Source organism: Zingiber officinale, chromosome 7A (genome assembly GCF_018446385.1).
Source record: "Zingiber officinale cultivar Zhangliang chromosome 7A, Zo_v1.1, whole genome shotgun sequence".
In the NCBI taxonomy this organism is placed as follows: Eukaryota; Viridiplantae; Streptophyta; class Magnoliopsida; order Zingiberales; family Zingiberaceae; genus Zingiber; species Zingiber officinale.
In genome coordinates this window covers 77,056,429-77,128,331 of record NC_055998.1, presented here as the reverse complement: position 1 = coordinate 77,128,331, position 71,903 = coordinate 77,056,429, and the positions used below count along the sequence as shown (strand labels likewise).

Sequence of the window (71,903 nt, the reverse complement as noted above, 5' to 3'; positions counted from 1 at the left end):
TCTAGAATCTCCAACTAAAGGAGACCAACGTGTCCGGCCCGTCTAGAGGTGCTCAACTAGATCCCTAATCCTCGAGGAGGGTTTAAACACACCCTATGTGCCGAAAATCCTGCATATAGCTAAAACTAATGCGTAGAAAACCAAACGGAGCTATTATACTGGAGGTGAGGGGTTTCTTACCTCCTATTTAAAATTTCTTATGATTCAAATCGCTGGTTTTCCGATGGAAACGATCCTCTCGACGATCCACTAGCGTCTTCACGTTCCTCTCGCGGAGAAGAACCTTTTTCATGGTGGAGTCGTCGCCGGAAGAAGTTCCCTTGGCCCTTGGGGCTTGGTGTGCCGTGCGTGAGGAAGAGGAGGAGGAGGAGTCGGCGTGAGGGCTATGGTGAGGATGAGTTGCCGAACCAACACAAAATAACCCAAACCAACTTATGTTTTCCTATTTATACTAAATAATTAATTCGGCCAAACCAATTACAAATATAATTGATTCCCTTTCCTTTCAGCACGGCCCTGCTGGGTTCAACCGGTTACTAACATTATCTCTAAACCATAGGTCTCGGGTTCGATCCCAGCCTAAGCTATTTTGCGGTTCTATTTATTTTTGCTGCTTCCGCTACTCGGAAAATTCCGGAAAAATATCTAAAAATTCTAGAAAAATCATAGAATATTTCTAAAAATAATTTGAGAATTTTCGGGCGTTACAGGGATGCAACGGTCGAATTTCCATGAAGGGCAGTCGACTGCATGTTTTGGCAGTCGACTAGTAGGCGGGGTTTTCTAACTTATGGCCTATATAACCAAGCATTGGAAGCTTGGTTAAGGTTGACGAAATAGAGGTGGTTATCCCCTATTAGTAGTCTACTAGTGCCCTAGCTTCACAAGAGTCCTTGGTGAGAGTTTGTGGCGAGGTTTCTCCACCCACAAGGAGCTACACGAGCTAGCCGGAGGTTTTCTGGGGAGTCATCCACCGACGGATCGGGATCGTCCACCTTACGGACAGCCGTGGAGTAGGAGCTTCATCTCCGAACCACGTTAAACAATGTGTCATTGGGTTTGCTTCTTGTTTATTGTTTTCTAGGGTTAGCTTTGCTTTTGTTTGTTAGTATTTTTGTTTTCGTTGTGCACTAACAAGCGTAGGAAGCGACGATTTGGGTGAGACGCTATTCACCCCCCCCCCCCCTCTAGTGAACGTCAAGGTCCCAACAAGTGGTATCAGAGCGAGGTCGCTCTTCTACAGACTAACCGCCAAGAGAGCAAGAAGCTAGAGGAAGAAGAAGATGGAGTCTGAAGGACCGCTCAGATGGGATATCCGAATTCCACCTCCTTACGACAAAGAAGACTTCAATTATTGGAGGAAGCGGTTGGAGACATGGTTCCAAATGGATTGGAATCAATGGGTTATCTTGAGTGACCCATTTGAAGCTCCTACGGACAAGAAGGGTAAACGCCTCCGACCTCGGCATTGGACCGAAGAGCAACGAGAGCAATCGGAGGCGGACAAGGAGGTAACGACAATTTTGCATAATTTACTACCTTTTAATATTTTGTTGAGTGTAGGTGAAACCACAAATGCAAGTGATCTTTGGAAAAAGATCATTGCCTATCATGAAGACCCTACAAAAATCCAAGGAGTGGAAGAGCCCAAGGAGAAGGGCTCATTGATCCAAGAAGAGAAGGACTAATCCGATGTTGACAAGAGGTCAACATTCGAGGAGGAAAAGGAAGAGGAGGAAGAGAAAGCGAAGGAAGAGGTAGAAGAGGAGGTATCATCCACATCTTCAAGGGAGGAAGAAGTGGAATCATCCACATCTTCAAGTGAAGAGGAAGAAGAGAAATCCAAGGAAGAGGAGATCTTGGAAGCTCAACCTTCCACCTCAACTACCAAGAAGAGCACAAAGGACCGCATCAAATGTTTTGAGTGTGGTAAGATGGGGCACTACAAGAGTAGGTGTCCTTCGCTCAACAAGGTAAAGGAGATAAACCCTAAACTCACTAAAGTTAATTTAGAAACTAATGTGAGTTGTAGGAAGAAGAAGAAGGAGAAGAAGCACATTAGGTGCTTTACATGTGGTGAGTGGGGTCACTACCACACAAAGTGCCCAAGGAGAGGAGAGCTCATGAAATTGGCGCACTTGAATAAGTGGGAGAAGAAGGGAGCTTCCAAGGTATAAACCAAAGTATCATTTAATGAATCCATTCCATTGACACATGATAAAAAATAGCTAGAAATAACTCTTATCATCTTAATGTTATTTATCATGAGAATAGGAGGCATGATAACCTTAAGGATAAATATATTCATCCTCATGCTAGATTTGTCACACCTAAAGTTAGGAAGGTAAATAACAACTTAGGCAATAACACCAAGGATTTTAGATATATGCCTAAAATAGAAATGCTCAAGGATTCAATGAAAAACCAAAATCAAGGGATTTATGGAGTGAAAATCAAGTCTTGAGGACAAGACTTGATAATTTAGAAAGGACCTTAGCAAGAATGGAAAACATGCTTAGGGGTCAAAATGAGCATAACTTAGGAAAAGCTAGACAAGAGTCATCCAATGGCAATAGGGGTTTGGGATACAAACCTAAAGCCAAGGAGGATGTGACTTCCTTTCATAGGGTTCCATATAGCTATGGGGCCAACCCTAGGTGTAGAGGTCAAGTCAAAGATACTAGGGAAGGAATCTCTAAGAGTACTTTTGACAAGACAAATGTGACTAAGACTTCTAAGAAGTCTAACAAAATCACAAAGAAGGTCGCAAGGGAGGTCATCCCTAAAGTTGATCTAGTAAAGGTGACTAAGGCTCCAAAAAGGCCTAATAAAGTCACAAAGAAGGTTACAAGGGAAGTTATTCCTAGAAGTGACCTAGAACATCCAAGGAGCACCAATAGGTATTGGGTTCCTAGGAGCATATTCTCTACACCCTAGATGGGGTTAGAGAGTGTCAACTCCAATTGGAAAGGTAGTTAACCCAACCTTTGTAAAGTTGACACTTGAGAGCATTTTTAAGGTTATTGTTAACCTTTGAAAATAAAAAAGGTTATTGGGTTACTCTTTGAGAGAGTAATATATGTGCCAAAATTTGAAAAGTTGAACTTAATCTAACTTGGCACACTTAAGAAAAGTATAAGAAAAATCAAGTTAGAATTTTGATACTTTCTTAAGGAATTAAGAGAAAACTCATGCTTTAATCAAATGTGCTTAAAGCCTTGAAGAGCAAAAAATGTGTCAAAATTTGAGGAGTTAAATCTAATTTAAATTGACACATTTGGAAAAGGATAAGAAATGCCAAGTTGGGGGTTTTGGCATTTTCTTAGAAGGTTAAAGGCGAATCTAAGCCTTAATTTGATTTCATATACTCTTTGAAAGAATAAAATATATCATACTTTGAGGAATTTGTTTAATTTAAAAATAACACAAATTTAGAAAGGGAAAAAGAAATGTCAAAATTGGGTTTGACACTTTCTTGATGAAATTGGGCAATCTAGGATTTAATTTTAAGGTGTAGTTAAGAATTAAGGATACTTAGATAGATTATCTAGGTACATTTTATTTATGCTAACTTTCCATGATTGTTTGCCCATCATATGCCATGACATCATATTTAGCATTCACATTTTATTATGAAAAATACAAAAATATCATGTCATGTCATGTCATGCATACATCATGTAGCTATAGCATGCTTTGCTTATTTTGATGTATGTTTTTAATCATCATGCAGTATGTCAATTTCCTTGTAATTAAGGGCAAAGACATTTATTATATATGGAAGTGTCCCAACAAGAGGGATCATATCAAGTGACATCCTAGATGGATGATCATGATTTTTACAATGCCTAGATAGAGATGCATGATCCCTTAGTTTAGGGCAAGACCAAATATACATCTCACAAAGAACTATAAGGTGACTTGTATGTATTTTAATACACGTTAGATACAAGTGAGATGTTAAGATGGTGAACAAAACTCAAGATGTCGATCTAGTACATCTTGTTGAGTTTTAGGTTCATCAAAACACATAGTTGTGTGTCTTCTAATCATTGGGAAAGCTAATGTACAAGTCATGTGCATTGAGCCCAAAGAATGTGGTTGGATATTGGTTTTAAAAATGATTTCAAAATACTTTTGAAAAACCTTGGTGAAGACTATCTTTTGATAGTAATCATCGTTGGAAAGTTAGATACAAACTAGGAGAAAATATTGAATTTTCAAGAGTTTTCAAATTTGTGTCAATTTTTGAAAATAGGAAGTATTTTCATAGAAAACTATTTTTCCTTGATAGAGTATACCCTAAAGAGTATCTATATGAATTTTCATGATTTTTGTAATTTTTTAGAATTTTTTAAAGCAAGTATGGATTGGTTAAGGTAGACTTAGGTGAAGTTTAGGTTGGGGTTTAGTTTCATTATTGAATTTTGAACCTCAAAACTTCAAGTTTTGGTTTTCCTAACTGTTTAGGAACTCCAAGTCATTGTTGATGCAATGACAGAAGTTTGACCGTGTTTTTAGGGGGAGTTACTCCTTGAATGTATGAAAATTTACTTTCAAGGACCTTGGAAGGGTGTTAACCTTCGTGATGGATAATACTCAGGGTTGAGTATTGGGGAACAATGGAAGATTGGTTATCTTCATTGCTAGGGTGAAAAATGCTCTTGGATGAGCATTGAGAAGAAGATTACTGTTCAAGGGGGAGCATTGAATACAATGAATGGGAGTTTCATTGGGAAGTTGATGCATGCTCTAGGATGAGCATTGTGAAGTGAAGTAGAGCTCAAGGGGGATCTCAAAGAGTCTTTGGAGCATATGGCAAATGATCTCAAGTGAACCAAGATGTGCCAAAGGGATTAGAGATGGATTTGAGTCTCTATTGTAGTTGGTTGACATAATTGGGTTAAGTTTCATGCATGAAAATATGACATTGGGGGTCATATTGCATAAAAATTAGTTTTTGATATATAGATGTCATATAAACCCATGATAGGGAAGTATTGTGGTTTAGTATGGGCAGATACATCAAGAGGAAGCCAAAACTAGGACTTTAGGTCAATGTTTAATTGAACCATTTAGCTAGTTTTAAATTTTGTGTCAATCTTGGGATCTGTGATAAATATATTTTTATATATATTTTTCCCAAGTAGATAAGGTTAAAATAGACCTCTCCACAAAATTTGGGAATTTTTGGAGGTCTGTGGAATTTCTGGTGCATTTATGAAGTTAGATTAAAAAGGCTAATTTTTACTAACATAATGTACCAGTCGACTGGTACAGTTACCAGTCGACTGGTAACAGTGGTTTTGAGCACAGAAGGTCTCTGTAAGCTCATTTTGATAAGGCCAGTCGACTGATAGTTTTACCAGTCGACTGGTAGCACTGTTCATGAGCACAGAATGTTTTTGTAAGCTCGTTTTGATGATGTCAATCGACTGGTACTTATAACAGTCGACTGATACAATCTAAGAATGTTTTTCAGCATTAGAAAATGACCAAAAGAGTGGTGAACATGTATGTAATCTTAAGGAGGATTAATACATGATGTTTATGGTCATTAGAGGTCAAAGAGTCCAATAATTGGGATATTGTTGGAACTCTTTTTGATGTATGGCAAAGGGGGAGAAATTTAGGTTTAAGTGGGTGATCCTGTCCGAACGCTGAGTCGACGGACGCTGGGGACGTAGCGCTCTCTTCTATCTCCAAACAGCTACACCAATCTCCGGCGAACCAGCAAGGAAGTCGGGCCGGGAAGGGGTTCCCGGCGACGACCCTCCGATGCTCAAGTCAGGCAAGAGGAAAATGCAAGAGTCGCTCCGAATCTCAGATAATGTGTACCTCCGGTGAAGTCTGAGGGCTCTTATATAGAGTTGTGGGGAGGCTAAAGCACACCTAACGAGGCGTATACGTGTCCTTTGCCCATACCTTAGCATGAGCTTACCAGAGGAGCATGTCTAACACCATACTGCTACAGTCCGAGAACCTCTCTGATGGGACAGCAGAACCTTCTATCGTAAGATCTTGCGTATGGTTTGATCGTTGAACATGCCTGTTATTAGAAGATATTCCCCAATGTCCCCTTGCCCTTTTGTCTCTTCTTTCCCCGCGCCGAGCGTCCATCCGCTCGGCAGGCATCAGTCCGACCGGGAAGATTCCACTCCCCGTTCTCCGGTCGGCTGAGACAGTTCCTCCCCCATTGCTGCTTTACGCCTTGGCCGAGCGGGTTGCCCGCTCGGCCCCACGACTAGAGCTGTCAGACGGGCTAACCCATGGCGGGGCGGGTCGGCCCGTGGCGGATCAATCATTTGGCGAGGCGGGGCGGGGCGGGCCGTCAACTTGGCGGGTTAGGAAATTTCCAACCCAACCCAATCCAAGGCGGGTCGCGGGTTTGGCGGGCCAACCCGCTGGCCTATCAAATTTTTTTAAAAAAAAATTAAAAAAAAGTTCATATCTTCAATGTTTTACTTCGGAAATATTTTATCAATCAAATGCATTCATAAACAAGTATTTTAAATATAAATGGACATAAACAAGTATTTATGTTGGGTCAAAAGTACTATTTTTATTTTAAAATTATAACAAAGAAAGATAATAAACTGGCATAAAATTATGCAACGAAGAGGAATAGTAATTAGGACTCCTGGTTGTGTGTCGAGCAGTTTAGATCAGTGGTACCCTGATTGTGCGTGTGTAAACGAATCAAATAAGAAGGTCATCTACTTTTAAGAAGGCCATCTAGTTTGGGTACACACACCAAGCTCTTCATTGTGCATAATGTATGTTTCAGATTTATCCCATAAACGAATCAAATAAGAAGGTCATCTACTTTTAAGATTAATCGACTTTGTGTGCATATATATTTCTGTAACTTTTGTCTATCACACTCAACTTCACAAGTATGAGTTTTTCCTAATTAGTATTCCTCTCAACGAAGAAGATAATGAAATGCTATAATTTAACCCCTGGTACTCTCGCAGTTGCAGTATTGACTACTGATATAAACTGCTTACATGTGTTTCTCAACCCGCGGGCCAACCCAAGCCCATCGCGGGCCGACCCGCGCGGGTTGCGGGCCTAGGCGAGTTGGCCCTCGGCAGACTTGGGTTGATAAAATTTCAACCCAACCCGCTTAATTAGTTTGGCGGGGCGGGCTAACCCGACGGGCCTAACCCAAATTGACGGCTCTACCCACGACCCTGTTCACCATGAGCGTCGGAAACCCGACTCCCCGTCAGGCTGTCTTTAATTCCGCTCGGAGCCGTTAGGCCGGTCGACCCTACTCCTCTCTGATCGGTCATTTGACTTTTGACCTCCACGTGGCGTTGACTCCCCTCAAAGGGGGTCCCCTGTCCTTACCGCCGGATCAGTGGGAAACCTACATACCTTTGTAAGAAATCCTAGCTCAAGGGGGAGCTTAGGTGAAGGGGGAGCGATTGCTCATTTATTAGCAAAGGGGGGAGAAATTTATCTTTGCAAGAAATCCTAGCTCAAGGGAGAACTTAGTGTAGGACCGTTGGGCCGGCTAGGAGGGTTGTTGGATATCCTGCTAACACAAAAAGGAAAACAAACCCTCCTCGAACTCTTTAGGCTAACACTTGCATAAATAAACTAAGCAGTAAATTAAAAGCATAAAGAAAAAGCGAGGCACAAAAGATTTACTTGGTTACAACCGATGTGGTTGTTAATCCAAGGAAGATTAAGCTCAATAAAACTCCTTCTGGCGGAGAAGCCTCGTACAGCGTTGAAGTGCAGAAAACAGAAGCTTAGACTAAAAGAGAGTGTGCAAGCACTGGATTTACAATCAGTGAGTTCTGTTTAAGCTTCTGGACCAAGGCTATATTTATAGTCTTGGTCTGGGCGCCTGGAAGGGTTCCGGGCGCCCTGGGGGGATAAATTTTATCCCCCAACGGTCGGATCGAGTCAAAACTCGATCCTGTTGAAAAGTCCATTCCGGGCGCCCCGGATGGTTCCGGGCGCCCCGGACAGCTCCGGGCGCCCCGGATAGTTCCGGGCGCCCCGAAGCCAAAAGTCAACCCAGTTGACTTTTGGTCCGTGCTCTCTTCTCTGGTTCAGCTCGCCTCTGGTCCGGGTCTTTCTGCTCCGGCTCCGCTTGCTTGGGTGATCTCTGACATCCGGAATAGGGCTCACCCGAACCCATCTTCCGGTCTTCTCGAGCGTGCTTCCCTCCGGCTTCTCGTCCCTCGGAATTACCGCGTGTCCCTTCTCGTCCACCAGCGTACTCATCCGCAGACTTCGTCCCTCGGTCGCACCCCGTGCCGACCTTCGCGCTAGCTGCATCTCTTGCTCCCCGAGCAATCTTCCGCTCCGGCTTTCGTACCTCGGAACCACCGCGCGCACTTCCTTCTCGTCCGCCGGTGTACTCTTCCGCAGCACCTCGTCCCTCGGACGCACAGCGTGCCGTCCTTCTCGCTAGCTGCGTCTTCCGCTCGAGTACCTGTGCTCCTAAGCTCCTGCACACTTAGACACAAGGTTAGAAACAACGCAGGACCTAACTTAACTTGTTGATCACACCAAAACAACCTTGGGGTTCCAACAATCTCCCCCTTTTTGGTGTGATCAACCCAAGTTAAGCTAGGGTCAACAATAGATATGAAATTAAACAGTTTATTGCAATAACATGCAACATGATAGAAAAAAAAAATTAAGTTCTAAACATTCCAAATTTTAATTTTCAATTTTTTCTACCTCCCCCTAGACTTATACTTTCCCTTCTCCCCCTTTGATCACAATAAAAATGGGGTACAAACGAAATCTAAGGGTTGACATTAGAAAAAAAAAATTTGAAAATATATTTCAATAATTTTCAGGGAAATATTTCTAAGTCAAGACAAATTTCTAAGTCATTCGACATCAAGATTTAAGAAGTTTCTAAACAGAAAGCTTTATGCAAGAAAATTTCAGAGAATTAATAACATAAAGAGAAATTTTCTATGCATTTATTTATTTATATATTTTATGCTTTAATCAGAAGGTTTAAATTTCCATTTTAATTTATCAGAAATTCTTAAGTCACACTTTTTCAGATTTAAAGCAAAAAATATTAAACATGCAACAATTTGTATCATGTTAATTTCTATTATTTTTTGAATTTCAAGTTCACAAAAATATTTCGATAGCATAGATTCTAACTTGATAAAATTTTTCGACAATATAAAAAATTCTTTCGGCAATGTGCAAAATTCGTTCGAAAGAATATTTTGTAATTTGCAAGAATTTTTTAACAACAAAAATTCTAATTTATAGGAATCTATTAACAGATTTCTTAATCCGAAACACCTTTTCGGTGACTCAATTTCTAAATCGTAAAATTCTTTCGAGAGAGAAATTTGTAATTCGAAAAATTCTTCTGATTTGCATAATTCTTTTGTCAAAATATTTTTAAATTTGCAAATTTCTTTTGATAATATTTCTAATTTGTAAGAAAAATTTGACAATTGATTTTCTAATTCAAAAAACTTTTTCGGTAATTCAATTTTTAAATCACAAAAATCTTCAGGCAATTTTTCTATTGAATTAACCGGTTGTTCAGAAGGTAGAGACCATACCTTACTTACCTCGTCGGTCGTTGATTCTCCCCCTGTTGAGTTGCTTTCTTCCAATATCTCTCCCCCTTCATTGATGCTCACTTGGGATGAGCTTTCTGTGTCCTCGGGATGGAGATCGACTATCTCGACAGTTTCCTCATTCTCGGACTGTTCTGGCGTTGAATAGGTGTTGGATTCATCCTCGACATTGGCTGGTTCTTCATAGATCTTCAAGAACTTTTCCCACAGTTCTTTTGCATTTTTGTACTCTCCGACTCTGTCGAGATCTTCTTTTCGTATTACGGTTAGAAGATGGAATTCAGCTCGCCCGTTTGCCACAAACTCGTTGCATTGCTTCTTGTTCCAGAGGCGTAGATCGAGTTCTTCTCCATTCGTTGTCTTTGGTGCTTCATAGCCAGATTTTAATATGAAAGAAATACCAATATCAGAATTAAGATATACCTCCATTTGTTTCTTCCATGAAGAAAACTCCCCCTTGAATGCTGGTGGATATTTCCTAGCTTCGGCCAACGTTTTGTTGCTTCAGATCTGAGGCGTACTCGGCTCTGATACCACTTGTAGGACCGTTGGGCCGGCTAGGAGGGGGTTGTTGGATATCCTGCTAACACAAAAAGGAAAACAAACCCTCCTCGAACTCTTTAGGCTAACACTTGCATAAATAAACTAAGCAGTAAATTAAAAGCATAAAGAAAAGCGAGGCACAAAAGATTTACTTGGTTACAACCGATGTGGTTGTTAATCCAAGGAAGATTAAGCTCAATAAAACTCCTTCTGGCGGAGAAGCCTCGTACAGCGTTGAAGTGCAGAAAACAGAAGCTTAGACTACTGGATTTACAATCAGTGAGTTCCATTTAAGCTTCTGGACCAAGGCTATATTTATAGTCTTGGTCCGGGCGCCTGGAAGGGTTCCGGGCGCCCTGGGGGGATAAATTTTATCCCCCAACGGTCGGATCGAGTCAAAACTCGATCCTGTTGAAAAGTCCATTCCGGGCGCCCCGGATGGTTCCGGGCGCCCCGGAGCCAAAAGTCAACCCAGTTGACTTTTGGCCCGTGCTCTCTTCTCTGGTTCAGCTCGCCTCTGGTCCGGGTCTTTCTGCTCCGGCTCCGCTTGCTTGGGTGATCTCTGACATCCGGAATAGGGCTCACCCGAACCCATCTTCCGGTCTTCTCGAGCGTGCTTCCCTCCGGCTTCTCGTCCCTCGGAATTACCGCGTGTCCCTTCTCGTCCACCAGCGTACTCATCCGCAGACTTCGTCCCTCGGTCGCACCCCGTGCCGACCTTCGCGCTAGCTGCGTCTCTTGCTCCCCGAGCAATCTTCCGCTCCGGCTTTCGTACCTCGGAACCACCGCGCGCACTTCCTTCTCGTCCGCCGGTGTACTCTTCCGCAGCACCTCGTCCCTCGGACGCACAGCGTGCCGTCCTTCTCGCTAGCTGCGTCTTCCGCTCGAGTACCTGTGTTCCTAAGCTCCTGCACACTTAGACACAAGGTTAGAAACAACGCAGGACCTAACTTAACTTGTTGATCACACCAAAACAACCTTGGGGTTCCAACACTTAGGTGAAGGGGGAGCCTAGGATTAGGTTCCATGATTTATGCATGTGTAGATTGTATATTTATTTGCATTATTATTGCTATATTGCTTCCCTAACTTAAACGGGTTGCTAAACATCAAAAGGGGGGAGATTGTTGGAGTAATCTGGGTACCCTAAGTTTTGATGTTTGGGCAAAGGTTTAAGTTAGGATTATTGTTGTATTTGATATGCATTGTGAGTGTGCAGGATACAGGTACAACAAGGAAAGTCCAAGTGTGATCTTGGCAAAGGAGGAAAGTCCAAGGATGAGTCTTGGCGGTATAAGTCCAAGCATGTAGTCTTGGCAACATAAGTCCAAGTGTGACTTGGCAATGGATGAAGTCCCGGAGGCGAGACCTCTTGGCAAAGGAAGACCCGACAACAATGACAAGGTCGATAGAAGCTCCAGAAGGCAAGACGTGAAGGATGGGGAGGCATCCGAGGGACGCAAGGCTGATGAAGGATACTAGAAGGCTAGGTCTAGGTTGGTCAGGCGAGAATGAGTGCTGAGTGAATGTACTCGAGGTAAAATCCTAGAATTAGGATTTACTGTAGCAGTACTGTAGCAGTCAACTGGTGGTTTCATCAGTCGACTGGGGCAATCGACTGGGAGCGAACAGAGAGTTTGTATCGAGCCGTTGGGCTTCAACGGTCGAATTTCCATGAAGGGCAGTCGACTGCATGTTTTGGCAATCGACTGGTAGGCGGGGTTTTCTAACTTGTGACCTATATAACCAAGCATTGGAAGCTTGGTTAAGGTTGACGAAATAGAGGTGGTTAACCCCTATTAATAGTCTACCAGTGCCCTAGCTTCTCAAGAGTCCTTGGTGAGAGTTTGTGGCGTGATTTCTCCACCCACAAGGAGCTACAAAAGCTAGCCGGAGGTTTTCCGGGGAGTCATCCACCGATGGATCGGGATCGTCCACCTTACGGACAGCCGTGAAGTAGGAGCTTCATCTCCGAACCACGTTAAGCAACGTGTCATTGGGTTTGCTTCTTGTTTATTGTTTTCTAGGGTTAGCTTTACTTTTGTTTGTTAGTATTTTTGTTTCCGCTGTGCACTAACAAGCATAGGAAGTGACGATTTGGGTGAAACGCTATTCACCCCCCCCCCCCTCTAGCGAACGTCAAGGTCCCAACAGGAACGACTCTGAAGACTTCTCCCTAAGCATCTCTTAACTCTATTCTCTGATTTGATTGTATGAATACTATCATTATTGTCTTTGGTTTGTAATACCTTTGTTATGGAGTAGTTCTCTAGATCTATGATATAGAAAGTAATTGTAAGACATGTTTGATGTATGAACTATGTATTTGGATATTTTCTTGTGCTATGATATATTTATTGACATGTTCTATGTGTGTTGTGTCTTATATGTATTTGATGAATTGTGTGTGATGAGCGAATACATATAGATATAGAGTTTTGGTCACCATGTAGAGGAGGGGCTTTGAATTGTATGTCTAGAAACCCTGTGATAGAGGATATCCTTACTTTCTACGACATCTTGAAACAGAGGACAATTCTCTACAAGGGACGCTAATTAGAGTTTGTGAGTTTTCTCCATATTAATATTAGGAACTGATTTGCATAATCTAGTGATTGTATGACTAGGGGCCTTAGTGACAAAGGACAACCCTTTAACCAGACTTTCTAGGTTACCTCTTCCACTTAATGTTATTAATCTATCATTAAAAAGTAAATAGGATTACTCTAGTGATTGTATGATCGGGGAGCCCTCGGGTAACCCTTTAACCGGACTTTCTAGGATTACTTCTTTACTTAATCGTGTTAGAAGTTAGGTAAACTCTTTGGTACCATCTTCGCAAGGTTGTGTCGGACTTTAGTTAGAAACCCTACAAGAATATAAGTATGGAGTTAGGCAGATGAACAATACATTGAGATATTAACTAGCATTATAATAAAACTGAAATCCTATGTCATCCCCAAATCCAATTTCACCTTCCCCCATTGTTCACTTGTGCTTGCATTTTTTCCCCTCTCTCTTCTCTCTCTACTTTCTACTATCTCTCCCTCTCTTCTTTCAATTCTAAGTTTCCAAACACTCATAAATCAACCTTCGAACGTCTAGATATTTCAACGTGTGAAACCAACTAGTACTTAATCAACAATCCTTGTAGATCAATATTTTATTATTTGACAACAGAATCATGCACTTGCGATTTCCCACATCACCTGTCGTCCCACCACGGATTAACTCATTTGACAATATTAACTAAGGGTGCAAACAAATCGAAAAAGTTTTTTAAATTATTATAACAAAAAAATGATTACACTCACTTCAAACGTCTTTTATAATTTGTTCACATATTATGTGAAGAAAGATTAATCGTAGAATTCACTTATAGTCATCCCACATGTCAAAAAGATCACAAGCTTTTTGAATTTGCTCAAGCTATAAGTTGTTTGAATATGCCCAAATAAAAATTCAAGCCATTTCAAGCTATAGTTCAATTTTGATCGAATCAAAACTCAAACAACTCTAACCGAACATAAGCTTTAAATTTCATTTTCAGATCGAGCTCGAAACAAAATCATTTATATCTTCAAACTTCAAATCGAATTCAAATATCCCACATATTTATTGAGCTCAAACTCAAATATCAATAATTTTTATACTATTGCGACATTCGCAAAGTTCGGTCAAGCAAAATTAGAATGAGATCAAATTATCATCAACACATGAGAATAAACATCATTCAATCTGTAAACAAATTTGCCATTGACAGTAAACAAGCACCATTACATCCACCAAATTTATGTGTATAAGTTTGATCGGTACCACTTCCATTTGCACTACTGTCCATATGCAACAAGAGACCTAAAATATGTACATATGGGCACAATTGGAGAAGGAGAAGGAGAAAGAGCAACCACGACAAGGCACACTCTCCCACTTATTGTTTCCTCTAAAAGAATAGTCCTTAGTAATCTGTGTTCGGGCTAGTAAACACACAGCAAAAATACTTCAAATTGAAAAATAATATATATATCAAGGATAAAAAAGTTCAGATACTTAGAAGAGATCCTTCTTTCTTTTCTGGGCGTCCTGCTTCCACTTGGGCTGCTGATAGAAGAGTTCTCGGGTCAGACCGAACACGGTCTGGAACTCGGATTCTGATAGGTAGACCTGTTAAAGTGGAGCATTGAATGAATGTAAAGGATTGAAAAGAAGAAAGCAGAGGTTTTGATTATTTTTATTTTGTGACAGGGATTAATTGAAAAGAAATCCTGATGACAAACCTCTCTTCGTTTATAATCGATTCCACGAACAGGATAGCTTGAGTTTGATTTCAGCCGTTCGTAACTGTATGTACTTTCGCCATCGTATTCTACTATATCCTGGTCTCGTTTTTCCTCTGAGTCCACCACATGGCTCCCATATGTTTGGTCATCTGCATTGTCTTCCTTTTCTGTAGAAATTTCTACAAGATCTTCCAGACCAGACTCGAAACTTTGAGTTCTTGTGGGAACTGCAAAAATAGCATCACATTTGAGTTGAACTATTAAGACACGGTCCGCTACTACGTTTTGTTAAAAAAAAAAAAAAACAGATCTCATTAGAAAGGCTAAAAATACTCTTAGTAGTCTTAAGTTGATAGCAATTCATCATGACATGACTATATCTTGAATGATCGAAATAAACTAATGCCTACAGACCCACATGATGGAATCTTCAACTCCATTGGTAGAATAACAAAAAACACAAAGATGCATGACCAATTTAACGTGTTTCGATGTAAACCTAGGTGCATAAAGAGAATCCAAGTCTAAAGAATATAAGCGCAATAAAAACCAGGCAAATCACCAATGTCCACAACTTATACAAGTGAACTCTTAATCCTCATAAGCCTTCTTTCTCAACACCGATAGATCAGTGGAAAATCTTATTACTCGTCTCTGGGCACCAAGAGAAACACTACAAGAAAATTCTCTTTTTTACATGTTAGTTTTCTACATCCTTCAAACAGGCAACATTTCCTAAGCTCTGGAACACTCAACTGGTGAGAAATCCATAGTTCTAGCCATAAGTTTATTTGACAATAAGGTCATGGCTGAGCCTATCGGACCCAATTTATTGGCTGAGCCCAATTCAAATGTCTGCATATTCCATTTTCAAAAATTAATTATCAATCGCCTAAACATATATCTAAGTCTTGCATAGTTCGCGGTCAGATCAAGTGCAGTAGAATTTCATATGGATCAAACACTTAAATATTTGATCATGTGGCAGTTAAACTTTTCAGTGAGACAAGAAAATTATCCATGATCAGCAATGGGAAGCATCAAATTAAAGGTTCAGGTTCAAAACAATTATACCAGTGCCAGCTGCTTCTGGGCCAGGAGAGGAGCTTCCACTGCTTCTTGCTGTGGAAATTTCATTCTCACCTTTCGTAGATTCAGCTGTCAAAACAGATGATAGGGCAGCAATGGCAGCTGCTCTCTGCGACCGTTTCCTTGGTTCTGGGCGCTTTGGCGCACTATTTTTTGTGCTTGAAGATGGATTGAATGCAGTGGATAATGCTACTAAAGCAGACGCTCTTTGTGTGGGTCCACTCTGATTCACGGTGTAGACTTTGTTATTAGACTGGAGTGAATCATTCGGAGATGAATTGAATGCTGAGGAGAGGGCTGCTAAAGCTGAAGCTCTTTGAGTGGGTCCACCACTGTGATTCACAACGTTGGCCTTGCTGACTTGTGATGAACTGCTTGAAGATGCATTGAATGCAGAAGAAAGGGCTGCTAACGCTGATGCTCGTTGAGTAGGTCCACTATGACTCACATTATCAGGCTTGTTAGGCTGGAGAAAGATTGCAGTAACTTAACTCAGGACGTAAATTGGTTTAATATATATATATATAGAGAGAGAGAGAGAGAGAGAGACACCTAGTTATTTTAGAGTTTACTTTCAAAGCATTAGTTTTAAACATGTACCGAAATAATGTTTTTCTACTGAGAAAAAAAAATGAGAAAATAAAAGATCCTTCAGATTTTAAATTGAATTCTCAGTCTGATAGCAAAAGATTTTACTAATTGAAATCTCAACTGATAGAGCTTTTCTGAACTTTCTTAAACAATAACCCTATTACACTTTAATCTTTTGATTCTCCAACAATTTGCCTTGCTACATTTTTAGTTTTATTTGCCATCAAAGTTAATATGGCATCAATATTGTCAATGAATTTATTCCAAACTTCTTCCTTCATTTATGATTTACCTATTAAAATCTAACACTATTATTCTTAATCTTTTAACATCTACTTAAAACATATATAACGAGCATCACTAATTTGATGTCTATGATAACAGAAAAAAAGAGAGAAAAAAACTGACTATGATTATTGTTACCCTTATAGGCAATGAAATGTTTCTCTTAATTTCTTCAAATGAGAACAGAAAATCATGATATGAAAATAGACTGTAGCAAGATCCAGAATTAATCTACCATTTTGTTTATTTCCCTTAAGCTATAGCTTTTTAAATGCTCTTGGCTATTACTTCCCCTAAGCTATATATTTGTAATGTGAGAGAAGAACTGTAGTGAACTATGGTTATTGTCATCCACAAAAAAATTGAAATGTTAATAATTTTTTTTTCCCTAAAATAAGTAGCAAAGTATCACAAGATAAAGAAATGTAGGAAAATCTATAATTATCCTATCGTTTTGTTTATGTCCCTAGATCTATAGCTTTCATGTGCATCTTTGTATTGCTCATATGCCCTCTCTCTACGTGTCCATTTGAATCTACTCCAACAATGATTGGGCTGAGAAAGGAATTGGAAGTTTTCTGATTTAACTTGCCAAATTCAGTGCCCTCCAATCATGGTTTCAAAATTTCATAATACGTATTCCATTTTTAATATGCACATTTATAAAATTTGTATATTATATTTTAAAACTCGTATTATGTGTTTCTCTATTCTTTTCTTCAACTCATTTTGTTTACTTAATTAATTCTTTTCCTAATAATCGCATCTACAAATTGGAATCGTTTCTTCAAAGTTCTCTGAGTTACCATCCTAATCTACAAGCTAGACTACATTCTTTGCACAGACTCACAACAATCAAATACCCTTTGCCATGTTTTATCACATCCAGGAACTAATTGTTGGATCGAAAAGTGCGCTAGAGGAGGAACACTAATGCCATGGTTCATGTCTTGGCTTAGCCCACGTTGGCTATCCAAGTACTTGGGTGGTGAAGGTGAAGGCACCTCATGTGACTTACAAGTGAAAATCTAGTCTTATACCAAATACAATTGAGATCCATGCTCATAAGATTTTGAAGGTGCCTCATGTCACTTGTGAGTGAAAATTTAGTCTTACAGCAAATAGTATTGAAATTCAAGCTTGAGCAGTTTAATCTGTCAAGGCATCACTTCAGGTTCCAAAGATAGTGCTAATGGGAATGAATGAAATGTTTTATAACATTTTATACAGGAAGCAAACATATGCACAGTTAAATCCACCATATCAACTGAGGACAGATGATTGTGTAATGGGGCCATCGGAACCAAATTTATACAAACTGCTTGGCATAATAGTGAGTTTTTAGCATATATATAATCTTCAAGAGAAACAACATGGAACTAAAAATCAAGTTAGATTTTTGCTTAATCTTTCCTGAACTAAAAGACTTGACAAGAGAACATTTACCTGTGGAGCATGCATCGCTGTACCAAAAAGTAGCGAGAGTTTCTTCTGGAAAGAATTTCCTTGAACCTGTTTTTACAGAAACATGATTTTTATCATTCAATTTACTGGTCTGTATAATACAATGATGCATCAAAATGTGCAAACCAAATGGACAGATGACTTAGTTGAACATTTCAACTGAGCAAGTAGACTGCCTATAAATGCTACATGACAATTACAGAAAAATGGATGAATGAAGCTATCTTGGGATGACATGAGTTCGTAAAATATTACTATTTTATGAATGTTTATCATCAATACCGTTGGCAATATTGGGCACGGCCCAATCTATTCCAGAACATGATCATCAGAGACATGTTAAAATGAAACGACAGGATCTGAGTATATAAAAAAATAGGAGGTACCAATTGACACGTTTAAAATGAAAATCATTTTTAAAAATATTAATAACTTGTATGCCATGTAAATAATTGTTTTATGTTATCCAAATAGGTTTTTATGTTCTCTCATATGTTTTTTTGTTGACATGAATGACACAACCCCATTTCTAACATGATTAATACAACACGAATTATCACTCCTACGCATCAATTTGTGTTAGTAACTATGAATTTAATCTCCCAATTAGCATGGGACTATATCACTAGTAACATCATATTTTAATTTAATGTATGTTTATTGCATACAATAAATAATACAACAAGCTTGAGCTAGTATTTCCATTCCTAGGAGAGTACTATTTAAGGTACCATAATTTACAGTTATGTTTATGAATTAATATATCAGAAGAGCAGGCAAAGAAATGATCAAAATCAAGAGAACTCACCATCGCCTTTGTGTTGTTCCAAATGAAGTATGTTGTGAAGAAACACGGTTCATTACCTTCAGTGACTATATACATTGGAACATCTGGAGATGGACCCTCATCTGACACTCCATGCTCAATGTATTTCTGAAAAATGGAATTATGAGAAAAAAGAAAGAGATAAAAGAAACATCTAAGTTTAGGAAATTTAGCACCTATACCTGTCCTACAATAAATGCCTTTTGTTTCTCCTTGGAATCCACATGTTGGCCAACCCAAACAAAAATCTCAACATGTGTATCAAGTATCAACATGTCCTCAGTCAGTAAATCATCTTGTGAAAAATTGAAAACTTCAGTGAACTACAAAAGAGATGAAGTGCCCATTAATTAATATGAATGAACTACCAGTAAAGTGTTTTAGATGTCAGGTAATATCAAGGCAGCATAGATAACATACCTCAAATTTTCCTGGAGCATCAGGTACACAACATGAAGATGTTGAGGAGTTCAGTGATGAAATTGAATATTGTCATATATATGGTTACATAAAAAGCCACACAAGCAAAAAAAAAAACTTTAATTTGGAAAAAAATACCAACCTTTATTGGATGAAATTGTGTACAAATGAGGATCTTTAACAATATCTTGAACGACTATTTTGCTAGTATAGTCATGCTTTCCACCAAGAGAAAACCAGAAAGCAGAGCTCTCTGTCCCTTCCTTGGTATGCTTCAATATAACACCTGGCTGTTGGGTACGAAATTGGTAAGTAATTGTCGACACAAAATAATTGCATTATAAGCAGATAGAATTAACTGAGAGATGAACTTACAAGAAATCACAGACAAACCAATCAGAATTTCATGCAATCTTTAATTCAATTGCCAATGCCCATATTATTGGAATATGTAAACACAATTAATATGTCCCTTAAGAAAGATTTAGTATTATGTTTTTCAACCGTTAAAGAGAAGAATTTAAATCTCAAAGAAAATTATATACCAGGAAGTAGGCCTAGCACAACACCCGGTTGTATGCTGAGCAGTTTCAATTGGTTGAAACAAAAGCTTCAATGAATTAGCTTATATCATCAACAACCAGCTGAAAAATACTGCTCAAAATGTTCTCTTTCACCTAAAAAAGAGATCGACAAGAACTGCCGGTTGGCAGTCATGACATAAACTACACCTCAAGTCCTCAACTATTAATGTGAGTCAAAAGCATGGCATAAACTACACTTCAACTATCAGTGTGAACCAAAAGTCATGACACATGAGAGAAGGAAAAGAGGAGGAAAATACAGGTATTAGAGCCTTCTAAAGAATAACAAAATTATGAGGAGATATCTTATTTCCTACTAGTAATACTCTATGTTTCAATAAATGCAAGTATCAGTAAGCTAAGGACAAATCACTGTACAAGTGCTGGATTGTAGCTACTATCTACTACTTAAATGCTCTTTAATGCCTTATCATTGGTACTACCAATCTGATCGAAAACCAAAACTGTGAAACCAGAAAAAGGTGAATATCATAATCCTAAGATTTGTGTTCTCTAAATGTTTTACTGAATCTACATACCTATCATACTGGTTTCTGTGATCAACCATCAATTTTGAGCATCATAAGTGCTCCTAAATAGTGTTAGCCGCATTGGATCTTAGATATTTTATCTGATTTAGAGGGATAAAATTGTGTTGGATTGTTTTATTGATTAAAAGAGAACCATTACATTTGGCGCACACAACACACACAGTTTAATGACTCTCAATAGAAGACCATGATAAAATCCAATATACAGTTGCAATGTCAGCAACTAGTGATTGCAGGTTTTTATGATATCTTCTCCAAAGTCTCATTTACCCAACAAACTAAATGAAACTTCAAAATCCATAGAAAACATAAAACATTCAATCTGGTAACAGAATGGTTGGCTGTTTGCAAATACATTGAATCTTTTACTAACTGTCTCAACCAAGGTTTGAAGTGCCGAGCCGTGCCGCCCGAAACAGTCGAAATTTACCGTTCCGGTGACGAACCGAAACCGGCACAGTAGGAGAATAAATTTCGCTGCCACCGGAAGCGTCGCAAGTCTCTTCCGACGGCGGCGGAAGCGTCGCGCGACGCCTCTGCCGGCGCCGGAAGCATCGCGCGGTGCCTCCGCCGGAGCCGGAAGCTTCGCGCGATGCCTCCACCGCCGGCGGAGGCGTCGCGCTCCGCGCGACGTGATCGCGAGATCGGGCACTGTTACAAACGAAATGTTTTTAATTAATTAAACAATTCCTAAGTGTGATATTTTGAATAGGCTTTTATAAACCCTAATTAAATTATCCCTATAAAATATATTTAAAATTTTTTTAAAAAAAATAAAAAAATTAATTGATATTTAAAAAAAATCTTTATACTGTTTTAAATTTATTTAAATTTTTTTAAAAAAAATAAAAAATTCTAATAAATCATATTTATATCCTAATAATTTATTATTATTATTTTTGCTGTTTAATTTATATTTTAATTTTTTTTACCATTTTAAATATATAAGATTTAAATTAATAATTAATTAAATGAATAAATAATTAATTTATATAATTATGATGTATCAATTTTAATTCGAGTAATTAATACATCTTTAAAGAAAATTATATTTAATTATTTTTTTTAACCATATTAAGTTGTTCAAGCAACTTATATAAAATCAATATACAATTTATTTTAAAATTATATACAATAAACATATCTATCTAATAATTATTATATATTAATAAAAAAATATCGAAACTGTATCGGCACGACACGATACGATACCGAAACCGTATCGTTCCGGTCTGAGACCGAAACCTCGACACGGGTCGAAATTTTAAACCTTGGTCTCAACTGCACAATATGCTGACATGACACTTATGATTGATGGACTTCAACAAAAAATTAACAACTGTATCACAGGAGATTCACAAACTAGGACTAAGAAAACTAAGACCATGTAGACAATCACCTTTATAAACTCAGCAACCCTTGCAGCCCACTGTTGTTGTTCCAAAGTACTTGAGTTTCCATGCCAAGCAAATAGAGAATTCCCAGATTGTAAAAGGAAACATTCACTGGATGTTAAGGATGTTGCAACCTTAATGCAAAGCAGAGCAGAAAATGAGTTAGTCTCAGAGTGCTAAAAATCATTCCTATGTTAAAAGCTAATGGAAAAGATAGTAGGTTATTTTGATTGCTGAAAAATAATCGGTATTATATTATAGATATAGCAACCTTAAATGACAATGATATCACAACTTAATGATGATTAAGATATCAGTTTGTTTCACTGCTGATATTCAATACACGCTAAGGTGATGGTCATTAAGTATAAACACCTAAAAAATTGACACTCGGGTTAACTTACCCTTTATTGTGATCCAACTATCTTGTTAATTTCTTGTACTGGTACCTTATATTTTATTGAAACTTTGTCAAAAAAAAAATTTGCTACTCAAAAGAATCATTCAACGATTTCTATAATCCTCAAGATCTACACATGGTATTCATTGACTTAGAAAAAGCTTATGATAGAATTCCAAAAGAAATTACATGGAGAATTCTAGAAAAGAGAGGTATTAGCGTAGCATATATTGAACTAATTAAGGATATGTACGAAGATGTAACGACTAGAGTAAAGACTTCAGGTGGAGTAACAGAAGTATTTCTAATAAAGATAGGATTACCTCAAGGATCAGCTCTAAGTCTCTATCTTTTTACACTAATTATGGACGAACTCGCACATATTCAAAACACAGTACAGTGGTGCATGTTGTTTGCAAATGAAATTATTTTGGTAGATGAAAAACGTGAAGGAGTAAATGCTAAACTAAAATCTTGGTAGGAAACACTAGAAAGGAAAGGTTTTAGGCTTAGTAGAATAAAGACAGAAAATATGGAATTTAAGTTTAGCAATATTAGACATAATGAGACAATTGTTACGATAGGAGATGACGAGTTGCCCGAAACAAAGAGCTTTAGATATTTAGAATCATTTTGCAGAGATGTCTTACATAGAATACAAGCAGAATGGCTAAAATGAAGGAGAACGTTGGGTGTTTTATGTGACCATAAAATATCTCTAAAACTTAAAGAAAAATTCTACAAAATCACAGTTAGACCTGCTATATTATATTGAATTAAATGTTGGGCTATGACTCGAGCACATGAGCAGAAGATGAGAGTTGTAGATATGAGGATGTTAAAGTGGATGTGTGGACATACAAGAATGGACAGAATAAGAAATGAGAGCATTAGAGAGAAAATCAAAGTTGCATCTTAGACGACCAATATATGCTCAAGTTAGGCAATGTAAAACAATGGCAAGTACGCATACCAAACAAGGAAGACCAAAAAAGACTTAGTTAACAACAATAAAATCAAATAAAATTTATTTAAGTATAGATGATGACATAGTAGGAGGTAGCTCAATGGCGAAAAAGGATTCATATAGCCGACCTCACCAAGTGGGATAAAACTTGGTTGTTGTTGTTGTTCTAGTAGGCTTATGAGGATATGAATCTGGGAAAAAACAAAGTCGGTCTAAATGCAAGAGGCTGCAGGAAACATAGGATTGGATTACAGGCGAAACAAAATTATCTCCATGTCACAAATCCTTGGCAACCTTAATGTGAGACAAGATCTCACTTATTGTTTCATGGAACCCTTGAGTGGAATGATATAAAAGAAAGTACATCAAGGATTTGTGCTTGAAACTCTAAAATGTACAATGTTCCCATGCAGTTTTCCTATAAAACAAACAAATTCTCTATTTCTAACTCTTTCCATTTACATGCTTTACATGTCGAGTTTTAGGCAAAGTAAGCTTTAATTATTTTTCAAAAGTAACAGTATTTTTGAAATAAGAACTTGAGAAGAAATCCAAGGAAAGAAAAGCCACACAAGCATACCGCATCAACTTGAATTGATTTACTGTTATGGGCTGATGTACCAGATACTTGAATAAGTGCAATGCTGTCTGAAGTGTAAGTTTCATCATTGATGTTTTTCTCTGTTAAAAGCTTTTTGTAGCCAGAGCTGATTCCACCCTAAGCAAGACAAGTCGAAATGAAGAATACAAAAAAACTGATCTAACCAAGCACTATATCAAAACAATCAAGATTAATCTTCATTGAAAATAGTTGGTTGGCAAATGGAAAGCAAAATAAGGCAATCAAGCAATACCTTTAGGACAACCATAGGCTGAAAAAGTGCAATAAACTGAGGTGGCTCTTTGCCTTGAAAGACAAAGCCCTGCAGGAGAAAACAACTCATCAAGCCTTTTCTTTTGTCACATGCAAAGGTACAACCAAGTTAACTGGGTACCTGAACAGGTCGTCCTTTCAATGAGCTGCAAATTGAGTTAGACAACCGAGTTGCTGTTGCACGATCATCCTGGCACAGAAAAATTTCATTGTAAAATTCATTGAATAAAAGCAAATCAATAAGCTGAATTAAATGTATGGAACTGCAAGCACTAGAATCAGAAAAGCAAGAAACACAAGATTGAACCAAAAAATACATTGTAATCCCCGGAACTTGTGATCCACACACATAGTCAAGTGTCAAAAAAAGATCATTAAACGCATAAACTGGATCAGAAAAGCTACTGGCAGGTTTCAATAATTAAATCGAGTAAGTATTGGGAACTCACACATTCAACTCTAATTGTTCTGAATGCTGAATCTTTTGAATCATGTTAAGTAGGATTTTCTTAGATCTCCCCCTACCCCTCACACCTTCATCTTCAATTGGTTCACCTTCTATAACTGTAGAACTAACTAATTGTTGTTCAACACTTTCATATAATTTTGTCCATTTTCTCATTTTATCATCTAACAAAACTCAAAAATATAAATAAATGACCAAGTATTGACATAAAAAGAGTAGCGCTTTGTTGTGATGATGAACTTTGAAAAGATTAAGACATGTAAGTCAATTGGAAGAAATTAATTAAATAATCTTGTATGCACTTAAAGATGGTCAAGAATGCAAATCACTTCTAACCACTTCCAATCATCTAATATTGATTGACTTCATGAAAACTGTGAATCTACTCAGAAAGAAAGAAATGGAAAATTCAGATTCATAAATTCCAACCTTACACAGATATCCATAATGGTACTTTCTCAACGTACCTGATCACTGTCCTTTCCTATCCAACAACACAGGTAGTATTCGTCTTTTTTCTCACCAGCACGATAAGTACAGAGTACAATATAACAATCTGCACTGTAGAATTTACCAATCTCTTCTTTTGGAATTTGGTTTTTTGCACCACCATTAATGAGCCAGACCTTGAATCATTTTTTTTCACAAAATTGAAGCCCAATGACAATATGATAATAGAAGATCAAATTAATGTTATGTGCACCTCGAGTTTTTCTGCTCCTTCAATTAATGGGGGGATTTCCTCACCTAAAACTGGTCCTTTGGATGTTCCCTTAACATCAACACCTTGCTGCTTTAGCAAAGCTACCAGCATAATCAAAGATAAAATGATCACAAATCTGGACCGAATAAATATTAAAGATTAGAAATAGAGAGTTGACCACCAGCTACTTTTCCTCGGGCCTCCTCTCCATCAGGGGTTCCTGCTCCAGATCCTGAGCCCGCTGGCCATGATTCAAAGTGGGATTTAAATGAATGTGTCTCATAACCTTGAATAACTTGGGTTATTCGTGTCGCCTTTGATCTATTTTGATTTATAATCAACTCCTAAAAGAATATTCATTAAAACAAAATTTACAAACAGAAAACACATAATTAAAAAAGAAGAAAAAGAATTCAACTTTTACCTCAGCAGCTTTGCTTGCAGCTTTTCTCTCATCAACTTGAGTTACCCGACCAACCCAAATGAATATCTCAGCTCCACAATCTAGTAAATAGCATTCATTATTCTCCAAAATTGCTCTGGAAGGATTGTTATCTTCTAGCTTTAACTGGCCATCGTTTATACTGCCATAAAAATATAATCATCAGTCATTGTTATCGTTTGTAAATTATCTTTTCCTTTCTAGACTGAAAAACTACTTCACATGAGCTTGACAACATGGAAGCAGAAATGTTAAGAAGGCCACCTTGGCAACCTATATACATACCAATGCAGATTACAAGTCAAAGCAACAATTGTCAACCATATAACCAGACCTTTGACGGCTAAAATAGAATATCAGTGTACAATTTTGTCACAAATGTCAAATGACAACAGTATCATAATATAGCAAAGTTTTGCAGATTTAAGTTTAAGAAACAAAAGGCAGTTACTGACCAGTAATGAATTTTTGCATGAACATGATCAACATATTTTTCCACATGCAGCTATTGTAAAACAGGTCCTAATCAACTAAAAAACAGTGTACAACCTGTTACACCTGCATTTCAAATAAAATGTCTAATATCCTAGTATAACATCATACCAAACAAAGTCTGAACTACTTTGAGCTTGTTATAGAATTTCTACATTCAATTTCTGCATGAAGAACTAGAGGTAATCCATTTTCTGTTCTTGTTACAATCCTGCAGATCGATAAACTCATGTAATATTGGATTGAGCTTTGATATGATAGAATTTTGCAATAGATTCAAAATGGAGCAATTGGGATCAATGTTTAAAATGCATTTGTGTGCTTGTCGACGAGTGTGAGAATTTTTTGTTCAACCCATCAGCCGGCATGCAAAAGCTGAAATACCTCTCTTTATTTCTCAGCAGTTCCCAAACAAAGATTTCCTCCTCCACAAGCAACATAGACAAGCGGTGAATCCCTTGTGAGGAAAAGAACATTATAGAAGAAATAATAAGGTACTAAACAAAGAAAAGAGACAATGAAGTATGAACAAGGACCAAAAAATTTCATGTTGCTCAGGAGGCACGGTTTTGGTCTCACTAAGAAGACGAGATAATTACTCTTCGATTGATGAAGGAGTGCAATTACTGAATCCTTCCCTAACACAACTCATTTCATTCCCCATCAGTGAACATGATTTCTTGTTCCTCTATTTGCAACAAAGGCTAGAATTTTGAATGCAAATGACTTCCCTCTCGTCTCCCCTTTTCTCTTCTTCCTAATCTTTTTCCTCCTCTCCATTTCTTTCCCCTCCTCAAAGCCTTTTGCACCATGTCTCAGCATGCTTTAATACTGCACAAAGCTGTCTCATTATGCCAAGGAACAAAACTGTTGCACAGAATGAGATTTCAAGCCTTGTTTGGGACAGGTGGAAATGTGGATTATTTGTTATATTTATGCATAGTACCAATACTGGGAACTCATGAGAATTATGTGCTGTTTGAGGTTTTAATATTTGGTAAGCCACAGTAATTAATGTCATAGTCATTCCATCACATAAACCAAGATAAGGTATGATTCATATGCTAAGTGTTCTTCCAAACCAGAACATCTACATAACGTTAGGAGTGCAAACATATACCACTTCCCAGTCTTTGCTCACTTTGGCACCCACAAGGGAAAATATTTATATGACCAGAGAATCCAGGGGAAAATTCAGTTTCATCATATTATACCATCTGAGAGGAAAACTTTGAGCTGGACTCTTTCATTCGTCACAGGAAAAATTGTCGTGTCAAAGAATTGTGAGGTTGGAATCAGCTTATCCTTCTATCATATGTACTATATCTTAAAGTACAAAGCTACGGCTCAGCTAAATCATACTGAGTATTTGAATATTCTAGTTATATCCATGTTTTATTACTTATAATGCAATTGTATGTTCTCATTCTTTTTGTGTAGAATAGGAGGTTTGATCCAGTTTGAAACTGACTTCCACATTTACTATATAGCAATTTACTATATAGAACAGGTACTTGCATTCTCTTGGTCAGAAACTTAGGGGGCGTTTGGTTTAGGGTAATAGGAGTGGGGAATGGGAATGGGAATCATTGATTCCCATTGTTAATGTTTGGATTATAGGAATAGGAATACAAATAAGGGAATGAATCCTTGAAATTGGGTAATGACTCATTCCCATGTACCTTCCCTTCAATGAGTCATTACCCTATTTTCATCAATCAAAATATTCCCTTATTCCAAAAATACCTTTGACTTAAAACTAAAATTTTCTCCATTAATATCAAATATCAAAATATATTTATTTATTTTTTCTTTCATATCACTTATCTCTCCTTATTCTCTCTCATTATATTTTCCCTCTCATCATAGTTTCTCTCTCATCATTTTATCACACACTTTCTCTCTCCTTAATCTCTCCTATCACACACTCTCTTTCCTCTTTTTTTTCTCATTACACTTTCTCTCTCATCATACTTTCTCTCTCCTCACTCTCTTCCATCGCACTCTCTTCCTTCTTTTGTTCCTCATCACACTTTCTCTCTCCTCAATCTCTCCCATCACTCTCTTTTCTCTTTTTTCTCATCACACTTTCTCTCTCATCATACTTTCTCTCTCCTCACTCTCTTCCATCGTACTCTCTTCCTTCTTTTGTTCCTCATCACACTTTCTCTCTCATCACACTTTCTCTCTCCTCAATCTCTCTTATCACACTTACTCCTTTTTTCCTCAACACACTTTCTCTCTCATCATACTTTCTCTCTCCTCAATATCTCCCATCATATTCAATGTTCTTTTTTCTCTCACCATACTTTCTCTCTCCTCAATCTCTCTCATCACACTCTCTCTCCTCATTTTTTCTCACTATATTTTCTCTCTCTTCATCCTCTCCTATCATATTTTCTCTCACATCATATTTTCTCTCATCATGCTCTCTCCAATCACTCTCTTTTTTCATTTTCTCTCATCACACTTTCTCTCTCTTCATGCTTTCTTATCACACTTTCTCTCTCATAATACTTTCTCTCTCATCATTCTCTTTCATCATATTTTTCTCTCACATCTAATTTTTTCTCTTATTTTCCTTTAAGGGTAAAAAAAGAAACTTTGATTTATTCCGATAGAAGATATACAACTAACCAAACATTACTTTTAAGAGTGATATCCATGCTCATACCCATTCCCATTCCACAATACAATGATTCCCATTCTGATTCCTATTCCTAGGAAAGAACCAAACGCCCCCTTAGTCTAATTGGAAAATAAGCTGGCAAGTCAAAGAGAGATGAAACTGATAGAAACAACTTATCAAACAAGGAAAAGGAATTCTTTTCTGATTCTGACAAAAATTGTACTTAATAAAATAAAATAAAGATTTTTTTTTCAATAATTCAACCATAGCAAAGTAAGTTAATTCACCTATAGAGTTTTGCAGGAACAATTTCCAGGGCAAAGTCATCTTCAGTAGAATGCTTCTTGGCTATCGGCGCAAAACCACCAAATAGCACCCAAAATTCACCAGAGTCTGAATCTGATTGGAGTTTTCCATCTTCTGACTTGGTACATGCAGAGTAGTACATTAAGAAAAAACATCATACTGAAACACATAACTAAGTGTGATATCAACATAAATTTTTTTGTCTCACCAATTATTGCAACATCACATTTCCCATCATGATACTGTTCTTTCAAATGTTGAACTACTTCTAATGCTTTTGCTCTTTCTTGGATATTAGAATTAGCACCATTAAATTGATAGATTTTCTTCTCCATGTCCAGTATAAAGACGTCATCATGATTCAAAGATGATCGAGCAAAAGGTACCTACCAATTTTGGAGCAACATGCCTTACTAGTCTGAACATTAAAACCTGTGGAAGGGTTGGGAAATAGCATTATCACCTGTTTCATTCTGACCACACGTTTTCCTCTGCAGATATATAATCGTGTTTGGAACTTCTCTTCTTCCGGCTTTCTAAATCCAGAAGCAAAGCCTCCTTCTAATGGAATAATGCATGGTTTGAAATATGACAAGAACTTGTCAGACTCATGGCCTTGAGGTTCTCTGTGCTGAACAGCACGACCTCCAAGTACTGCATCCAGCTCGACGGCCTTGATAGCAGCAGTCCCTGCTTCATCCTAAGCATAATTCATAAATTCAATCTTATGAGCAACTAACAAGATATTTTTAACCAGAAAGTCAAAGGCACATACTTGACTAGAATCTTTTCCAATCCAAAAGTGAATGTCATATGAATATGCACCACCTTTAGAAATTGTCTGCACACAAAACAAAAAACTTGTTTGCTGAAAGTGCGAAAAGAAAACAGGAAAAATACCAATACTGTAAGGCATCAATCAAGATATACACACAATCTCCATTAAGCTTTCAAATAGTAGTGAACAAAGTTAAAGGCCATATATGTAAGTATATGCTATTTAGTCCTCTCAAACCCTGGATTGCACCTTCTCTCATTATTTCTATTTTGTCAGAGAAAAGTATTAAGTTTTATAATCATGTTTCTGTAATTCACAGATCAGGTTTGTTAAAGAAATATCTGGAGAGTAATCAAGTGTTCATAATATAGAAAATCATGAAAAGTAAAAGCTAAATCACAGAACTTAAAATTCACCATTTTGCAAAGCCTTCCTAAGTGACTAATGTTCTCAATGTACTGTGGACTATTATCAATCCACACTTTCAAGTCCTCATAATTGATAGGCTCAAGAATTTTGATCAATATTGGCATAATTTGATAGCAAGAAACCACCTGTATTAGCACGCACACGAGACAGATGTGTACAGTATCTTATGAAGAAGTTATTGATGCCAAAGGAACCCCTCTCTTGTAAAGAATATGAAAGAGATATGTAGTACAGAGCAAGACCAACCTGAGAAGAGGAAGCGATCTCAAGAATAGTTGCAACTTCAATGGCCAGCCTAAATAGGCTTTTAACAATGTGGCAAAAAAAGGTGATTCGTTCGCCTCAGTGCCCTCGCCAACCCGTCCCTAGGCCAACACAGAGGAGGTAAATCATGGGTGGCTACTAGCCATTAATGCAGTGGTCAAGGCATGAGGGAAGGCATGCTCGGACGCGCCGAGTTTCGACTCCATGACCTAATGTGGCAACACCCCATGCCTTAACCATCGCACCGTCCTGAGGGGGCAAAAATGATTAACCAGGCCAGGTAATATCGAGTCTAGGGTGACTGGTCGACCCCACGAAAGTTTCCTATCGACCACTGCGGTAAATCAGGAAGCACCTACAGCGGACAGCCGAGAACCCCAACATCCCTTAATTGCAAATCCCATTTGGAGGACTAAATAGGCTTTTAACAAGTTAGAATACATAGTTGTCAATTATGAATTACTACATATTTGTTAGGGTTTGCCATGCTAATTAGGCTTTTAACCAAGTTTAACAAGTTAGACATGTAGTCAAGTCAAAGGACAGATGAATTTCAAGTAATTATGCATTCTATGGACCACTTTACAGTAAAATGATGTCTTATATATTGTCCTAAGTCAAATGATCCTGATATTTCAAGGCAGGGATAGATTCACTAGAGCACTGGACTTCTCTCTAGAAACAAGACAGTGTACTGGAAACCTAACATGAGCCTAAATAGTGGGAGTTTATGTGAAACTAAAGGATTTATTATCCAAGGCAAAAGTTGACTACAATGAAGCCTAACATCACTAAGAATGTTTGCATTGATGTAATACAGAAAGCAATCTAAATGGATTTATAGGTTAATAGGAAATCATCCCTCAGATGTACTGAAATAGACTCTTAATCAGCATATGTTAAAGTAAAATATATTTAATGACAAAATATAACTAACTAGAGCCATGATGAAAATACTAAATAAAGATGGCAATAGTTTCCTACCATGTTCTATAGGTAATATGTTATTTTCTCGCCAGCATAGATGTCACTCAAGCAAGAAAAGAAAAAATATATAGAAATAGTACCTGTAAGATTATGTACGAATCTCCTGAATAAAATTTACCATAATCAGACTTCAGAAGTGGTACAGGCTGAAAATTCTCAATACGCCATAATTCCAGCCCACTATGTTATGTCAAGTATATGACAAGTAGCCAGAAAAAAAATATAAGAAGAAAAACATAGAAAATCAGCTAAACTCTTTAAATGTTATGCTGGTGCATTGTAATGCACAATAGGAAAGGATACACCCTTTGACCAGCTCCCTGAAATGCAGGATCAAGAATTTTTGTGGAACTAGACATAGTGCAGCAACCTGTTATTTGAGAAGGTGCAATTACAGATTAAAAAGTCAAATACAGAGCATGTAAAACATGATTGGCAATTATACATGGCTATAATCATAAACTCATTCCCTTACAAGATTACAAGATTATCTGGGGTAGTACCAGATAGGTCATTGTCTCTAAGTTTCAAGCAAAGTTAGACTAGATAAGCTAGAAATATCAAAGTACAAGCAACAAAATTATATCCTATATCAAGTAGAAATATGAAATTTATACCGTCAACCTGTTTATTTTACTTGACCAGTTTATTTTTAAAATTGTCTAGCTTTATTTGTGGCACAAACTCTCAACCCAATGTCACATCTTTGGAGGCAGCAATTACAATAAATTCTATCATCCCATCCCAAATCTAACTTGGGTGATCCTCTTCTAAAGAAGAATCTCGATATGCTCTTATAGCTATGAGAAGATCCCGTAAACTTCCAACAGATTATTATTCAGGACCTTAAGCTACAAATGATGGGAATTTGACATCATAAGGAAACCTTTTGGACATCCTATATGTCCGCCATAATAGAGTAGTCAAGAAAAAAACCTGTGGGTCCTTTTCTTGTGGTTTGAATATTGGATCTCCTTAGGAAATCAACTATACAAAACAGTTAAATTCAAATATAAGCAATAAAATAATAAGCATGTTTGAGTATGAAGCAAAAACTCAAATGATCTCTCTAAGTGGAAGATAAACATAAGTTTTGAGCTTAAGGCATGCTCAAACAGTTTCCCAAGCTGGCATCCATACATTAAGTTTTGCCCACAAGTGAGAATAACCTTATAGCCCGTACGACCTTAGAATGTGGCCATACTTGCCTTAATCTCTCGTTCTACTTAGTACATTGTTTTTCAAGCTCTCAGAGAACAAGAATCTTGACGCCAAACAGAATATGTATATTATTCTAGGACGTGAAGTTGCAGAGGGATTAATAAGAAAACAAGAGAGAAGTAACACAAAACGAAAGGAATAGCCTAAATTAGGCTTAAAGCTATTATGAAATCAAGAGCGCAAAAAAAAAGAGATGTAGTCGTAACGTTACTTAAACAAAACCAATTGATTCAATATCAAAATAACTTAATCCTAAGCATCATCTAAGCATAGGTTTATATAGCTCTCAAAACTCTCAAAAAAATCTAAATGGAAAAAAAATAACCAATTAAACTTATTCCCTAAGATTTAAGATAAATTAACTAACAAGACTTATTCTCTAAGATTTAGGATAAATTAACTAACAAGACTTGGTTCCCTAAGATAGGACAAAATTAAATATAATTAAAAAAATAAACTAAACTTAATTAACGGATAACTACTTAAAAAAAATTCAAATTCGGATCCTCTCCTGTATAGTTGAAGAGAACTCGTTCTCGAGTTTATGGTAGGTGTATCCGACTCCAAAGTACAATGACTTAGGTGTTTTACATTAAAAACATCAGAAGATTTTAAATGACTAAAAAGTCGTAACCTGTAGGTATTGTCATTAATCGTTTCTAGTATCACACAAGGTCTAATCTTCCGATCTTTGAGTTTGTTGTATTCACCAACAAGGAAACGATGATGAGTTAATACAACCTAAACCATATCACCAACGTCAAAAGGAACTTAACATTGATGTCGATCTGCCCTGATCTTGTACCTTTCCTGAATAGTCTGCTTAACTTGCTCATGAATGACTCGAAGATGCTCGGCCATCTCCTCAGCCTTAGGGTTAGCTTGTCCTAAATGTGAAATAGGGATGAAATCTAGTATGCCGGATGAGTTTCATCCATAAACAACTTCGAATGAACTCAAACCAATGGTCCTATTTTTTGATGTGTTGTATGCGAATTCTGCTTGAGGTAAAACCAGATCTCATTCCTTCGGTTTGGTTCCTGTGAGACATCTCAGAAAATTTCCTAAGCTTTAGTTCACTACCTCGGTCCTGACCATTCATCTGAGGGTGATAGGTGCTGTTGAAATTTAGCTTTGTCCCTAGCTTTCCCCATAAAGTCTTTTAAAATTGACTGACAAATTTAGTATCACGATGGAATACCATGTAAATGAACAATCTCTTTGAAGAAGAAGGTCGCAATCTGGACACCATCTATGATTTATCTGCACACCATAAAGTGAGTCATCTTGGAGAATCATCCACCACCACTAGAATAGAATCTGTGATCCATTAGGTGTGGGGTAAATCCAATACGAAATTCATGCTAACCTTGCACCAAGGGGCTTCGGGAATTGGTAAGGGAGTATACAACCTAGCATTAGTGAGGGTTCCCTTAGATTGCTGACAGACAAAGCAATGGTTCACGAAATGAGCTACGTTACTTGTTAGTTTCGGCCAATAGAAGTCGGAAGAGATGAGAGCTAATGTCTTATCTCGGCCGAAGTGTCATTTATTATGCAATTCACTGATAATGTGTTGCCTTAAGGAATAGTCCAGAATGCATGATCGTAGTTTACGAAATAGATAACCATTGTGCAGAATGAAATCATTGCAAAGCCCATTAGTTACCTCCTAAAATATCTTGTCGAAGGAGGGATCAACAACATATCTTGCCAAAGGAGGGATCAACAACATACATACATGAGAAAGATCTAAAGCTGACAACCCTAATTCTCATGGTAGTAAGCAGGGAAGAACGATGACTTAGAGGATCTGCAACATGATTGAGACTCCCGAATTGATGCTTTAGCGTGAAGGTGAACTCCTGCATGTAGTTTACCCACTTGCAATGCCGACTACTCAGCTTGTGTTGGTCGTTGATGTACTTCAAAACCTTCAGTGAACAAGATAAATTCCTTCTGCATGAGATAATGATGCCAATGTTTCAAGGATTGCACAATAGCGTAGAATTCCAGGTCATAAGTAGAGTAATTTTTCTTGGCACTAGATAATTTCTCGCTGAAGAAGGCAATAGGGCGTCCCGATTGATTTAGAACACCACTAATGTCAATGTTAGATGTGTCACAATTTACTTCGAATAGTTTGTCGAAATTTGAAAGTGCTAGAACGGGTGCTTCGATCATCTTTTGCTTCACCAGTTGAATACTAGTCATAACTGCTTCAGTCCACTTGAACTCGTGCCGCTTGAGACACTCAGTGATAGGAGCAATTAAGGCGCTGAAATTCCGGATGAATTAACAGTAGAAAGAGGTCAATCCATGAAAACTTTGGACTTCGTGAATGGTTTTTGGCTGCAGCCACTCTAAGATCGCGTCTATCTTTGATGGATTTGCACGAACACCATCGGTAGACACTATAAATCCAAAAAATGAAACTGAGGTTGTGAAGAAAGAACACTTCCTGTTGTCGATGAACAAGTGTTCAACCTTTAGCTTCTCAAAAACAGTACGAATGTGATCAAGGTGCAAAGCCCGTGTCGGACTATAAATGAGGATGTCATCAAAGTATACAACCACGAATCTTCCCATGAAAGATCGCAAGACCTGATGCATGAATCTCACGAACGTGCTGGGTCCATTGGACAACCCGAAAGGCATGACCATCCACTCATACAACCCATGCTGTCTCTTAAAAGCGATCTTCCATTCATCTCCAGGTTTGTGGTATCCACTCCTAAGATCGATCTTGAAGAAAATCTTTAAACCGGAAAATTGATCCAACATGTCATCTAAGCAAGGAATCGGAAATATATACTTCATCGTGATTTTGTTGATAGCTCTGCTATCAATACACATGCACCACAAATCATCTTTTTTTGGCACGAGTAGGGTAAGGATTGCACAAGGGCTCATACTCTTACAAATATACCCTCGTCTCAATAACTCCACAACTTGTGATTGTAGTTCTTCGGCATCCTTAGGGCTAAAGGACGGTATGTCGTCTGGTTAGGTAAGCTTGACTCAGGACGAGATCAATCTGATGTTGAATGTCTCTCATAGGGGGAAGTCTTGGAGGAAGGTCTTCAGCCATCAAATCAGCAAAGTCAGATAGATAAGAGTTGTTGTACCTCAGCGGGAGATCCGAGTCTAGGTCGATTTCATCACTATTGTAAGAAAACAAAGCATAGACCATGTCTTCGTGCTTCATCTCGTTCAAAAATCTAGATATAGAAAGTAGTGTAGAATTATTGGTTACCAAATTTGAAGGGGTTCCTTCTCGTCAAGGAGCAAATACGATGTTCCTCCCTTTGATGTTGAGGGTGTAAGTGTTCTTTCGTCCATCATGGATGATGCTACGATCATATTGCCAAGTGTTGGAGCAATCCCAATGGTCCGCGGAACCATGTGTTTTGGTGTTTGGGCAAAGGGTTTAAGTTAGGATTACCCTCGTTATTTGATATGTGTATGTGAGTGTGCAGGTTTGCAGGATACACATGTGATTCAGCTTGATGGCTTCGGGCCCGGTGAAGGATGGCATTGGGGACAAGCCGCGGGCTTGTATGCATCCGAGGGACCGTGGACAAGGCAGCGAGGACAAGGGTCGAAGGAAGCGACTTCGAGGCATACGCGAAGGATGACATTAGGGACAAGCCGCGGGCTTGGATGCATCCGAGGGACGAGAGCCAAAGGAAGAAGGCTTGAAGGCAAGAGGTCAAAGCTGCGAAGAAGAGTCAAGTGAGTCGTGAGGGTCCGAGTGCGAGAGAAATGTACTCGGGATGAGAAACCCTAGGTTTAGGGTTGTACCAGTCGACTGGTACTGGACCAGTCGACTGGTGGTGAACACAGAGAGCTTCTGTGCCCGAACGGCTAGGCACCAATCGACTGATACAAGGACCAGTCGACTGATAGAGAGCCGTTGGAATGTCGTTAGGCTGGCATCAGTCGACTGGTGCAAGGACCAGTCGACTGGTAACGGGCAAATCAGCTTGCTGATTTCTTCCAAGCTCTATAAGAAGGAGCTTGGGATGGCCGGCCAAGTTGACGAAATTAGACTTGGTTAAAGCCTAATTAGTAGTCACCAAAGTGCTCAAGGTCTCTTGTGTCCAAGTGTTCTTGGTTGGTGTTGTGGTGAGGTTTCTCCACCCACAAGGAGTTGCTTGAGTAGCCGGAGTTTGCCGGGGGCTAATCCACCGAATGATCGGGATCGTCCACCTTACGGACAGCCGTAGAGTAGGAGCATCATCTCCGAACCACGTAAACGAATGTGTTAGCGGTTTGTATCTCTTCCTTTGTATTTAGCTTTCATATTTGTATTCGTGGTTGTATTCTTTGTTTTCCGCTGTGCACTAACGAATACGTAGGAAGCGATCGATTTAGGTGAGACGTTATTCACCCCCCTCTAGCTATATTTCAGTCCTATCACCAAGGTCATCCCAACAATACATGACATGCGTCCATTGACACAACATCACACCATGCTCGATCATAATACTTGTTGCCAATAGAAAAAGTTATAAGACACCTATCTATGGTTACCTCACTCCCTTTGCTAAGCCATGACAACTTGTAGGGTTTTAGATGACGATTAGTCTTCAACTACAGCTTTTGCACAACTTCTTTAGTTACAATATTTTCACAGCTTCCACTATCAATAATCATCTTGCAAAGTTTGTCTGCAATTGTGTAAGTTGTGTGAAAGATGCTAGTTCTCAGCCAATTATCTTCCGATTCTTCCTTGGACCAGTAGGCACTTACATACGACGAGAGTCTTATGACCATCTCCATAAAGAATCTCGTCATTGATATCATCGTCGTAAATCGGCTCATCAATCTATTCGGGTTCATCCTCTATGTCTTCCTCAACCAATAAGGTTTTGTTTTTTTAATTTTAGGATCTTTTATAATCTGAAGCTCGAAGCCCCTGTTTACCACATTGAAAACACTTGATAGAGGTCTTAGAGTCAACCACATTGAAAACACTTGATAGAGGTCTTAGAGTCATCTTGTGGCAGCTCCTGAGAAGGGTGCAACTCCTAGGTGAACAACTCGATTGTTTTGATCACTCTTATTTGTTGGTCTACGGTTTAACTATTTTTCAACGGTCAAAGCTCGCTGATAAGCCTCAAACAGTCTAGAGTGAGTGGAGGCTTAGGGAAACTTGTAAGGGTTGTCGTAATCCCCCTAACTATCGCATTGTCATTTGCTCCTCGATCTCAGATAGATCATTCCTAGCAATAAGCTGATAGAATTCCTCTGAATAGTCGTCGATGGTTCTAGCCCCATGCCTCAATGTATGAAGTCGTTGAAACAACGTTTGCGCATAACTAACGGGAAGAAAGTGGGTTCTCATCAATTTTTTCAATATTTCCCAATCGGTGATTTTGGATTTACCTTGTCTCTCTCGTGATCGCCGAAGTTGCTCCCACCATGCTGAGGCTTGACCGTTGAACTTGATAACGACCAATTTTACTTTGACGTGATCAGGTACTTCCTTATACTCGAAAATCCTCTCTACTTCGTTAAGCCAATAAATGAAGCCTTCTGCTTGTAATGCACCAAAAAAATTCAAGAAAATCAACTCGGAAACCAAAGTCCCCGTATTGTTCCTCTCGAGGACGATGGTGATATGAATTCTCAAAAGTAGAGTCAGAGTTACGATCAGAGACTCACGATCTTCCAAATCTCGTGGCAAATCTCGTGCTGCCAGACACTAGGTTAATTCCGGAACTTGCTTTTGCAAATCCTCAATTATCATTACATCTTGGATATTACGATCACGGTGTTGGGCTTCCTCATTCGGAACCTTCCTGTTGCAACCACGACCACGTCCACGATAACCCTCTATTGGATTTTAATGAGCTATGATACTAGCTGACACCGAGCATAATATGTATATTATTCTAGGGTGTGAAGTTGCAGAGGGATTAATAAGAAAACAAGAGAAAAGTAACACACAAAAAAAAGGAATAGCCTAAATTAGGCTTAAACCTATTATGAAATCAAGAGTGCAAAGAAAAAGAGATGTAGCCGTAATGTGACTTAAACAAAACCAATTGATTCAATATCAAAATAACTTGTCCTAAACATCATCTAAGCATAGGTTTATATAGCTTTCAAAACTCTAATCTAAATGGAAAAAAATAACCTATTAAATTTATTCCCTAAGATTTAGGATATATTAACTAACAAGACTTATTCTCTAAGATTTAGGATAAATTAACTAACAAGACTTGGTTCCTTAAGATTTAGGACAAAATTAAACATAATTTAAAAAAATAAACTAAACTTAATTAATAGATAACTACTTAAAAAAAATCCAATTTGGATCCCCTCCTGCATCAGATCTCTTTCATCATTAAAACTTTTCTAGTCTTGAACATATGTCATTGTTTTCAAACATTTGCTCATATTTCTTTTTGGAGTCAATGTTCTTCTCGATAGCTCCTTCATCGAGCTTATTATTTTCCCTCACCCGATCATAAATTCTAAACTTTTCCTTAACCATATTCAGACTTGCATTTGCAGCTGCATTCATCTGCCTTGCTAGCCCACTGAAATCTAAAACGTTAAGGATTTTGGTATTGTTTAATTTAATTTACAAACACTGAAGAGCATCTACATGAGCGCCAAACTAGGTTTCACTTTTTGTCAGTCAAAATTTTATTTTTTCCTCTTAAGGAGCAACAATCAAAACTGAAGGACACAAGAGATCATTCAACTGAAGTAATCTCCAAATAAAAAATATCATCAAACTAAGAGTCTAGAACAAAATAGCAGTCATTTTTCACATGATAATCTTCTAAAATTCACTAATATAAACAAAAGGCAACATAAAATGTCTACAAAATCAAGTTATTTGATCTGTTCTTAACCGTTGCTGGATCACTCGTATAAGTCATCTCTTTTCCTCCGCATCCAATAATCAATGATACCAACTGCAAATCCGAATTCTAATTAACAATAAGCCCCAGAAAAAATAACAAATCCACCGAGGAATCTCAGTGACGAACTAAACAAGAAAGTGAACCATCAGACGTTAACACGAATCCACATCCACTTCCAACATGAACAACTTCGCCCAACTGCAACCATATAGGTTCCGGAAGCAACTATACTACTAAGAAAGCATAACAAAGTAAAAAAGACGAAGAAGAAGAAGAATCATAGAATCATCGAGCACCTGAGGAACAAGCAAGAAGAAGATCTTCTGCCGGGCGAGGAGATGCGTGCGACGGATCGAGAGAGAAAGGAAGATCAAAAAGCTGCTGCGAGTTGTGATCGCCTTTTCCTCTGCGATGTGAATGATACGATAGAAATGGAACCGAGGGTGGCGGCGGCCAGTTAAGGCAGTGTGATCGTGAAGTCTCTGCTTCCCTTTCGGCCGCCGAGCGGGGCCCATGCTCGGTAAAACTTCAAGAGTGGGCCCTGGCCAGCGTGTGTGAGAGAGATGGGTATTGTGTGGGTTTGAAGAGGAGTCAACCGCTCTAAGAGCTGGCGGCCGGTGAACTTTTGCTACCGTGACCACGCCAGCTAAGGGAATCGAATCGCCAACCAGTGACCGCCCGGGCCCTGCGGTCACCCAGAAATGGATCACCCGTGAGAGAAGTGGACTCACCGCCGGCCCACCCAGAAATGGATTGGTTGGCTGAGCCAAACACCGGTTCATAATTTTTTAAATTTTAAATTACCCATAAATATATAAGTTTTATGTACTAAATCATTTATGGGACAATAATAACGTTATTAGTTTAATTTAATAAAAAATTAAGTTCGATAAAATTAAATTTGAATATTTTGTCATAAAAAATAAATAAATTTAAATACAATCGAACTCAATTCATCTCGTCTACATTCTTATAGAAATTCGAAGAGTGTTAAAATTACAAAGATGATTAAGATATAATCGTCGATGATTCCAAGATATTTAAGAGTGATTGAAATATAAATTAATTTTCCTTTTTTTAATATAAATATTTAGAATGTTAAAACATTTATTTATTATTTAATAAAAATATAATTAAATTAACTTAAAGCTCAATCAAAAGTTATCCATTAATACTGATAACAATAACGATAATAAATATTTAAAATGCTAAGACATTTATTTATCATTAAAAAAATAAAAAATATATATATATAAATATTCAAAGACGAGTTGCCTGTGAAGATTTCTCCAATGTGGCAAAAAGTTTGATGGTTTGAAAAACAAGGGCAAACGAAAGAGGAGAAAATCAATCAATTGATACTCAGAATTAAGCTTTAACACATTTCATAAAAAATAAATAAATTTAAATACAATCAAACTCAATTTACCTCACCCAGCGCCCCCACAATTCGTCCAAAAATCAACACGGAAGAAGTAAATCACGGATGATGACTAGCCATTGGAATAGTGACTGGTTCATGAGGAAGGCATTTACCAAGATTCATGTTGGTGCAAGTTGCACTATAATCAAATCTAAGTTTTGATGTTGTTAAAGGTTCAAGTTAAGTCTTGTTGTGATCTAACAAGTTGACTAAGTATGCAGGTTGTTTACTCAATTGAGAAATACCTAGTTGGAGGCTAGGCAGGAGAAGTCTTAGTAGATCATGGAATCCAAGTAGAAAGACCAAGTGGATCGAGAGGACCCAACACTTGCAGTTAGATCAAGAGGTCTGAAGAACCGAAGATCGAGAGAAAGTTCTGCTGAGCCAATCAAAGCTAAGTGAAAAGTCCAAATAGATCTGGGGGATCAACGTTTGGCAGGTAGGTTGAGGTAAGCAACTGGAGGAGCGATAGTGAGATCATGTTCCTGAAAGGAACAACCTAAGGTCGCTGATCCAATTAAAAAAACCGGGAAAGTTTTCAAATTGAGATCAAAATAGTTAAACTGTCTATTATTATTACTCATGCATTAGATATGTTATTTTCGTGCTAATATCTGTTTTGCAATATTATTGTCTAACATTGTTTTGCAAGTTCTGTCTGATCGGTCGACTGAACCAAATGATCGGTTGACTGAACAAAACCAACTCAGAGCAGATATTAGTTCAAACTAAAACATAGCAGGGGCCGATCAAAGCTTAATTGGTCGACCGAACCAAGGATCAGTCAACCGAACCCTGATGACTCAGCACAGTTCAGATCCAGAAGAAACAAAGAAGGAAGAGCGACTGATCGGTCGACCGAACAATCATCACTTAATGGCGCATTAATTCAAGATCTCGACGAAAAGGGAAGGATCTCTGTTCGGTTGACCCAATAAGGGGATTGGTCGACCGAACACTTAATTGTCATTAAATGCCGAAGATCAAATCAACATCAAATCTCAGCGAAGATGAAAGGGAGCTGGTTCGGTTGACCGAACCCAAGGATCGGTCGACTGAACGTCGATGACTCTTATAAAAGTGAGTTCGAGGTTCGAGGTCCGAGGTTGGGTAACGAAATTTGATTGGTTCGAAGTTCATCTATGCGCAAGCTACTGTCCGTGCTACAGCTACTCTTCACACGCAAGCTACTGCTCCAAGAAGTGCTAACAAGCTGCATACTCATTCTTAAGTCGGTATAATTTTACTAGCTTGTAATTGTATTTATTTATTTATTAGTAAGATAGTAAGTTGTTACTATCTTACTCATTTGTATGCACTATTTTTTTCTGAGGTTTTTTAAAAGAAGAGTTTTAGTGGATTGCCTATCGATGTGATCAAGGATCGCGGGCCTTGGAATAGAAGTCGACCTAGGATTCGAACCAAGTAACCGAATTGTGTTTTCTATTTTTCGCTGCACTACTTTGACTTTAACAAGTAAAAGAATTATTTTTAAAAGTACGATATTCACCCCCCTATATCGCATTCTTTCGATCATACAATTCGAACCCTATATTTTATAGTGGTAGCACCTCATGCGCTAGTCATTAGATCGCCCTGAGAGGACTATTATCCGACTTATTCTAGGAGATCTAACTAATTCAAAAAAAAAAAAAATGATAATCTCAGTAAGATTTGACTAATTTCAGAAGCTATGGATAGATATCTCATAAAAATTTTTCATTAATCCCCATGATCATTTCCAATCTATTACCAAAGCACCGAATTTAGCATAAAATCAACACCAAAATACTTCAATCCATAAACCAAATTCCACACCAATGTTGCACTATTCGCATCATCATAGAAAGTTTTTATTTTTTTTAATTTTATTATATAATTAATAAAATTAAATGTAATTAATTTGTAATTATTATTTTCTTTATCTTTATTTATAGGATATTTAAATATAATTATTATTTATTATAAAATTAAATTAAGTATGTTTAGTAGATTATTTAAATATTATTGTGTATATTTGTAAAGATTTAATTTATTAAAATGGTTATTTTGAATTTATTTAATATATTTTAATTATAAGTACATTTATAAATTAATAAATTGTTTTTAAATATAAGAATTATAATATAAAAATATTAATAAATTTAAATGTAGGCTGATAATTAAATCATGAATAAGAAAAATAGAATATTTATTTTTAATATGATATGATGTAGATGTATTGGAATTGAAATAGTATTTTGTGTTGAAATTGTTCTATTTTAATTTGATAACTACATTAAATATAATATTATGGGTCAGAGATAATCTTATCAATAAATTTTGAAAGTGCTTAACAATTACGTGGTAATCTACTTTCTTAATTTTTACTATCCCACCTATCTTTATAATATCAAATCAGTACTCTATTCGTGAAGATGAACTCATGAATTTTATTTTACTTATAGATATTTTAGTCCACGACTGAATTTTATTTTACTTCGCCTTTGTTGTTGCACCAAGTCCAGGGGCAAACAAAGAGTGTTTTTCAAACGATCATAAATTTTATTATTTTATTGATATATTTGATAATTAAATAATATATTAAATATTAAAAAATAATCAAAAAAACTTATAGTTGAAAAGTCAAAGTTTCTAAAATCAATTAATGTCAAATTATATTTTATAAAAACAATAAGATTTCTTTATAAGACGCTTTATGAAAAAGATTAAAAATATGAATGAACGTAATTTCGAACGAGGATCAAAATGAATTCTTTTTTAAAATACAATTGGAAGTTTTGGATGCGCCGGCGCCGCAGTACCTTCCCTACACGTGAGACAGATTTTCAAAATACTCTCAAATTATTTTTTTTTATGCGACCCGTCCAATATATACCTACTATATAAAATTAGTATATTATTATAATTTTATTAATTTATAGCATTTTAATTAATGTAGATAAAAAATTAAATTAGTTGTTAAGTAAAATTATTATTATAATAATATTAGATTTGTAAAAAAATTGATAAGAAATTAGGATAAAATCTTTTTTTAATAAAAAGCGCTATAAAAATAAACAGGCTGTTTGTTTCTATTTTTGTCCTAAAAGATTTCTATTTGTATATTTATAAAATAAAGAAAACATTGGGGTGGTAAAAGGAAAAAGTCCCTTTACCCCTATCATAATACGCTGCATTTACTCAGTTTTCTTCCTGTGTTGCGATGGCGTTCTCCCTAGTCGTCTCCATCCCCAATCTCTCCTCCTCCACTGCCGGAATCTGCACCCGCCGCCGCCGCTTCTTCCTCCCTAGCTCCCATCTCCTCCTCAATCCTTTTCTCTCGCTTCCCTCCGACCGCTCATCCCCTTTCCCCTTCCCCGAGGCCTCCATCCTTCCTAATTCATGGAGACGCGCCGACGCCCGAGCAGGATCCATCAAGTTTTCCCTTTCCTCCCGCCCCGAGTACATCCCCAACCGCATTCCCGACCCCAACTATGTCCGCATCTTCGACACCACTCTCCGCGACGGCGAGCAGTCCCCCGGTGCCACCATGACCAGCAACGAGAAGCTCGTCGTGGCGCGCCACCTCTCCCGCCTCGGCGTAGACATCATCGAGGCCGGCTTCCCGGCCTCCAGCCCCGACGACCTCGACGCCGTCCGCTCCATCGCCATCGAGGTCGGGAACCAGCCCCTCGGCGAGGACGGCCACGTGCCCGTCATATGTGGTCTCTCAAGGTGCAATAAGAAGGACATCGATGCCGCCTGGGAGGCGGTTCGCCACGCGAAGAAGCCGAGGGTGCACACCTTCATTGCCACCAGCGAGATCCACATGAAGCATAAGCTGAGGAAGACGAGGGAGGAAGTGGTGAGCATCGCCCGCGACATGGTGGCTTATGCCAAGAGCCTTGGGTGTCAGGATATTGAGTTCAGCCCTGAGGATGCTGGCAGGTTCCTTCCTCTTGACATCTCAATTTGACTACTGGAAGTTTACGTTCTGATTCGGATGCTTGTGTTCTTCAGGTCGGATAGGGAATTTCTGTATCATGTGCTGGCGGAAGTTATCAAAGCTGGAGCAACGACATTGAACATCCCCGACACGGTTGGGTATACTCTTCCATCAGAATTTGGAAAGTTAATTGCGGACTTAAAGGCAAACACTCCTGGTATTGAGAATGTGATCATATCTACTCACTGCCAGAATGACCTTGGTCTTGCAACTGCAAACACATTAGCAGTAAGTATTGCACTTCTTAGCATGCTCGGGTGAGCTTCTCGTGTGTGTTTCTTTCATCTTCTTTGCGCTTACTTATTTTGACAACCTGATCTCAGGGCGCTTATGCAGGGGCAAGGCAACTAGAGGTCACAGTCAACGGTATTGGCGAAAGAGCAGGAAATGCTTCTTTGGAGGAGGTATGTGCTTTCAATGTGAAAATGCTACTAGTTCATTTACTGTTGATGTTTGGATCTTTATAAGTTTTTTTAAAAATGTAACCTTTCCTACCGTTTCACAAATGATACTCTCATTGTTAATTCAAAGTACAAAACAAGGTTCTTCTTCTGGTCAACATGGATTGGTGCTAAATTATAGCATGACTTCACATGGTTACCGAAGTTCTAGTGTATGCTAGTGGTTATAAGGTTTGGCAATAGCATGGTATTACACTAACTTTAGAATGGTAATCATACTGTTCTGTAGTTAAGGATACTGGTAAAACTAATATGTATCTTGCAGTAGTTATTATTTGACGAATAGCCCTTAGCAGTACATGAAATTCTTTAGTAGTTTATAACCTTGTATACTATTATCTTCTTATGTTAATGTGTTACAGCTTTATTATACTGCTGTGTATCTTGTTATTTACTATGCAGAACCAATAGGCTGTCTAAATTGGCATCTGATCCAACACTTCAAGACTTCTCAGTTCTCACCATCCTAAAGTTCACAATCCTTGCTCAAATGGAACAGTTTGACATATTCTGTTTTTGATATGCAATTAACATATTGGGTAGCTGTTCATGGTCTTTGGTGTCACTGTCTAGTGATATGTTAACTGCTTTAGTTAAGGAAAAAAGAAAATAAGATCCAGATCACACAATAAAATTTCCCAAAAGATTAAACTTAAACATGAGGTCTGGTTTTTGTGTGTGTGTGTGTGTGTGGCAATAGAAACCCCTTGAACCCACCATGCCTTTAAGTGATCTAGAAGATTTAGGTAAAATATTATTATCAGTAGATAATAACTCTAGAAACTATTTTAAATAGCTTATCAATTAAAAATTATATTACTCGGGACAAAACACCTCAACTATAATCTATTTCATGTTATCTTCACAAGATCTGGAAATATTAGTATGCTTGACTTGCAATTGATATCCCTCATTTTTCTAACCCGTCTATCTCTTGTGCAAATAACGTAACTGGTCAGGTCCTTCACTGATAGTCTATAAACATCACAGTCATTAAGGTGTTCTCAATTTTCTCTGCTATATGTTTCTGCTTAAAGCTGTTAAGAAATTAGTTCCTTTAGATTCAAATGTAAGTCCATTCTGAGTTGCCAGTGAACCGTATATTTCTTCAATAAACATATTGTTTTGATTCATCACATTCATTTATCATGTTGATGAATGATGCAAAATTATATTGAAGAGTTGATGCCAAAAGTAAATTCATGTGTCTATGTTCTTGAGTTGCAATAACTGAATCTCTATTCTTTAGCCTTTATTAGCATATAAGAGTCTCTTTGTCCTTTTTTCTCTTCTTACAGGTTGTCATTGCCATCAAGTGTCGTCAGGAACTCTTGGGAGGTCTTTATACTGGAATTAACACAAAACAGATTGTCATGGCAAGCAAGATGGTATTTTATAATTGACTGCTGAAAGTTGTTTTTAGAAAAAAATAATTTCTTTTGCAAATAGCTGAAGTATACTACATATTAATGCTCCAGGTAGCTGAATATACGGGATTGTTTGTACAGCCACATAAAGCTATTGTCGGTACCAATGCTTTCGCTCATGAAAGTGGCATTCACCAGGTTCACTGGCATTTATGGTTGTTAAGATATTGATGTTATGCTTACATATTTTTGTGTTGTTTTAGATTCAACATACGGCTCACTCATACGAAGTGTGCCATATCATATGGTCTTCCCCTCAACAAGAACAACAACTTGTATATAGACAACAACATAAAAGGAGGAAACATTAACAGTTAAAACTCACTATTTGCAGAAACTTGTAGGAATCACTTGCTACAGTCTATGCTCAAGAGATTGGAAAATAATTGAATTTTTAATATTAATTTTAAAACACACTTCACCAACAAGCATGCCCCAGTAGATCATTTTTTTACTGACTGGATTTTTATTTTGTTTCTTGTCGACAAAGGCACCAGCTGAGATCAATCATCAGATTCTAGTTGGACTGTTTGTCCCTTTTAATACCTGTTCCAATCACCTCTGTCACATTCATCTGAAAGCAAAGTAGAAATCTTATGCCTAATAGTGTGAAGATCAATGATATGCAAAGATCATTCAACTTGAGGTGATGGCTCTTTGGTGCATGTTTACTTAAGCCGAGGAAAGGAACCATAGTGGGGGTGAGAAGGGGAAGGAAGGGAAAGGAGTTTTCTTTGTTTTGTCTACTTGAAAGTAGAGGAAAGAAGGGAAAAGAGAAAATGACAAAAGGTAACTTTAGATTTTATTATTCCCAAGACATGCATTGTTAAAACAGTCTTTTCAATAGTTTTCTCCTCTTCCTCTCCTTTTCCATCTGCTTTTGGACAGAATTAAAAAATTACAAAAGCAGCTCTAAGTTGCTCCCTTCCATTCTCTTGTTCTTTCTTGTTCTAAGTGGCAAGGGAATTAACTGCTTTCCTTTTACCTCTACTTTGGCTCCCTTCTCCTCAAGTTGGCACGTCATTAGGATACTTTTGTAACTTATGTATACAAATCCCAGTATCTAGAGAATTTGAAAGTTTCTGAAAATTAGTAAAAGGCATTTTTTATTGCTATAATGTTAAAACTATCTTTCCTTGGATGTGAAATCTCTGTGCAATACATATCTGACTGATCTTGGTATTTTCTTCATCTTTTTTTTTGCCATTTCATTTCGCTAAGGACCCCCTTGCTATTGTGGCTTTACTTTGGTCTGAATCTTGTGCCACTTACCCATTTTGAGGCCCCTATTCATCACCAAGTCTACTTATTCGATCATTAAATACTTTAAAAGAAAACAAATTACTCAGAAGAATAGAAAAATATGAAATAGGATTAAGGTAAACAACATGCAAAAATATCCTTTTACTGTTATTCATGGGTTCCTAAGTTTCTGGAAAATACATGGGCTGGTCTGGCAAAACAGGAAAAACTTGGATAAAGTAAACGAAGATGGTAAAAATATCAACGGCGTATTGGATAATCCTATAAAGATCAAGTAAATTAATGTGTTTATAGCTTTTATGTATGTCATATCTATGGAATGCAAATGTGCTCTTTCAGATTGGAGAAATGCCATGGGTTTCTAGCTGTTCATGTTTGTCTTTTGCTAGTTTCTGAAGCAAGTCTTTGCAGGATGGGATGCTTAAACACAAGGGGACTTATGAAATCATCTCTCCTGAAGATATTGGGTTAACTCGTGCAAATGAATCAGGCATTGTTCTCGGAAAGCTTAGGTATGGGTTACATCTTTCCATTCTTTTTCAACAGAGTTCATTGAACAATGAGTTGAACTTTCCACGAACTGTTCATACCTAAAACTTAATTATAAGCCTGATTCATTTGCACGAGTTAACCCAATATCTGATTCATGCGCTACAAACCTAAAAAAATGTTTGAGATTTTTTATTAGAAATATTATTGTGTTTAAGCTTTTACTAAGCTGAACAACACCAAACTCAATAATTGAACAGAATTTACAATTTTACTAAGTTTGTAATAAATTAGTTTAAGCAAATAATTTTTTATTCTGGAAACGTATTCATAATTTAAAAGGGGTTGAATATTTATTTTACTAATTTTATAATGTTCTCGGCAAACTTGATAAAAGGTTCCCTAAACGATCATGTGAACAGTTTGAATTATATAATACATTTCAAATAGACTAATACTTGATCTTTACAGTGGAAGACATGCTTTGAGGTCTAGGTTGTTAGAGGTACTTTTTTCATCAAATTTGCATTTTAGTAATCTTATTTCTACAACAGTGCATTTTTACTGTTTTCTCTTCTTTTTTCAGTTTGGGTACGACATCGATGGGAAGGAACTTGATGATGTCTTCAAGCGCTTCAAAGAAGTTGCTGAGAAGAAAAAGGTGAGTAGCAAGGGCCTTACTCACAACTTGTAAATCAAAATGAAAAGTTATCGTAGCTTTTGCTAATTCCATATTAATAATTACAAAATGTTATCCTATTGCATAAAGTTCCCGCAAAGCAGGCCTCTGAAAAAAAATGCAATTCCTTACTCGAATATAAAATGGGAGTCATCCTTTGCACCCTTTTTTTCTTTTCAGTTGAGACAATAATTCATTTTGAAGTGCTATTTGAAATTATCTTTTTAAGAAACATCTAAAACTTCTTGCTCCATTTTGCCATGATAACAGCGCATATCGGATGAAGACTTGGAGGCGCTAATCTCAGACGAGATTTTTCAGCCTCGTGTTATATGGTCTCTTGGAGAGTTACAGGTGATGCTGGACTGAGATTTTTTTTCCCTTTATAAGCTGTTCGACAAAAATCATCTCACAATGTGGTTTCACCATACAGGTCACCTGTGGAACACTTGGTCTATCTACTGCAACGGTAAAATTAATGTCTTCCGACGGAGAAGAGAGAATTGCATGTTCCATTGGCACAGGCCCGGTAGACGCCGCTTACAAAGCCATTGATAGCATAGTGAAGGTGAGGCTATGGAAATATATGCTCTTAATTCTCTACTGTGTTCCATTGATAACATAGTGAAGGTTGGACGCGGCAAAGTCCATTGTGAGTTGTGGAACATAACACAAATCAAGTCCAGTGACATGTAGATTCTTAGTTTGTAGTTGTTGAAACATTTCGTAGTAATGACACTACCAGTAGTGTCGAAACCATCTCCAGATAAATGATAGTTCTGCCGATCGTAGGGTGGTCGTTTCCCAATTGGCTATCTTAATGTGCAAACATCTAAATTTTAACCCGCCTACGTCCGCAGGTGCCTGCAGTTCTCAAGGAGTATGCTATGAATGCTGTAACCGAAGGCATCGATGCAATTGCAACCACGCGCGTCGTCATAGGCGGAGATGAAACTCATACTTCAACTCATGCCTCAACAGGAAAAGCGATATGCCGAACTTTCAGGTCTGGCTTCAGATTGTGCTCCTGATATCATCTGTTTTACACTAAGCTTTCGTCTCACGCTGACACAGCTTCCCCAATCTTGTTGCAGTGGCAGTGGAGCTGCGATGGACATTGTAGTTTCGAGTGTTCGTGCATACATCAGCGCTCTGAACAAGATGCTGGGTTTTGTGTCTGCCATGAAAGCTTCCGAGGACACACCGAAAAAACATAATGTCTCCAGTTGAGTGGCATTGCAGCCACTCTGTGCAACATGACAATGGCAATTGGTAGAATACTTTGCTTGTTGGTTTAAAGTATCAGGTTTGTTCTCTTCCATTTGTATTTATTTGGAACATAAAATCTCATTTTGGTCGAGCAATGAATAAAACTTAGCCGACTAGTGTTAGCAAATGTTCCTTATTTTGAAAAGGGGAACTCTAACTTCCCCTCATGGCATGCCGTCCAATGGAGGAGCAGGATTCTCTAGTCCGTAAATGCTGGACCAATTTGCATTGATGAGATTTGATGGCCTCCATCTGTTTTATAAGTGGGGGTCATCGCCTCCCACCTATCCACCTGTCCCGGTCCCCTCCTGGACCAGGACAGGTGATCCGGAGGATCTCTCCTCATCCAGTGGATGTTATACAAGTTTGTCGCAACGCACTAGAGCAAAAATTGAAGATTGAAGGGTGGACCTATTGTTACTATCGAGGCCTCTTCCACGTTCAGTGCCCTCACGCAGCGTCTCTTACACCATTCTATTGATGTAATTAAGCTCCTTGTTTTTCCTCCGCGGCATGTCGTTCAGTGGATGTTACACGAGCTTGGCTCAATGAACTAGTGTGAAATTTGTGACGTTGCAGCACAACTTAAATAAACATTGAAAGTGTGATCCTATTATTATGAGATTGGAGCGCGTCGTACTATGAGAGCCTCGTTCCCGTTGAGTACTTTCGTGCAACCGCCTCTTATTGAACCATTCTAACGATGCAATTGTGCTCCTCATCTTCCCCGCTGCGATGATCACGGCTTGCATCTTGCCTTACTGAGCGACACTTCACCTAGCTCGTATTCAACACATGTCCAGGGATGACAACGGATAGAATTTAGATAAGATTTTATATTTTTATATTCATTCCTATTCATTATATTTATCTTCATATTTATCGAATATTTAGCTTTCATATCCATCTCTATACCTGTTGGAGGTTCAGGTGTCCATATTCTATCCATTATTCTATTACTCCCTAATATTTTCATTTTTTTAAAAAAAAATTATTTCAATGTATTTATCTATTCTTCCTTGTTTAACACTCTTTTAATTGGATGAATATTTTTCGTGTAAAAAAAGATGAGATACGTGCTAATTATTGGATAAAGAGCCAAATTAAATCTTTTTTTCAGAGATGAAAAATGGGTTAAAGTTTTTCTTTTCTAATATATATATATATATATATATATATATATAATTGGGTATCAAATAGGATAAGGGTAGGATTTTACGACATCTGTCTCCATATCAAAAAATACTCATACTCGAACATTCATTTACTATAATTAGGTATAAAAAATTCTTTTCATATCCTTTTCCATTCAGATTAGATATCGGATTATCTATCAAATTCGGGTGAAATTGTCATCTCTATTCCCAACAACCTTACCGTAAAGGGCGGCTTTTATAATTTCCCCTTGAATTATATAAATTCTGAAATTCTATTTTGTAAGCAGAATTAAGATTGAAATAATATTTAAAATATTTTTAATGGGTGCATTTGTATATAACATTGTAACAATTATGTTTTTATAATTACTATACATTATATTAATGTGTCTGAGTGATTCAGAAGTTATGTGAAACATAATAATAATAATGAGGATAGGATACTTAAATAATTATATATGGATTGGAATGGGACGAGGCTTTTTTTATATAAAAAAAATTAAAAAGCCTTCAAAGAATATGAGCATTCTTTTGACTTTTTAAAATAAAACATTCCATTTATAGTGGGCTGGGAGAAAATCTCGGGTAATAGAAACAGGCTTCAACGCATCGGGGCCTTATCTCACGATTTGTGCCACGGTCGAGATCGAACCCAGCCCCTCACTCAGGCAGGCGGCGGACGACTCAGCGCCACCTCTCCGCACGGCAGCACCGGTACGAGTTAACGCTTCCGCGAAAACCCTCTGTCTATGATCCCTTCCCCTCCTTTCGCCCTTCCGATCGCGGGATGGACGATCCACGGGGGGACGGCGGCGAGATTCTCCTGGTGGCGGAGCGCGAGACGGAGATGGCTTCGGGACCGGCGGTTAGCCGGCCCTATCGACAAGAGGGCCGCCTTCTTCCTCGAAGCGTCCCCGGCGAATAGGTCAGCCCGCGCCCGTTGGCTCCTTCCATCTGTAAAAAATGTCTCCTTGCTCACCTCAGCAGGTGCTGTTCAGGGGCTGGGGCAGCCCCTTGCGCAAGTGGGCCGACTGGGTCGAGAAGCTCTGACCCCGGTTCGGCCATCTGTGGGAGAGAGCCAGCGTTTTGACTTAGGCCTCCGCCTACGAGATCAAGGGAGACTCTGGCCAGAAGACATGATGCTACTCGGCAGGCTCCCCCATGCTCGGAGAGCATTTTATTTATCCTGTTTTAAATTTGATCGATTAATTCGATTTAACCAATTAACCTAACCTAAACGTGGGTAGAAAGTCAAAATTCTCTTTTGTTGTTCAGATTTTGTCTGATTAGAATTGGACCAATGATAATAATATTATCATCAGAATGTTTTCTTCATGAATACTGGTAGGTTCTTTTCCTCGTGAACACTTCTGCTAACCGAGTTTTCGTACTAATGATACCAAAAACTTGATCAACAGAAAACCCCCCAAACTAGGGCAAGCTCAGCTTTACTATATGAAGGGTACTGAAAAACAAAAACTATAAAATAACTACATCTAACACTAGCAAAAAAAATTCAAGGCCCTCTCGACATATATAAGATCTAAATTCTAAGATAGAAAACAAAAAAAAAAAAAAATCAACTGTAGAAATTTTGATTTTGTGTTAGGGTTAGGGTGTTACCGAGAATATGCATTTCCAGTATCAGTGATATTGAAGTGATATAGACTCTTTTCACCATCTACTTTAGTGTCAAAATCCAACTTCGAAAACCAGTTCTTAAATCCAGCCACCGCCATCACCTCCCTTGCTACTGCTGTCACTAGTTTTACCACCATCGGAACCAGCATTGTCTCCACAGGTTTTACCACCCCAGCCACCACCATCTTTGCTACGAGAGGGACCACTTCTGCCCCAGCCATCCTTGCTATCGTTGGTAGTTTTACCACCACCCCAACAGCCAGAATCAGTTCTACTAGTTGTACTACCACCACAGCCACCATCGACACCGGCATTGTCTCCACAGGTTTTACCATTCCAGCCACCAACTTTGCCACTAGAGGCACCACTTCTGCCCCAGCCATAGTTGCTATCGTTGCTGTTAGTTTTACCTCCACAGTCACCCTCAGCACCAGTATTGTCTCCACAGATTTTACCACCCCAGCCACCACCATCTTTGCCGCGAGAGGCACCACTTTTGCCCCAGCCATCCTTGTTATCATTGTTGTTAGTTTTATGACCACCAAAACAGCCAGAACCAGCATTGTCTCTAGTAGTTTTACTACCACCCTCGGCACCAGTATTATCTCCACAGGTTTTACCACCCCAGCCACCACCAACTTTGCTGCGAGAGGCACCACTTCTTCCCCAGCCATCCTTGCAATCATTGTCATTAGTTTTACCACCACTCCAACAGCCAGAACCAGCATTGTCTCTACTAGTTTTACTACCCCATGTGCCATCGGCTTTGCCCTGAGAGCCACCACCTCCAACCCAACCATCCTTTCTACTGATGTCAGTAGTCTTGCCATCCTTCCAGCCTCCAGAAGATCCAGCATTCTCTTCACTAGTTTTATTCCCCCACCCACCACCGGCTTCACAACCAGAATCACCAGCCCCAGCGTAGCTACCTTTTTTACCAACTTCACTACTTTTGCCACTGCCCCAACTGCCGGATGATCCAGCATTGCCTCCACTTGTTTTGCCACCCCACCCACGACCAACTTCACAAGTCCTAATGCCACCCCAGCCACCTCCAGAATCAGCATTGCCTCCGGCAGTATTTCCACCCCATCTACTAGCTTCGACATGAGAGCCACCAATTTTGCCACCCCAGCCACCTCCGACGTGAGAGCCACCAGTTTTGCCACCCCAGCCACCTCCGCCATTAACAGAAGTAGCTCCCCAATCACCACCACCAACAACCTTACCGCCCTCTTCTTTACCACCCTGGCTGCTGCCACTGCCCCAGTCACCCCAGCCACTTTTTTCAGCACCACCGCCATTATTACCACCCCATCCAGGTCCCGCATTATCATTCGTAACTCCTCCCCAGCCGCCCCAACCATCGTTGCTGCCACTAGCCCCTGTTGATTTCTCACAGCTGCTGGCAGCAAAACCACTTCCCCTCTCAAGCCAGCCACCTGTATTGGTGCCACCATCACCACCGCCGCAGCCACCTCCAGAATCAGCATTGCCTCCGGCAGTATTTCCACCCCATCTACTAGCTTCGATGTGAGAGCCACAGGTTTTGCCACCCCAGCCACCTCCGCCATTAACAGAAGTAGCTCCCCAATCACCACCACCAACAACCTTACCGCCCTCTTCTTTACCACCCTGGCCACTGCCACTGCCCCAGTCACCCCAGCCACTTTTTTCAGCACCACCGCCATTATTACCACCCCATCCAGGTCCAGCATTATCATTCGTAACTCCTCCCCAGCCACCCCAACCATCGTTGCTGCCACTAGCCCCTGTTGATTTCTCACAGCTGCTGGCAGCAAAACCACTTCCCCTCTCAAGCCAGCCACCTGTATTGGTGCCACCATCACCACTGCCGCAGCCACTGCTTCCTCTCCCACTACAGCCACCAGCATTACCACCTCTCCAACTACGACCACGACCACCCCTGCCTCTTTCATTCCAGCCTCCTCTGCCGATTCTACCTCCATTGTTGCTCCAGCTGGTGCCACCTGCAATGCTCCATCCATTGTAAGCACTATCATTTCCTTGTGCAGAATCATTGCTGTTCCTACCTCTGCCCCTTCCCCTTCCCCTTCCCCTTCCCCTTCCTCTGCCCCTGCTACTGCAGCCAGGACTATCATCATTGCCTCCTCCAGTTTTTGCTGCTGTGCTCAAAAATTCCATTCCAACTTTTCTTCCAAAAAAATAAAATTCCACACCAAATATATTAAAGAGACTTGTAGGAATATATTAATTTTTTATTTGAAATAATTCGAAATTCTCTACGCCTCCTTAATGTATTTATACTTTTCAATCTGAATTTGAAAGCGTAAATTGAAAACGACAGACTTTTTAAACTTACAAAGGATCGATAAAATTTGTCATAAATTCATTATAAGATATAGGATAATAATATTCACTAATCAACACCACCAAAGGATTCTTAAGACTCCATTTGAAAAATATCAAACTTTTAATTTTTCAAATGTAAATGACTGATGAACCTAGAGAATTCTGAATCACTTCAAATCAAAATCAATATATTCATTGAAGTCTCCTTAATATATTTATGCCCTCCGATCTAAATTCGATAGCATAAATAAGAGCAATGAATTTTTAAATTTGCAAAGGCTCTATAAAATTTATCATACTCACTAACCAACATCACCAATGGATTCTGTAGACTCCCCTAATTCAAAAAATATCAAACTTTTTGAATTTTCAAATGATGTAGATCTATGTTTCATCCGAACTGGCTCCAAATTACTTCAAATGAAACCAATGTATTCCTACACGTCTCCTTAATGTATTCATGTCCTTGGATCTAAATTTGACTGCATAAATTGATAGGAGTGAATTTTTGAAAAGGTACAGTATAAAGAAATCATATGATTATTTCTTGAAAGAAAGAGGAGCATTTTGGAAATACAATACGTGATTTAAGTATTATGAAAGTTAGGTATTCGGAATGAGAAATCTTAAAACCTGCATGGGCAATTTAGTAAAATGTCAGTATATATTTGAATAAATTATTTTCAATAAGTTTTATTCATAAAGTTCATGATTTTTGTTTATACTTGTTATCAAAACAGGATTCATAATTACAATTAAACATGGCTGAACGTATTAGTTAACAAGTAACAAAAACTCAAGGAAGTATTGGAAAAACTATTCAAATAGTTCATGAAGAAAAACAAAATTCATGATGCTGGCCACCAATGGAAAGAAATATCGTATAAGTAACAAACAAGCATATAATACTTGTAGAATGAGATACCTGTATAAGCGCTGCCCTCTGAAGCTGCCCATGTATTACTTTTCAATGGCACAACTGCAGCAAATGTTCGTGAAGATGGACATTGACCAAGTGGTGGTTTGTTTATATTCTTCTGAAAATGAAGCACAAGCCGGTTGATGTCGTCAAAATCCTTATTCCTAAACCTGAATCCCTTAGGAATTAGCCCAATACACTCATGATGTGGATCTGCATTCCTAATATATGATAGAATAAAAGTCCCAGGATGCTCATGAGAAACCCCAAAACAGTACACTATCTGCATTGGATTTGCTATCTTCTCTGCTCTTAGCAGATCATCAACCTCTTTCCTAGTTCCTTTTCTGAACTTACGATAACCAAGCATTCTTCTCAAATGGGTCACCAATGGATTGACAAATCGGTCCATGATCTGGAAGACAAGGAACAACATTCTATTAGAAGAGTACATAATAGGAATGTAAGTGGTTCTTCAGTACTAAATCACCATTATTGATGAACGAATGTAAGATATGATCAAACATATAAATAGGAAATCAAAATGTAACTAATTACTACAGAATTCTTTCAAGTTGACAAAATAGACTCAAAAGTGGCAAAAAAAAAACAAAAGGTAGGAATAGTTGCTGAAACTATTTCCATTCAGAACATCAGAATAGAGAAATACATGAAAATTTAAACATCAACCATGTGAGCTCGGAAAAGTATTTGATAAGTCAATGTTTGGTCTCTGAGAAAAATTTGAAAGCAAAAATTACTTTCACTCGCAATAAGAAGCAAAAGTGGTAGAAACTGCTTCCTTAATTAGTTCTTTATATTTATAGTTCACCTCAAAATCTAACCACTGCAACATGCAAAAATTTAGTCTAAGGATTTCTTCCTTCATAAGATAACAAAACAACTAAAATAGTTTAGCAGTATCAGAAGATAACGTAAAATGTAGGCTGGACCCAAATCCTCACAACAATTTCTAAGGTCTTTTCAAATATATACTGAAGCAAGCACCTTCAATGCTGGTTGGCATATTATACATTATTTAATCTCATGTTAAATCAAATATTATATGCTTCAAATTACCAATCCTTTTAGAATGGCAACACATAGTTGGGAAATACAAAATAGAAAAACTAGTTCAAAAATATATGATTTAAGTTCAAAAATAAACCAATCAAAAATAGAAAATAGACATTTGAGATGGTAGAGACAAAACCATTGGGACTCTTTTCCACCATGAATCATATGATATACAAATACTTTCAAGTGATGGGTCAACTATAAAGCTCTTCAATACTTTGTTTTAGTATTCTAATAGTTGTCTAAGTATTCCACTGAGTATCATGACCATGAAAAAGTTAGAACATACAAAAGCTGAGAAAAAGTTATGATATTAATGAAACCTCATCAAGATCTTCAAAAGTGTCTTTATCAATTGTAAGTGTCTTTCCGAGACGGAGTAAGCTTGTCATATCTGTGCGATCTTTTTTACTCTCTATGATTTGTTTGTGAGCATAAACTCCATCAAAGATTTTTAGCATCAATGTCAAAAAAGATAGCCCTTTGGAACTGGGACGTATAATACTCTCACCAGGTTTTTTGTCAGAGAGGTACTGCTATGATAAGTAATACCATTAGATTTGATACATACAGAAGGTTAAGTAGAGATTAAAGTTAGTAGATTATCATATATAATTGATTGAACACACCTTTGTGGCCTCATCAGCTGACAGATTTTGGAAACAGGGATGAACAATCATCCTTGGTGTGAAATGATTCATTGCAAGTCTGTTGCTCTTTGAGACCTCTGTTTTTCTAATCCCACTGACCACACCCTCAACGTAATAAGGATCACGATTATGAAGATTATATGTACCATTTCTCAGGTCACTGGCTTTGGATGTCAGATAAACCACATGTCTATTTGTATTGATGCGCTGAATCTTGCACGTAAGTATGTCACCTTTATGCACCTTCGTAAGATCATATCCTTCATCCGAGTAGTCATGCGACGACACTATTCCTTTTACACCAGAATCAAATGCACATGTGATTTGATTCTCATTTACATGGCACACTCTGACTTCAACAATTCTCCCTTCTGAAATGGTATCATTTGTTTCGCCTGAGAGCATAGCAAACTTCTCTTTGTCACTAGGTTCTTTAAAAGGTGTCCGGTAGTCCTGAAATCCCTTCAAAAGCTCCATCTTTATATCAGAAAGTGTCTCCTTGTTGTTGGTCCCATATCTATTAAAAATGCTCTTTGCATACTCATTGATATCAAGCACTTTAAGCATTTGCGGGTTTTCTCTAACATGTTCGATCACCATCTCCAACATATCATCATCAGTAAACTTTGCTTCATTTGGATCATCCTCATCATAGATATCCTTGGCAACATTCTTTGCGAGTTCATACGACTCTGGATGAATTCTTGTGTCATCCAAAAGGTCCATAATATGGCTAGTGGCAGCCGCTGCACCACTTCGTCGTACACGTAAAAATCCAACAGCATTAGTGAAAACTCTCTTTTTAAGAATTTTACCCATAGAAATCTCCTTGCGATTAGAAATAAATCCAGCCCTCAAGAATGCTTTTTGCAAAGAAGATGATTTTCGAGGCCCAAGGCCAGAAATAAACTGTAGAGGAGCAAAAAGCCATTCATGACTTGCTGCTAGGTTGATATCCAGGCCAATTTGATTAGTAGCATCAACCATAATCTGCTCAACAACCTCATACTTCTCATCTGGTGTAAGAAAATGATCCAAGGAATGAAGTTTCCATGACAGAATTTCTTTTCCAGGTCCACAAAGAGTTGCCACCATAGCCAAAGGGTTTTGCATATAACGACCAAGTGCCACAGCACGTTTCACAATACCTTTTCAAGGAAAAACACACCAAATGCTCGTTAAGATCAGTACAATATACAAAAACAAACAATAATAATAATAATAACCATATACCTGGTTGCCCTGGAAATTGATCTAGCGAAACCCTTGAGTTCTCGTAAAGGCAAGGTAAAGTTTCATCACCAAAGACCGTCCTGATGTTTTCCAACTCTCGACCAACTTCAGTTGGATGATCCTCGACTATCTTGAAAATCACCTGCAAGCCATAAAGCAAGTTTGTTAGGCCTTAGTGTTTGTTCAAAACAGTGGGCCATATAACCATATTAAGATAGGCAATGGTTCGCACTTCGGTGCATAGTTGAAAATCTCATACCAGGAAGGTGAAATGGTCGAAATATATCATTTTGATAAATCACCGAAACACAATACCAGTCAACATCAAAGTTTATAATTTTGAGTCATGCCATAGTATCAATCTTTGACTAGAAAGATAATGTTCTAGTATCGTGTTGAGACTGATGGATGGTACCCGTGATATATTGGAAGTTAAAGAAGGATATGAAACAAAGAAAGGAGATAGTTGAGTGGTTTCAAGTTTCGATACAACAACAACCAAGTCTTATCCTACTATGTGGGGTCGGCTATATGAATTCTTTTACGCCATTGAGTTCTATCTCCAACTATATCATCATCTATACTTAAATAAATTTTATCTTGTTGTATTATTGCTAACTAAGTCTTTTTTAGTCTTCCTCTTCCTTGTTTGATATGTATGTTTCACATCGCCTAACTGGAACATTTATTGATTGTCTAAGTATATGTCCATATCATCTTAAAGGTGTCCTTCGAAGTTTTCTCTCAATAGATGCAGTTTTAAATTTCTCTTTAATGCTTTCATTTCTTATTATATCCATCTTCGTATTTTCACACATCCACCTTAACATTCTTATCTTTACAACTCTTATCTTTTGCTTATGTGCTCGAGTCATAGCCCAACATTTAATTTCATATAACATAACAAGTCTAACTGTGAATTTATAGAACTTTCCTTTAAATTTTAAAGGTACTTTACAATCACATAAAACACCCGACCCTCTCCTCCATTTTAACCATCATACTTGTATTCTATGTAAGACATTTCTCTCAATCTCTCCATCATTTTGCAGAAATGATCCTAAATATTAAAAACTCTTGGTTCTAGGCAACTCATCATCTCCTATCTTAACAATTGTCTAATTACATTTAATATTGTTAAACTTAAATTCTATATATTCTATCTTTATTCTACTAAGTCTAAAATCTTTCTTTTTAGTATTTCCCACCAAGATTCTAGTTTCATATTTACTCCTTCACATGTTTCATCTACCAAAATAATATCTACAAACAACACGCAGCACAGTACTGTGTCTTGAATATATGTGGTGAGTTCGTCCATAATTATTATCAAAAGATAGGGACTTAAAGTTGATCCTTGATATAACCCTATCTTTATTAGAAATGTTTCAGTTACTTCGTCTGAAGTTTTTACTCTGGTCATTACATCCTCATACAATTCTTAATTAGTTCAATATATGTTACGCTAACACTTCTCTTTTCTAAAATTCTCTATATAATTTCTCTTGGGACTATCATAAGTTTTTTCTATATCAATGAATATCATGTGTAAATCTTATTTTTGCTCTTGATATTTTTCAATGATTTATCTAAGAAGATATATAGCTTCTATTATCGACTTTTCAAACATGAACCCAAACTGATTTTTTATCACTGTGGTCTCTTTCCTTAATCTTTTTTTTATTACTTTTTTCCAAAGTTTCATGGCATGACTCATTACTTTAATACCCTTATAGTTTGCACAATTTTGTATGTTTCCCTTATTCTTATATAAGGGAACTAGAGTACTTATCCTCCATTGATTAGACATTTTTTTCATTTTCAATATCATGTTAAATAATTTTGTATGTCATTCAATATCTTACTTCCCTAGGTCCTTCTATACCTCTATCAGAATATCATATGGTCCAACAACTTTTCGTTTGTGCATCTCATTTAAAGCTTGTTCTACATCTGAAATTTAAATTCTATGATCAAAGTTTAAATTTCTATACTCATTTGACCTACTTAAATTACCTAAATGATATGTTTCAACCATTTTGTCGAGCATGGTATAAGATTTAAAATCATACTAGGCACGAACACTGTCTCCTTCCTATGATTCATCTCATTCTTCAACTCCAATCTATTACCCATTGAAACATCAGTATGATATCGAACTAGTCGTGTCCCAATCAAAGACTTAAACTTTAACACGACTCTAGATTTTGAACCTTGTAACTATAAAATCTTTTTAAGGCAGTGGCACAAAATATGCTCTTAGTTGCCATATTAAATTACATGGTTTCTCAAATGGTTAAACCAGAGGCCAATCATTAAAATATACAATGAAAAATGATTTTGTTATTTTAAACATTTAATTTGCTTCTTTATTTTTTAAAAATTATTTTAATAATGTAATTCGTTTCATTCTCTTTAATTCTTTCCAAAAGAATACAACAAAGACTACCTAAACCAGATTCCAGCAAATATTACCAATCTCTTTAGTAAAAGCAACTGTTCAAAAATCGCCCATTACTATCTTTTTCTCTCATTTTTCACCAATTTAGCTTAGCTTTTTGATGACTTGTTGTGCATCCTAATCCTACTCAGCAGATATCAACTGAATTGTAAATGATGATGCACGTGAAACATAATAATCATTAACACAGTGAGGATTCAACAAAGTAGAAAAGGTAAAGATGTTTATGCAAATATAGTTGGATTGAAATGAGGAACATACTTCATAAATATCATCTGACAATCTCTTGCAGGCCATATTTGCCGCTCCTACACAAACAACATGTGGCTGGTGATTCATCATGAACTTGAGAACCTGGAGCTGGTCATTCTTCTTTCTCTGTTGATCAGCAACAGTTTGGGATTTAACGCTAAAGGAATTAACATAAAGCACATCCACCATTTCTCCTTCTGAATCCAACATGACAATGGTAGTTGGAGATTTTCCAGATCCCCAACAACAAGCCATTACTCTCACTGCATGCTCATCCTCTGAATTACTGTCGTTCCACTGGAAAGGGGCAATAGAGATCTTGTTCCACAGTTGCCTCCCATATTCCATACGAAGCCAATACTTGGCTCTGGTTGTCAATAATGAACGAGCTTCCTTTTCCATTGATGGGAAAATATAAGTGAAAAATGAATCTTTCAATATCATTTCCCGCTGGTCATTCCATGACTTTGCAGATCTACTGACACCTTCACTCAGATAACAATCAGAAGCATCACTTATTAATTTATTTAGGACATCATCAGGTAATTTAATTGTGACTTTAAGCAACTTGTCTTCTTCACCCTTCTGAATAAGCAGCCACTGACCATCCACAAACTTTGATAAAGGCTTATTTCTTAGCCATTTTACACCTCCAAGCAGATGATAGGCATCAATTTGTTGATTTCCTTGATGAGTAGGACTGGTTGATACAACAGCCATCTCCATGAAGATACCACGCACATGTTTTTTAATATTAGGCTCATAGGCAATCTCCACAGATGCCTGCCAGAGAACAAAATTGAACATGCAAGCATAAGGGGTCCAGGAAGCTTCATATATAACATTACAAGTGTATAGTATAGCAATGGTACAGGATATCAAACCATATGTCTGGCCCCTCTAAGCACGTCTTTATGGGTTTGAAACATTGAACATATATAATTTGCAGCCATTTCTTCAGGAGATTCTTTAGTATCTTCAACTTCATCAGATATCTGAAAGGGAGGAAAGTAGCTTGATGGGTGAGTAAAATAACTTCGGAACATTAATATGGCAAAAGTATATGCATCAAATTACGATAAGTTTCAAACAAACTTTAAAAGTAAGCATCGATAAGCTTGATGGGACAATTACAAAAATATAGAACTTTAAAAAAAAAATTGAACTAACATAAAAAAGTATATTCACCAAATTTAAATTTTGTACTATAAATGTTTCAATTATATACAATAAATTTTTATTTTGTTTTAATTTTAACAAATTATTTCTTCATACGATCATCTACTTTTTGTTTGAGGATGAATTAATAGTTTAAATAGCTATGTTAAATGTATTGGGTTCATTAGGTATTAAGTGTAGTGGCTTTAGTACCACATTAAACTCCAAATTTAGGTTCTATAATTATTTTGTATTGACCCATGTAAAACTCATCTCATTTTAATGCAAGACATTTTTAAATCCCAAAACCTTATTTGGTATTAGAGTCATTGTGGTAGAACTCCATTCTATGCCTTCATTCCCAAAACACTAAAGTAGATATCAATTCAAGGTAGCCTCGCACACTGAATGTTGCCACAACAATAATCCTAGTAAGCAGACATAATCTTGATTAGAAAAGGTTAAAGTATACAATAATCTAGTGTTGTAAATGGCGGTAGATAGTGGCGGGGCAGCTAGTGACCACTTACTGCTTAAGCAGTACTTAAGCGGTTGAATTTTTTTTATTATTTTTTATATATAATATTATAAATAATCATTATTCTTTATAATATTTACTTTTAATAGTATATATTAATGAAAAGTTAAAATTTTAATCTAAATATTTAAAAATAAAAAATATAATTTTTTATAATATATATTAAATTAATGGAATAATTTTATTAGGCTTTAATTAATTCTATTTAAATTATCTCAATTATAACTAAGAGTTGATTAAAATTATTAACTTAAAGTTATTTAATTAAACTCTCACTTACAACTTACTCGCATATCTTATTTCCGTTAGGTGGTGTGTCCAGGCCCGTCGACAAGCCAACACAACACCTCCAGACGCATCGCCGAGACAGTGCGACGTGTCGGACACGTCCCCAAGCAAGTCGTCGCCGGGCTCGAACGATGTGTCCTAGCTTGCGTGACGCGTTCAAACACCTCACGATAGCAAAATGGTGGTAGTGGAGGTTCCAGGTATGACGATGGCAGAAAGAAATGAGTTACCGCTTAAAGCACCGCCTCAAGCAAAGACAGTGCAGTTGATGCCCGCCTCCCGCCTAGGAGGCACCTCGTCGGCCATTTAGAACACTACAATAATCCAACCAAAAGAAAAAAACAAACTATTATTTTTCGATTTAGAATATTTAGTTCATCGTCTAGCGCATTGATACCCTCATGGGCCTCATCATTGTATTTTTTTAGTCTCTCTAATTCCATAGCGACTATAAAAGAAAAGTTAATAATAGTTAGCATCTAAAGAGAGCAAGGTCCTCTAAAACATCTGACTAGTCAAGCCACCAAGAATACAATTTTGGATATATCCTTATTAACATTGCTTTAGCATTTTCCCAAAAACAGCTTTGAGCAACATCATGTTTGCTTCACTAGTAATTTTTGAATAGTGAGAAAAATAGTAACTAATGTCATTAACTTAACACTAAAATTGGACTTGATATCGAGGGTCATTTGAACTTACTACTTTGATTGTTGATTTGTCGTTGTGCTCAATTAGTTCTAAATCCCATCTTCCTACGTCACAATCATCCATTCTATTTGAGAGGATAATTAATAGACAATGTAAAAGTTCCTAGATCAATGTAGCTCCCTATAGAATCACATAAAATATTTGTGTTCCAATAGAGAGTACTAGAACAACAATAATCAAGGCTTATCTCATTGGGTGGGGTCAACTATATGAATCTTTCTTCGTTGGGCTATATCCCCTACTATATCATCTATATTTAAATAAGTTTTATTTCATTTTATTATTACTAATCAAGTCTTTTTTGGTTTTCTTCCTCGTTTGATGTGCATAATTATCATAGTTTCACGTTGACTAACTAGAGCATTTATTAGTCATCTAACTACGTGTTTATACTATCTTAAATGTGTTCTTTCAATAGATACAATCGTACTTTCTCACTAATATTCTCATTTCTTATCCTATCCATCCTCGTATGTTCACACATCCACCTTAATATCCTCATCTCTGCAACTCTCATCTTCTATTCATAAACTCGAGTCATAGCCCAACATGTTGGTGCAATATCCCTAGGTCAAGGTTGACCTGTTTGACTAAGCTTGAGTTGGCTCAAGTTTGAGTTCGATGTTTGACAATACATGAAGATTGCAGGTGCAATTGTTCATGTGGAGAGATTGTGAAGGAGAGTCAAGTAGGTCAAGGTTGACTGGATACTTGACTGGGAAAGTCCTGGTGAGTGAAGCTAGGCAAATGGGAAATCCTAGTGAGTGAAGCTAGGTGAAAGTCCTGGTGAGTGAAGGCAGGCAGATGAGAAGTCCTAGTGAGTGAAGCTAGGTAAAAGTCCTGGTGAGTGAAGCTAGACAGATGGAAGGTCCCGGTGAGTGAAGTCGGGTAGTGGGAAAATCTTGATAAGTGAAGGCAGGTGAAAGACTTAGTGAGTGAAGCTAGGTAGATGGAAAGACCTGGTGAGTGAAGCGAGGCACAAGGAAATCCAGATGGGTCAAGAGTGACCGGACATCTGGTGGAAGGAAGTCCAAGTGGGTAATGGAGGACCGGATACTTGGCACAAAGAGAAAGTCCAGATGAGTCAAAAGTTGACCGAACTCTTAGCGATCGTAAGTCCAATAGGGAGTTGGCATGGAACTAGGAAGTTCGGACGTAGTAAACTTCCGAAGACCATAACTTTTGACTCGGATATCGAAATGAGGTGATCTCGGATGCGAAACGAAGCTAATTTCAAGCTTTACACAGATTTCTGCTTCCCAATCGATTGGCCAATCGATTGGGGGGTTCAATTGATTGGTCAATCGATTGGGTGACGCGATTTTATGCAGAAATGGGCTGAATCGATTGGGTAATCGATTAAAACTTTCCCAATCGATCGGTCAATCGATTGGGAGAGTTTTTGAGCGAACAGTGAGCTTCTAAATCGATCAGTTGATCGATTGAAACCTCCAATTGATCGGCCGATCGATTGGAGCGCTGGAAATCGCTCGAGAAGCCTTGAATCGATCGGGTAATCGATTCAGGGCGATTCCAAGAGCACAGAGGCACTCTGGATCGATCAACCGATCAATCCAAAGCCTCCCCAATCGATTGGGAACAATCCAATCGATTGAGATTCGACCGTTGGCGCGGATAAAGCCGTTGGCGAGCGTTTTTCTGCGCACGACTTCCTCTCTTCTCCACGGGCGATTACAGCAAACCTCCGCAGCGATCTTTTCTTCCTCGCCGCCAGTTCTTGAAGGTTCTTGGAGGCTCATCCAAGTCAAGAGACGAGTTGCAACAAGAAAAAGAAGAAGCTAGGGTTTTCATTGTAATCTTGTAAGATTCATTTGTATTTTGCTTCTTTCTTTCTCATTGTTGTATTGTGAGGTTGTAAGGCTTCTCCGCCTTCGGTACTTACCGAGAAGGAGTGTTTTTATAGTGGAGGGTGCGTGAGTGTGTGGATCCTTGGACTAGTCACCTCTTCTTGAGGTGGATACCAAGTAAATCCCTAGAGTTAGCGTTGTTGTTTGTGTTTCTTGTATTTCCGTTGCACATTATCCCAAGAAGCGAGCAACGACGAGCACGACGATCGCGACGAGCTATTCACCCCCCCTCTAGCTACATTTTGGTCCCAACACAACATTCAGCTTCAAATAACATAACAGGTTTAACCATCATTTTATAGAACTTCCCTTTAAGCATCTCTCTCAATCTCTCAATCTTTTTAAAAAATGATCTTAAATATTTAAAGCTCTCAGTTTAAGACAACTCGTTACCTTCTATCTTAACAATTATCTCATTACATTTAATATTGCTAAACTTAAATTTTATATATTTAGTCTTTAATTTACTGAACTTAAAACCTTTTCCTCCCAGTACTTTCTACCAAGATTCGAGTTTAGCATTTACTCTTTCACATGACTCATCTAATAAAATAATATCATCTGCAAACAATATGCACCACAATAACATGTCTTGGATGTGTCTAGTAAATTCGTTCATATTGGTATAAAAAATAGAGACTTAGAGTTGAATGTAACCTTATCTTTATGGGAAACGCTTCAGTTATTCTGTTGTTCCAATAAAAAGGAATGCCAAATATAAAAGATTCTTAGATCATTAAAGAAAAACTACAAAAAGACGACTGCTGAAATAGTATTTGTAATTTTATAGCAAACTCGAAAAATATCTTCACTAGAGGCGCCTCCGGATCAAAATATAGTTTGCACTACCGTGAGGCATTGCAAATATTGATGGATCATCTTGTCTTGCTACTTGATAGAGTCCAGTTCTTGTTGGTGGCAAGAATAATGTCAAACATAAGTTAGGTTTGGATTCATAACTTAATTTTTAGGTAAGTTCATAAGAGATTGCCTTTATTGTTTAATTTATAAAAGAATGTTTAGATTTTATATAATTGATTTCAATGACATAAAATTTTCCCTCTTTGTAAGATTTGTTCCTGGTGCTACATCACAAATACAACCTTATTGAAACAAAGATAGAATTCTAATACAAGAAATTAATAACAGCAAACTGAATCTTTTTGACTAAACATAATTAGAAGAATATCTGCAAAAAACAATGTCACCTTTTCCAAAGAGAGAAGCATCCCAAATGTTTCAGAATTAGCACCAAACTTGTTTGCAATCTCCCATAACCCAGCTTTACGCAAAATGGTATATGCTGATTTTCTCTTTGGTCTCTTAAATTTCCTATCATATGTATCTTCTTCACTGGGAGGAAAATGCAAGTTGAACTTCGCGTCTATGTCATCAACCTCTCTTTCAAATTTTGCATTATTCAATGCCGAAATCACTGATTGAAAAATTATTTTATTAAAAGAATGTCTTGCTTCATCATCAACTATTTGGGTTTCCTCCATAAAACGCCGACAATAGTATGGACGAAGTGCAATCAACCTCTTCTGAAGCAACAACCACTTGTTATCTAACATCCAAATTGCCCAAAGTATCTGGAAGGCAATAAAGATTTTCATTCAAGATATGCTTTAGTCACCCTAGTAAAGCTGCTGATACACACTAAAGAGGGCTATACAAAAGTTTCACAAAAAAAGGTTCATAAGCACCTTATGCCATTTGATGTGTTGAATTTCTTCTCTATCCTGCATATTATCTTCAAGATCCTTCAAAAGACTACCACATAATTCCTTGCGATACATGCTAATGAAAGGAATCTGGGGATGGCAATGAAGGAGTTAGTGATCCACATTCTTGTGAATTTTAAGAACAATGATTGTTTAATTTCTTACATCAAGCTTTTGCAAATGTATCATTGTCAAGACATTTTCAATCTCCTTCTTATGTATATATTGGAGTGCATCATAGCCAACTAAAGGTGAGATACTGCCATGAGTAAGCATATCATAAATCCAGTGACTCTCCTCTTCTATGTTCTTATCATCCGTTGGAGGTGGACCAGTAATATCCTCAAATAACTACAAAAGAAACATCATAAGAAACAAGGTTATACAGATTAATCCACAAGCAACTTGGCTGTCCCGAATGTAACCCATAGTAAACAAAATTACATAGTTACCTGAATTCTCTCAGGTACATCTTTCTCTCGTATAGCCACATCCTTTAGTGTCATGTATTTCTCTGAAAGAACAAAGGGTTCAAACTCATCTTCCAATCTTTTTTCTGCACAACTGCCATCATCGGCACTTGACACAAGGCCTTGCTTCCGTAGCATAAGAAGCTCATCAACGTCACCAAATATCTCTTTTGCTTCTTGTAAAGCAGATGATGAAATGCCTGACAATTTGTGTGATTTCTTCTTTGTCAACCTTTTCTTTCTAAATAAAGTGAAGTCAGTCACTCAGCTTCGAACGTACAAAGAGAGGTAATGCATTTTATAGGATAGCAAGAGAGAGGTCATACGTTGCAAGGTCACCAACTTCATCGACATCTTCATCCACAATAAAATCTGCCATTTCATCTTCATCTCCAATAGCACTCCTATCTTCTGAGTGCTCTTCTTCCTCAGCAATATCATCTGACAGCATCACTGTGCAGTGAAAACAAAGATAAACTAATCCCTTCAAGCCAGCAATCTAGCCAAGCATACACTGGTAGCACCAAAGTTAATTACCTTCATCAAATCCAAACAAGCTGTGCTTAAGTCTTTCTTCAGCTGAGGATCCATCCTGATTACTCCTATCAATTGACTCTTCATTCGATAACCCATATTTCCCCTCCAACTCAATGCTCCTTCCAGTCTTCTTCAAGCGCTTAAATTTGTTAGTAACCTATAAACGGAAACCATATTGCTAAAAAACTCAAAAGGGTGAATCTATATTCCAAAATAGAAAAATAGTTAAACAGGAAGCGAAAATACTACTTGTGGTCGACGGAAGCCAGTAATATTGTTGTCCTCGAGCAACACGTAATCATCCTCGTCAAGAACAAAACCCTTATCCGATTCCCTGAAGTGCAAATCATACAGAGAATGCTAAACTACTACGAATAAGCAAGAGAAAGATCGAGCTGTGTTACCTTTTATTTTTTTTATTACTCCTTCTGTGCCTCTCCGTGTCACTATCCTCCAGCTCTTCCTCTTCTTCTACCTCGTCCACGATAAATCCATCTTGCTCGTACTCGTCCTGGCTCGCTTCTGCTCGGAAAGCACGATTCCATCAAGCATTAAACACCGCAACCGAGCATCTAAACCATCTCAAGAAAAAACAAAATCAAGAACCATAACCAAATCCAAGCCCCAGAGCTACCTTCATCTTCGTCATCCAACTCGTCACCACTATAGCCAACGTTCTCCCCATCCATCTCCTCGGAAGCTTCAAACTCATCTGCACCCGAAAAAGGAACCGAAAACAAGCCAACGTTAACAACATCTAATAAGAAGCCAAACGAGAAGCGACGCGGCACCTTCTTCCTCCGATTCCACCGCTACGCCACCCATTCCTTGTCGGAGAGAAGCAAGCGATGAACAGCCCGCTAGAGTTGAGAAAGAGGCTCAGTGTCCGCGCAAAACCCTAATCCTTCGAACTGGAGCGCCTCCGATCGAAGAGGAAGAACGCGTGAACGTGCGAGAAATAGAGGGGAGAGCAAGCGCCGGTTTTGCTATTTCTATTCCCGAGGAGAGCGATACAAAAAAGTTTACAAGCTTGAGTCCCCCGTGGAGGCGATTATCTACGAAAATGCCACCGACTTTTTCTAACGCGTACTCTCCTTGTTGTTTGAATTTGTTTGCTCTATGTGGCAGTACTGTAATTAAATAAATAACAAAGGCTAACTGGGCAGGGAGGCTAAGCGCCAGAACGATTCTGCCAAAATACGGAGCAGTTTGTTTCCGTAAACGTTCGATAACAAACAAGGAATTAAACGAATAAATATTTAATATTTTTTTAATTATTGATTTTTTTTGGTAATTAAACTAGAGAAATATCAAATAAATGTTTTTAAAATACTAGTTGCATATCTTTATAATTAGTTAACTTTTTTACCGATTCGAACAAAAAAAAAATCATATCTTACTATCTTATTATTAAAAATTAATTAATTTTGATGAAATATAAAATAAAATTATTTTAATATATTTTTTATATAAAAATATATATTATTATAGTTCTCTTTAATTTCACACTTTAGGATTAATAATATCGTGAATAGAAAATTTTCTATAAATACTTTGGCTGATACATTAGAAAGCATATCTTTCTCGATATTTTGACTAAAATTAAGTGTAATATTTATTCTTATTTAATATCTAATATAAAAAAATTAAATTAATTATTTTTATGAGGGAGAGTCAGATACAATAGCTTGTTATTAGATTCTTGATCGTTGTTTTTGCGTTGCACTATTGTATGGACTTGACGTACCCTTACCAAGTCCAATTTTTAGATCTAGGGTAATAATTTATGTATATTTATATATTATATTATGCATGTAACACATGTGTGTGATGACTAGTAGAATATTAAGGATGATGAATCTTGAATAATTTTAGTGAAAATGATAAGTAAGATGAGTTTATTAATCAAATGATAAAATTTGATAACATCGAGAGATGATAACAATAATGACACGTGTGTCTAGGCTCCACAAGTTGGTGTAGTTAGGGTTGACAATATTGAATCTGATATGATAGCTGAATTAATGTCGAAAATATTAAGTTTGAATTATATGAGTTTTCATGTTTGGGTTACATTTGGGTTGGGGTATTTTCGGATTGTATTATGATTGGGTTAGGTTAAGATGGACCCGAATTAACTCGGATTGACCTGAATTTAGGGTTTAGTGGATTTTTTTATTAAATTAAAATTTATTTTGGAAATTAAGATGTTTTATGTATAATAATATCTGTTGGTGCAATCATGCCCTGAAAGTTTCAATGTGTTAACAATTGTTTAAGTTTAGGTTAATACGTTGGATCTAACATGCATTGTGAGTTTGCAGGAGAAGTCCTTGCAGGTCAGAAGACCGGATGTAAGGCAAGAGAAGTCCAAGAAGGTCGAGAACCAGATTCTTGGCAGAAGAAGTCCTTGTAGGTCAAAAGACCGGATGT

The 71,903-nt window shown here is 37.6% G+C and overlaps 4 protein-coding genes across 7 annotated transcripts; 1 reads left to right on the top strand and 3 right to left on the bottom strand.

The window, feature by feature from the left end:
- Positions 1 to 13,850: 13,850 nt before the first annotated feature.
- Positions 13,851 to 39,957, bottom strand: LOC122001585 (villin-2-like). Of its 4 annotated transcripts, none has more exons than XM_042556415.1 (23): positions 39,750 to 39,957; positions 31,652 to 31,718; positions 31,467 to 31,528; positions 29,666 to 29,676; positions 29,354 to 29,590; positions 29,099 to 29,276; positions 28,872 to 29,004; positions 25,446 to 25,605; positions 25,203 to 25,365; positions 25,022 to 25,122; positions 24,786 to 24,944; positions 23,974 to 24,042; positions 23,833 to 23,901; positions 23,559 to 23,696; positions 21,617 to 21,745; positions 19,225 to 19,372; positions 19,083 to 19,093; positions 18,845 to 18,985; positions 18,645 to 18,770; positions 17,819 to 17,884; positions 15,482 to 15,962; positions 14,405 to 14,634; positions 13,851 to 14,291 (listed from the first exon to the last, which is right to left on the bottom strand). In XM_042556415.1, the coding sequence occupies exons 2-23, from the start codon at positions 31,705 to 31,707 to the stop codon at positions 14,178 to 14,180; spliced, it is 2,982 nt and encodes a 993-aa protein (XP_042412349.1). In that variant the 5' UTR covers positions 31,708 to 31,718; positions 39,750 to 39,957; the 3' UTR covers positions 13,851 to 14,177. The 4 variants fall into 4 exon arrangements, with proteins under 4 accessions (XP_042412349.1, XP_042412347.1, XP_042412348.1 ...); XM_042556413.1 differs by having other exon boundaries at positions 29,666 to 29,731; positions 31,429 to 31,528; positions 39,750 to 39,908; XM_042556414.1 differs by lacking the exon at positions 39,750 to 39,957 and adding an exon at positions 39,442 to 39,463 and having other exon boundaries at positions 29,666 to 29,731; positions 31,429 to 31,528.
- A 4,107-nt stretch (positions 39,958 to 44,064) lies between these two features.
- Positions 44,065 to 50,579, top strand: LOC122001584 (2-isopropylmalate synthase A-like). The gene is made up of 12 exons (XM_042556412.1): positions 44,065 to 44,806; positions 44,879 to 45,092; positions 45,188 to 45,268; positions 46,624 to 46,713; positions 46,804 to 46,890; positions 48,427 to 48,527; positions 48,976 to 49,009; positions 49,091 to 49,165; positions 49,454 to 49,537; positions 49,617 to 49,751; positions 50,044 to 50,189; positions 50,278 to 50,579. Exons 1-12 carry the CDS (start codon positions 44,082 to 44,084, stop codon positions 50,411 to 50,413), a joined length of 1,908 nt encoding a protein of 635 aa, XP_042412346.1. The 5' UTR covers positions 44,065 to 44,081; the 3' UTR covers positions 50,414 to 50,579.
- Positions 50,580 to 53,328: 2,749 nt separating this feature from the next.
- LOC121999447 (glycine-rich cell wall structural protein 1.8-like) lies at positions 53,329 to 55,416 on the bottom strand. Its single transcript, XM_042554131.1, has one exon. The coding sequence runs from the start codon at positions 55,414 to 55,416 to the stop codon at positions 53,329 to 53,331; it is 2,088 nt and encodes a 695-aa protein (XP_042410065.1).
- A 470-nt stretch (positions 55,417 to 55,886) lies between these two features.
- Positions 55,887 to 70,417, bottom strand: LOC121999446 (transcription elongation factor SPT6 homolog). The gene is made up of 17 exons (XM_042554130.1): positions 70,262 to 70,417; positions 70,105 to 70,182; positions 69,875 to 69,992; positions 69,720 to 69,804; positions 69,471 to 69,627; positions 69,260 to 69,386; positions 68,916 to 69,174; positions 68,629 to 68,814; positions 68,446 to 68,553; positions 67,948 to 68,331; positions 63,061 to 63,171; positions 62,186 to 62,959; positions 59,464 to 59,605; positions 58,210 to 59,378; positions 57,904 to 58,113; positions 56,510 to 56,918; positions 55,887 to 55,921 (listed from the first exon to the last, which is right to left on the bottom strand). Exons 1-17 carry the CDS (start codon positions 70,293 to 70,295, stop codon positions 55,887 to 55,889), a joined length of 4,386 nt encoding a protein of 1,461 aa, XP_042410064.1. The 5' UTR covers positions 70,296 to 70,417.
- Positions 70,418 to 71,903: the final 1,486 nt, after the last annotated feature.

What these genes read in the sequence shown, in the direction of transcription:
- LOC122001584 (XM_042556412.1), top strand. Translation starts at nt 44,082, where the DNA reads ATGGCGTTCTCCCTAGTCGTCTCCATCCCCAATCTCTCCTCCTCCACT. An exon ending in AGCCCTGAGGATGCTGGCAG is followed by an intron (nt 44,807 to 44,878) that starts GTTCCTTCCTCT and finishes TGTGTTCTTCAG; the next exon opens with GTCGGATAGGGAATTTCTGT. An exon ending in GAAATGCTTCTTTGGAGGAG is followed by an intron (nt 45,269 to 46,623) that starts GTATGTGCTTTC and finishes CTCTTCTTACAG; the next exon opens with GTTGTCATTGCCATCAAGTG.
- LOC121999447 (XM_042554131.1), bottom strand. Translation starts at nt 55,416, where the DNA reads ATGGAATTTTTGAGCACAGCAGCAAAAACTGGAGGAGGCAATGATGAT.
- LOC122001585 (XM_042556413.1), bottom strand. Translation starts at nt 31,707, where the DNA reads ATGTCTAGTTCCACAAAAATTCTTGATCCTGCATTTCAGGGAGCTGGT. An exon ending in CAGGGAGCTGGTCAAAGGGT is followed by an intron (nt 31,529 to 31,651) that starts GTATCCTTTCCT and finishes GACATAACATAG; the next exon opens with TGGGCTGGAATTATGGCGTA. An exon ending in TTGGAAAAGATTCTAGTCAA is followed by an intron (nt 29,591 to 29,665) that starts GTATGTGCCTTT and finishes AATTATGCTTAG; the next exon opens with GATGAAGCAGGGACTGCTGC.
- LOC121999446 (XM_042554130.1), bottom strand. Translation starts at nt 70,295, where the DNA reads ATGGGTGGCGTAGCGGTGGAATCGGAGGAAGAAG. An exon ending in GTTGGATGACGAAGATGAAG is followed by an intron (nt 69,993 to 70,104) that starts GTAGCTCTGGGG and finishes CTTTCCGAGCAG; the next exon opens with AAGCGAGCCAGGACGAGTAC. An exon ending in TGTCAGATGATATTTATGAA is followed by an intron (nt 59,606 to 62,185) that starts GTATGTTCCTCA and finishes TATGGCTTGCAG; the next exon opens with GTGATTTTCAAGATAGTCGA.